Below are 71,716 nucleotides of genomic sequence, written 5' to 3' on the forward strand. Positions count from 1 at the left end.
CCCGTCGGACCACGAGGGACCCATTCTCGAGCATAGACGAGGATCGGGACCGAGGTTGGTTGGACCAATTCATTCGAGTGAAGACCTCAAACTTAATCCCGGCTGAAGACATGCCATTTCCCGAGAAATGGAACATGAAATGTAAGTATAACCATGCCTTTCAAGATTTCATTTATTGCTTTTCCTTTTATTCCCTTCTTATCGACGTTTCGTGGTGCAACTGTTGCTCGGATGCCGGATGCAGTTCCCCGACTCAAGGAGTGGGTCGAGGGCATTGTATCCCAGAAGCCCTACTCCGAGCGTGCATAGCGCGAATTTTCAAAGGGCTGGTAGGAGGCCCGTTCTCACATTAAGATTCTTTCCTAGAACAGACATCACTTGGGTTTCTTTTCGAGCTTTCATCTCTTTTTCTTTGTAGGCCTCAGGAAGGATGTCGCAATGAGGCCCCCATCCGATGATGCAAACGTCCTCCCCCAACCACCTGCTCCGAAGCAGGACAAAGAGAAGAAAAGGAAAGGGGCTCCGAGTTCCCCTAACTCGGAGAAGCAGAAACCGAAAATGAGGCAGGTGCGCAAACCCAAGAAAAAGAGTGCAACGCGTGCTTTCAGACTTAAAAACTTCGTACTGTTTCTTGTCGATCATCTGCAAGTGTCAGTCCGAAATATAAATAAAAGAAAATGAATGGGGTCGTACCTTAGCAGTAATATCGCTTTAGGTGAGTTACATTCCAATTGCTCGGTAATTGTTCACCGTTCATCGTTCCAATTGTAGGATCCTTTGCTACTGATTTCGATGATATGATACAACCCTTCCCAGTTTGGCCTCAACTTTCCCTCGTTCGGGTTTCGGGAGCTCAATGTGACCTTCCTTAATACTAAATCCCCGACAATGAAGTATCGAAGGTTGGCTCTTCTATTATAATACCTCTCCATACATTGCTTTTGGGTAGCCAACCGGACAAGGGTGGCTTCACGCCTTTCATCTAATAGCTCCAGGCTCGTATTCATGGCCTCGTCATTTGATTCCTTTGTTGCATATCGAAATCTGATACTTGGTTCCCCGACTTCGACTGGTATTAGAGCTTCGACACCATAAACCAACAAGAACGGAGTGGCCCCGGTACTGGACTACGAGGTCGTACGATATGCCAAAAGGACTTCGGGTAGAATCTCCTTCCATTTTCCTTTGGCGTCGGTCAACCTCTTTTTAAGGTTCTGGAGAATGGTTTTGTTGGTTGATTCGGCTTGTCCGTTCCCACTAGGGTAGTAAGGTGTTGATAGGATCCTCTTGATCTTGTGGTCTTCGAGAAACTTGATCACTTTGCTGCCGATAAATTGTTTCCCGTTGTCACATACGATTTCGGAAGGCATTCCAAACCGGCATATGATGTGGTCCCAAATGAAATCGATGACTTCCTTCTCCCTGACCTTCTCGTACGCCTGTGCTTCAACTCACTTAGAAAAATAGTCAGTTATAATAAGATAAAATTGAGCCTTACCTGGTGCCCATGGAAGAGGGCTAATAATGTCCATTCCCCACTTCATGAAAGGTCATGGTGACAAGACCGAATGCAGCAGTTCCCCGGATTGGTGAATCATCAGAGCATGTTTTTGGCATTTGTCACATTTTTGTACGAACTCCTTCGCATCTTTTTCCATGTCGATCCAGTAATATCCGGCTCTGATTACCTTTCAAACTAATGATTCGGTGCCTGAATGATTTCCGCAGGTGCCCTCATGGACTTCTCTCAGAACGTACTTGGTATCTCCCGGTCCCAGACATATTACTAGCGGGCCATCGAACATTCTTCTGAACAAGGTCCCGTCATCGGACAAGCTGAATCGGGCTGCCTTTGTGCGTAGGGCCCTCAATTCTTTTGGATCTGAGGTAGTTTCCCGCCCCCAAGCTTTTGGCCAGTTCGTGACCTGCAATCATGGCCTCATATTCGGCATCGTTGTTAGTCAATTTCACATTTCTAGGGGATTGTCTAACTACATTGCCTGTGGATAGCTTCAGTACGATGCCAAGTTCGGAACCCTTTGCGTTCGAGGCACCGTTCGTAAAGAGGGTGCAGATTAGACATTCATGAGTTTACTAACAACTCTCTTTAGACCTCGGGTATTAGAGCCGGCATGAAGTCGGCCACAAAATCTGCTAAAATTTGAGACTTAATGGCCGTCCAGGGCCGATACTCAATATTGTACCCACTGACTTCTACGGCCCATTTGGCCAATCGTCCCGAGAGTTCGGGTTTATGCATTATATTTTGCAATGAGTAAGTTGTCACAACACATATAGGATGGCACTGAAAATACGGTTTCAGTTTCCTAGAGGCGCTTAGCAAAGCGATCGCTAATTTTTCTAGGTAAGGATATCTAGTTTTGGCCTCACCTAAAGTCCTGCTAACATAATAAATTGGAAATTGCGTACCTTGTTCTTCCCGAACTAGGACTCCACTTACCGCTATTTCCGATACTGCCAAATATAAGTATAGTTGTTCGTCTGCCCTTAGCGTGTGAAGCAGTGGCGTGCTTGATAAATATCGCTTAAGTTCTTCCAAGGCCCATTGACATTCCCGGGTCTGTGTGAAGTTGTTTTTCTTCTTTAGTAACTAGAAAAATCGGTGACTCTTATCAGAGGACCTCGAGATGAATCCCCCCAGGGCGGCAATGCGCCCGGTTAGCCTTTGCATGACCTTCACGTTGTCTACTACCGTGATATCCTCAATAGCTTTGATCTTGTCGGGGTTGATCTCGATTCCTCGGTTGGATACCATGAACCCGAGAAATTTACCTGATCCAACTCCGAATGCACATTTTTTCGGATTCATCTTCATGTTGTATTTCTTCAATATACTGAAGGTTTCCTGCAAATGCTTTAAATGGTTCTCTGCTCGCAGGGACTTAACTAACATATCATCAATGTAAACTTCCACGGATTTCCCTATTTGTTCTACGAACATCCGGTTTACTAGGCGTTGGTAAGTGGCACCGCCATTTTTTAATCCAAATGACATTACGTTATAGCAGTAAGTTCCATACTTAGCGATGAAGGAGGTCTTTTCCTGATCATCCGGGTTCATTCGTATTTGGTTATACCCGGATTAGGCATCGAGAAAATTGAGGATCGCGTGGCCGGCCGTGGCATCGATCATGCAATCGATGTTAGGCAAAGGGAAAGAGTCCTTGGGACATGTCTTATTTAAATCTTTATAATCTACGCATATTCTCAGTTCGTTCCCTTTTTTAGGGACTACTACTACGTTTGTTAACCATTTCGGGTATTCGACTTCCCGAATGGACCCTATTTTAAGGAGTTTAGTTACCTCGTCCTTGATGAAAGCATGTTTGATCTCGGACTGGGGTCTCCTTTTCTGCTTGACCGAATGGAATTTCGGGTCTAGGCTCAGCTTGTGAGTGGTGATCTCCGGTGGGATCCCTGTCATGTCGAGATGGGACCAAGAAAAACAATCTATGTTAGCTATGAGAAATTGAATGAGTTTTTTCCTAAGCTCGAAGGTTAACCCCGTGCCCAGGTATACCTTCCGATCAAAGTAGACGCTCGATCAATGTGACTTGCTCCAGTTCTTCGACTATTGATTTTGTAGCATCTGAATCATCGGGTACCTGATCTGGGAACCCCGTAATCATTATCTTCGTTGGTCCCCTGTCTATCTGATTGGGTCGTGGTTGGTGTCGATAATTGCTATTCAGTCTCCTGCTTTGTGTTCGAACTTGGTTCCTTCGATGTCGTCAGTGTTGATACCGGAATCACTTCTTCGACTACAAACATTTCTTTTGTGGCCGGTTGCTCCCCGTAGGTGTTGGGAATTTTAATACCTGGTGAAGGGTCGAGGGCATTGCCCTTATGTTGTGGATCCATGGTCTCCCGAATAGGGTGTTGTACCTCATGTCCCCTTCGATAACATAATACTTGGTTTCCTGGATGGTTCCGGCTGCGTTTACTGGTAATGTTATTTTCGGCTGCGTTTACTATTAATATTATTTCTCCCTTAGTAGTTTCACAAGCCATGTTTAATCCATTTAGCACTCGGTCTGCAGGCACGATTTGGTCCTGTAGGCCGAGTTGTTCTACGACCCTCAATCGAATGATATTGGCCAAGCTACCTGGATCAATTAACACACGTTTAACTCGAGATTTATTCATGAGTACAGGTATTACTAGTGCATTGTTATGGGGGTGCATGATTCCTTCTGTGTCCTCATCATTGAAAGACAAAGTTCCTTCTGGTATGTAATCTTGAGTCCGTTTCTCCCTCGTGATGGATACTTTGGTGCGTTTTAACATCGGACGTTGAGGAACATCGACCCCTCCGATAATCATGTGAATGATGTGTTGAGGCTCTTCTTGCTCGGTTTGTTTATTGGAGTCCCTATTTCTGAAATGATTCTTGGCTCGGTCGCTCAAGAATTCTCGAAGATGCCCGTTGTTGAATAACCGAGCTACCTCCTCCCTCAATTGTCGGCAATCTTCTATTCGATGGCCGTGAGTGCCATAATATTTGCACATTTGTTTTGGGTCCCTTTGGGCTAGGTCAGATTGTAGAGGTCGAGGCCAGTTGGTATCTTTGATGCGTCCGATAGCCGATACGATACCAACAATATCTACGTTAATGTTGTATTCTGACAACCTCGGTGCTTCTTTGGGTCCGATAGGCCTGTCGAAACCATTCTTTCTCATGATCCCCCGGTTTTTCTGGCCTCGGTCGTTTCTTCTTTCATTTTGTATAGAGCACCGTCCGGACCCATTGCTTCTTCGATCCTCATTGTACGGCTGATACCGATCCCTGTTCGACCTTGGTTCATGATCGATATCTCTCTTAACTCTGTCGACGGGTCTAACAAGATAAACGGACCCAAAAGGAGCCCCCAGTTGATCATCTTTGACTCTGATCTTCGATTGATATCGGTTATGCATATCGGCCCAAGTGACAGCCGAATATTCTATCAGATTTTGCTTCAATTGTTGTGAAGCTACCGAACTTCAAACATTGATTCCTTGGGTAAAAGCTTGAACGACCCAATCATCAGCGACCAGCGGCAGGTCCATCCATTCCATTTGAAATCGAGATACGAACTCTCTGAGCATTTCATTGTCTTTTTGTCTCACTTTGAAGAGGTCTAATTTCCTCATTTCGACCTTGATAGCCCCAGCGTGTGCTTTCACAAAAGAGTCTGCAAGCATAGCAAATGAGTTAATAGAATTAGGGGGTGAGTTGTGATACCATATCATGGCTCCCTTTGACAAGGTTTCTCCGAATTTCTTCAGTAATACAGACTCGATCTCATCATCCTCCAAGTCGTTTCCTTTGATGGCGCATGTGTACGAAGTGACATGCTCGTTTGAATCAGTCGTTTCATTGTACTTAGGTATCTCGGGCATGCAAATTTTTTTAGGGAACGACTTCGGAGCCGCGCTCGGAGGGAAAGGCTTCTGCACAAACTTCTTGGAATCTAAGCCTTTCAATATTGGAGGCGCTCCTGAGATCTGGTCGACCCTAGAATTGTAGGTTTCCACCTTTTGTCGTTTGCTTCGATTTTCTTTTCCATTGATTCTATTCATTTTGTCAGCTCCTCGAGCATTTTTATGATTTCGGGGTTGTTACCCTATCGTTCCTATCTAACCTTTTCGCGATCGGTTCCTCTCTATGAGCGATCTCACGAGACGGGTCGGGCTCGATCCTGCTCGGTACACGGCTCTGGTTTTGTAACTGAGCTAGTGCCGCTTGTTGAGCCTGCAACATTTCGAAGATCATCCGTAGATTGACCCCATCTCCTTCATTGTTTTGAGTATTATGTGCCGTTGACCGGGCTCCACCACAGATGCTGTTCTCGGGGTCAGTAGGGAGTCTTGTCTCGATAGCCACATGCGAATTAACATCCAATGGGTCCGCAATTGGAATTCCAACGGGATCAACGAGCGGTACCTCGTGTTGAGCGCTGTGTTATTGTTTTCACCGTGGTGAACGGACTCATCGTCAGTAGGTAGAGGTGCTAATTGTGAGTTTGACATTTTTAGTTTAAACCTGAAATCAAAGACACTTCAAAGAATAATTGAAAAATAGTATGTGTTATGGAAATTCGTATCAAATAACCACTATTATTCTTATGTTAGCCCCATAGTGGGCGCCAAACCGTTTATCCTAAAAATCGGATATCAATTGAATTTATACGCGGTTTTAAGGATACGTTATATAATTTGACACAAATTAAGAAAATAGTTTAATATTAAAATTAATGATAGAAAAGTGAATGCAAACCACACAAGTTGAATAGTGTTAGCTTTGAAGGTTGGTCACCTTCGAGTCAGAAAGTGCCTCAATAGATGTCAGAACAGAATAACAAGATAGTAAAAACTAGAAATAACAGTGTATTGCCTTTTGATGCGTGTTACAAATGATCAGACCCCCTTTATATAGTAGGAGTTAGATACAATTCTACAAAAGGTAAGAAATCTCATAATTAGCTAATTAGTCGGCCTCTCGTGGATACGTGCCCAGATTTCTGCCGTGATATCCGACCGGTCACAGATGTTACGGCCTTCCGTTATTCAATCTGATAGTATTTCCTCGAGCTTGATGTTCCGGAGTTACGGGCTCGATGGTATGTTCTGACTTCGTACCGTGATTCGAAGGGACCCGGGATCGATCTCCAACCCATCTCGTTTCAGTCTCGATCTTTGGTGCAGTAGGCGAGCCCGATTTCGACCGTATACACATATAAACAGCACTGGAACTTAAGGAAGTATTTATTACTATGGAGCTTGATAAAAACTTTTGATGTCACAACCACACCAAACAAAAAAAAAGGAAAAAGAAAAAGAAGACACAAGTAGCACTATGACATGAGATGAATGACTTGGAAAATGTAATATGTATTTTTCTAGCAAAAGACCATTGCCCTTTCACGTAAAGCTAAAGTTTTCAACGTACGAATATGTACGACAAGTTGATAATTAATAATGGATTTGTTTGACTAATGCTAAACACCGTCAGCACTGAAAAATTCATCTGTTAATCCTTGATTAAGACTCTTATATATCGCATCATCACTGGTTGATAGGCTATCGGCAAATTAACTGTTATTTGATTTCCCACCACAAGATAAAACAGAAGACTAAGTTTTAAAAGGAAAAAATAAAGAATCGTGAGGAAGTAGCAGTTGAGTGCCATTATGAAATTATATACTTACGTATTATTTTAATTTGTCGGTTTAATTATTCTCAAAATATGTCGACACCTGGTTGTTCTCCAAACCCTTTGGTTCCTCCAATTATGGTGAGCTAACTATTTTTTTTAATTAAATACAAACATTACATGACGAGATCCTTACATGTTGGATTGGAATGAGACGTTTTATAGAAAAAGAAAAAAATTTGTAAACAAATGGTTCTCAAAAGTCAAAATCCAAGTTGTCCAATAATTCTTTAGGTTAACTTAACAGCTTCAATAAAAACCTAAGCCTCATTTGGTATTCGTAATTATTTTTCGAGGGTTGAATAATAAGTCAGCTTTAGGAAAAATAATTACGAATACCAAACTAAGCAAAGAATTATTGGACAAACTAAGCAAACTGCACTTTTATAATATTTGATTTCTATACACTACAAAAAAATTTTTTACGGTGTCAAGTCATCTTAAAAATAATTAACCATAACCACACATTAATCAATATTGGAGTTATAAAATTTGAAAATACTATAATACAACAATTTAAATTGCATTTATTGCATAATTGTTTTTTCACACGATCATATGATCGCATATAAGATACATCCTTTCCTATAGAGGTCGTATAAAATGTTAAGAGGAAGAACTAATATTTGATCATTCTTTTGTTACAAATATTCTTTTAGTAAAATAAAGAAAAAGAAGAGACACTAATTACCCAGTGCCTGCCGATTAGATCTATATATAGACTAGTTTCAACAATGGCACAATAAATAAATAAATAATTTTTGGTAATTAATTAAATTTTATTACCAAAATTATAAAAAAAAGAAAAGAAAGGAAACTGCACGTTGGATATCATGTAAATTTATTACCGCCACTTTGCAATTTGCATTTTTATGGCATTTGTGAAGTGGATCTCCTGAACTATATCTGCCTGGTCAAGAACTCAATACTCTTGCTGTTTGTTTTGATGTTCAAATATTTGAACATCCATTTGCATACTGATGTTTTAAGCGCCAATACCACACAAGAGGGGGTGATTTGTGTGGTACCCAATTTTCACTTAACTGCCCTGGTTTTTCTAGGTGCTCCAACTATTACTGTTTGCGGAATAATAAATACTGAAAATAAAGAACACAGAGATTTTTATGTGGAAAACACCTGGCTCAAAAGGTGGAAAAAACCACGACCTACTACTCAGTAGGATTTTCCCAAACTTCCAGTAAAATCACTGAACCAAAACAACATTTACAAAATCTCTTTGTAAACCTAAGGATTAACTCTAATCCCGTTGTGGCAACCAGCCTCTAACTGCTGCGACAACTTCAAGTTAACTCTAACTTGAATACTCAAAGTACCTATTACAATTGCTTCTAGATAAAGCTGAAAGGTACAATTTTAAATCACCTACTACAATTGAACTAGAATAAAAGATAAGACACAATGTAACTGGTTCTTCTATCTCGTTCAAGTAGCTCAGGCGTGCACACTCAAATCACACATAAATTGCTTGCAAAATTGCCTTGCTCTTTTGCTCTCAATTTAGTTTAACTTTTGCGTATGTGCAATACCTGTAAAAGAGAACAATACTGTCATTTAATAGGTTGGTAATCAGAGTTTGATTGGGACTCAATTGCTGCTCTTCTATCGTAGAAGAGTTCATGATGATCTCAAACTCTAACACTATCTTCATCCTAGATTGTGTTCTCTTCATATAAGGAGACTTTCTCTCCTTATCTAATATGCAACATTTTCGATCAGATCAGGAGATATTGCTGCTTGATCAGTAGGACTTATCTCCTTCGCGTGCCTCTCACATGTATAGATTGATCATGACTGTGCTTCACAAGATGAACCTGGTCCATGACTGAGTTCTTTTGTCAATCTTCAAAACTTCACCTGTTCTTGGGCCAACAAATTCCCCCTTTTTGATGATGACAAACTCTATGATTTTTACTGATTTGGAACCTGTAAGAACTCAGCTTAACCATCAATACTAACTTTAGAAAATTCACTTATCATCAAGGACCAGGTTAATTAGGTTATAAATATCACTTATTTCAGAATGTGTAAAGCATAATGTCTCTTCCCCCTTTTTGCATCATCGAAAAGTTGCATACAACGTGTGACTTCCAGATTTTAATAAGTACTCATGGCCACTGGGGCAACTGCAAGTGCAATCATCAGTAATCAAACAAACATATTTAAACTATCAAGGACAAATTAATCATTGAACAAGAGAAAAACAGTAGTTATCATTGATAGAGATATGTTGCCACCTACAATCCACAAAAAGAAAGAAAAACATTCAAACCATGAGCAAAAACAAAAAGATAGAAAAATCCCTAATCTGGGTCACTGAGGTACTAGGCAAATTCAGGAGACAAGAGCTAGGAGTCCTAAGGCTTGGAGGAACTGGAGGGTTGGGTTTGGGTTTGGGTTTGGAGAAGATTCAGCATGTTCTGAAGAATTCCATCATTCTTCTCCTTTTTTTGGCAAGCTCAGATCTGAGACCATCCCTCTCAGTTTTCACTTCAACCACACGAGCCTTGAGCCTAGCTATTTCAGCATCTTTGGCTGCACATTCCTGAACCAGAGCCCTAACTTTGCTGTTGATGGGTGTCTTCTGGGATGAACCAGGTTCATTTGGGATGGCATTGACTGGATATTCACAAGCAAGAAGAGTGTTGATGCCAAAGTGTTCCTTGCTCGAGGCCATTTCCCATTTCTTCAGAGGGACATTGAGCCTGTCCAGAACTGTGGTTAGAATAAAGCCATATGGAGTAGCATGAGCCTTGGAGCCATTTATGACCCTGTCTAGCAGCTTGATAATGAAGGCAGGCCAGTTGATTTGCTTTCCTCTTTCCAGGAACTCCATAAGAACCAGATCCATGTAGTTAGCAGTGTGCCTTTTCTCCTGTCTGGGCAATAAGCACTTGTTGACAAATTCAAACACAACCTTGTGCTCAGGCCTCATTTCACTTTTTTGCATAGCCCTGGCTTCATTCACATCTTCTGAATCACAAAACCTCTTGGTGATTTCAAGAGCAGTGGGGAGGGAGTCCAGACATGGCCACCTTTGCCTTGTATTGTCATCAAACCCTTCAGAGGGTATGTCCAAGATCTCTCCCAATTTCTTTGAATCAAACTGCACTTGGACTCCTTTCACCATGCTGCTAACAATGCCTTCCATTACCACAACATTTGCCATAAATTCAATTAGCTCATTTCTGGCTAGCCTACCATCCATCTGAAGGACCGTGTCCTTTCATCCCTGAGCAGCTAAAGCATCCGCCAATCTTATCATTCCTGGTTCCACCAGGACCTTCAACACTCTACCCTTTAGAATCTTTCTTCTGCCAAACATAGCAAGCTTATCCTGTTCCTTCTCAGAATCATTTTCTTATTCTTCTCCACTCCAGTCATCATCATCAGAAATTTTTGATTGTTTGTTTTTCACTGCAGATCTTGTTCTCATGGCTAGTGAAGGTTCAACAACCTCAGACACAGAGGAAGACTTCTTGGAGGAAGTCTTGGGCTTTTTAGGCTTGGGGGTAGGAAGCTCCACTGATGTACCCCTTTCTTGACGGACCAGTTCCACCTCCTCTTCCTCAACAGCCTCTGAGGATTCTGCAATCTTTCCCTTTCCTTTATCCATTTTCTTTTTCTTACTTGCATCTAAAGCCCTTTATAGCTCAGCTTCACTCTGTTTCACCCTTCTTCTTGTGGCTCTACCCTTTAGCAATGAAGAGGCAATAGGTGTTGGGGATGAAACCATTCTTTTCTTGGAAGGCTTAGGAACATTTGGGGCTTTTATTGTGGAAGGTTTTCGTTTCTTTGGGTCATAGCTTGCCCCAACCTTTTTCAGCAGGTCTGCTAGGGTTTCTTCAGCAGATGAAACAGGTTCATCTCTTTGTGTGCTCAGATGAACCAACCCTTCAGCAGCTTCCCCAGAACCACTTCCCCCCTAACTTCATGCCACTCTCTTCTACCCTTTCATGTTCAACTCCACAGATAGCAGGCACTACTCCCTTCCCAATTCCCCTCTCTTTACCACATGCACCCTCTCTCTCTTTTTTCTTTTTCAAATTTCTTCTTACCTCCACTCCTTCGTTTCTCAGGCAATTCAACATCCCTAATGGGTCCAACCAGAACAAACCTAGTCTCTAAGTTTTCAGTCACATATGAACCTACCTTAGAAAGGGATTCTTGAGTCTTGTCAGAATCAGAAGACCCATGTCTTTAATCCCTTCTAGTTATATTTCATCATTTTGTAGTTAAATCCATCATTAAAATTCGAATTTGGGATCAAAAATTGGAAAATTGGGTGAAACTTCATAGGCTAAACTATTGGGTTTTTGAGTGGGTGTTTGACCTCCGATTTGGGAGATTTTAATACGGTTAGACTCGTGAGAGTACGAGAGTTCTGATAATCTAATAATTATTCGATTCCGAGGTGTTGGCCTGAAGGGTATTTTGGTTATTTTACCTAATTTCACGCCGTAGCTTTGAATTTAATAGTAAAACCAGTTGGTTGCGATGTTATTCACAATATGTAATTGAATTGAATAGATTTGGGCCATTTGGAGTCGGATACTCGTGGCAAAGGCGTGATTTCTAGTTGATTTTGAGCCGGTTCGAGGTAAGTGGCTTGTCTAACCTTGTGTGGGGGACCTTTCCCCTTAGGTTTTTGTTATTTGATATTTGAGTGCGTGGTATGCTAGGTGACGAGCGCGTACTTGAGCCAATTGTTGAAAATCCAGTTTTTACTTGAGATATTGAGACTGAGCCTTCCTTCATATTTGCCTTATTGTACTTGTAATTATAACCTGTGTTAGATTAGAAAAACATGTTTAGTTGATTCAACTTGACTAATTGTTTAAGTTGCCTTGACAGTACTACGTGAAGCATGCTAGGCTAGTACTACCTGTTGCTTGTCTTTGTACTTCATTTCTTAGTATCTTCTGGTTGTGGTTGTGCATTTACATTGGGACTACGGATGTGGGATTCCGGTAGATCCCCCCTGTTTGTTTACTTTGGGACTATGGGTTCGATTCCCGGTAGATCCCCCTGCACTTTTACTTTGGGACTGCGAGTTAGATTCCCGATAGATCCCCTTGCACATTGATAGTTGGACTACGGGATGGTATCCCGGGAGATCCTTCGGATATACACATATGATGGACTACGGGACGGTATCCTGGGAGATCCACTGGACAGTTGAGAAATGGACTACAGGACGGTATCCTGGGAGATCCTCATTGTTACCATTGGTATTGAGCTGTACTTATTTTGTGGTTGTTCCGTTCCTTGTGTATTTGATATTGCCTTGTTTAGCTTGTCTGATTTCACTACTATACTCACTATTACTGCTTATTTTTCATACTGTTTAATGTATGTTATGTTGTTTAACCTCAGTAGGGCCCTGATCTTCCTCGTCACTACTCAACCGAGGTTAGGCTTGGCACTTACTGAGTACCGCTGTGGTGTACTCATGCCCCTCCTGCGCATGTTTGTCATGTGCAGATTATCCAGGTACCTCTACTCAGGCGCACTATCCTTGAGGCGAGGAGATACACGGAGACTTCGAGATATATCTGCCGCGTCCGCAGACCAGGAGTCTATTCTGTTCTAGCTTTAGTATTCAGTTTATTCCTTTTCTCTCAGTTGTTTAGATATTCTAGAGTTCGAGCAGCGTACTATGTTTCTGTTAGCCTGTGGTTCCCGTGAGTTTTCGGGTTTTGGGATTGAGTTGTAGACTTCCGTATTCTGTTTTGAGTTGTATAGGCTGAGCGGCCTTATATGCAGTTATTATTTTAATATGTCTAGCTTTATTTAACCATTTCGCAAGTTAGGTTGTTATTTCCGCATTGTTAGGCTTACCTAGTTGTAGGAACTAGGTGCCATCACTACATGTTCATGGAGGGTGAATTGGGATCGTGACATGTTGATATCAGAGCTCTAGGTTCATAGGAGTCACGGAACACAAGCCGGTTTATTAGAGTCTCGCTGATCGGTACGGAGACGTCTGTACTTATCTACGAGAGGCTATGTAACTGTTTAGGAAAAAAATCTTCATTCCATTTGAATTCCTTGTCGTGCGATATTTTGGCATCACTTCTAAACTTCTGACTTCTATTCTCTCACAGATGGTAAGGACACGCGCTACTCGAGATGATCAGGCACCCGCGCCACCTACTGCAGCCGTCAGAGGCCGGGGTCGGGGGAGAGGTCGAGGATGCGCACGTGGTGAAGCCAGCGCACCTGCGCGAGCTGCCGCTGAGGTACCACCAGCAGATCCAGCCGGAGCCCAGGCACCTGGCGCACCTAATACTGCCACTATTACTCTAGCACTCCAAGAGACTTTGGCTCAGTTAATGAGCATGTACACCACCTTGGCTCATGCAGGGTTGCTTCCCCTTGCTGCAGCCACATCCCAGGCCGGGGGAGGAGCACAGACTCCCGCCGTCCGCACTCCTGAGCAGCGAGTGCGGGTTGAGCAGGCTCCCGAGATTATTCCCGCACCGCCTGCAGTGCCAGTTCAGCCAGAGGATGGGTCAGCTGCTTCGGAGGACGAGCAACGGAGACTTGAGAGGTTCAAGAAGTATGATCCCCCAGTGTTCAGTGGATTAGCATTAGACGNCCACAGTGTGTGCAGATTTTGTTCTCAGGAAGAGTGAGGTACTTGCTTTTAGGATCCCACTTAGGTGCTTGAGTCCCATAGCCAAGTCCTCTTTTGTTGCTACTGTGATGTTCTTGTAGCCAGGAAAGTGCATCAGAAGCCTTGTTCCATTTGCAAGTTCTGTCTAGTTCATTTTTTACCTTCCCTAGATCTTCTTTTAAGATTTTTATCTGCTCATCCTTCCTGTACAACTCATCCTTCATTTTTCCTAAGTTTTCTTCTAGGGTGAGTTGAGTGTGATCAGCTTTCTTTTTACCTGTTCCTAGTTTCAGTTTTAAGTTCTCAGACCTAAGTTCTAGGACACTAGTGTCAAGTTCAAGAACCTGGTTCTTCAACTCAGCATTTTTACTATCACTCTCATTAGCCCTAGATTCTAGATTTTTGCACTTGGCTTTTAGGATAACACATTCCCTAGACAGATCTTCCTTCTCATTTTCAATTATCTCAGACTCATCAATGAAGTCTAGCAATACTTCAGACAACCTTTCTTTAGACAGGAATTTAATCTTGTCTTTGAGATGAAGGACACTTACCTCTTGTTCATCATCTGATTCTCCGATAGCCATAAGTGCTTGTTCATCTCCAGCTTCATCTTCTGAGTCCTCATCTGATGTTTCTCCCCAAGCAGCAACCATAGCCATTGTTGATCCTTTGTTCCTTTTGGGTTGGACCTGTTCCTTCTTCCTGTTCCTTGGTTCAGCACTTTCCTTCTTCCACTCAATTTCCATTGAGGACAGTTCTTGATCATGTGATCAGTCTTACCACATTTGTAGCAACCCTCGTTGGTCTGTTTCTCAGGAACCCTTGGTTTGTTGAAGGTTGTACCTCTTGAAGAACCCTTTCCTCTCATCAGATACTTTTTGAAATCTCTTGTGATCATGGCCATTTCATCATCCTCCAGATCTGAACCTTCAGCTATTCTGAGAGCCAGACTTCTTTCCTTCTTGGGTGTATCCATTTTCATGGTTTGCCTTCTCAGCTCATAGGCAGTGAGGTTTCCAATCAGTTCATCCTGCTTGATAGTAGCAATGTTCTTTGATTCCTGAATATCAGTGGTTTTGCTTTCCCAAGTCACAGGTAAGACTCTTGTCAAGATTTTTTCAACCTTATCTTCTTCAAGGATAATTCTCCCAAGAGATTTAAGTTCATTTGTTAGTGTTTTGAACCTTGTGTACATCTCCTGGATAGATTCTCCTTCCTTCATACTAAAATTCTCATATTGAGAATAAAGTAGTGTTCCTCTTGATCTCTTTACATGAGCAGTTCCTTCATGAGCCACTTGTAAAGTGTCCCATATTTCCTTTGCAGTAGTACAACTTTGAATCCTGACGTACTCGTCTGGACCCAGTCCACACACAAGCCATTTCTTGGCCTTGGCATTCTTCTCCCATTTCTTCAAATCTTCAGCAGTGCAGTCAGCTCTTGTCTTTGGCGCATCCATTCCTTCAGCATTCTTCTTTGTAGTTGCTAGAGGACCATCAGTGACTATGTCCCAGAGTTCATAGTCTTCTCCTATGATGTGATCTCGCATCTTATTCTTCCACCAAGAATAGTACTGACCATTAAAGAGTGGAGGCCTAGTAGTGGATTGCCCTTCCCAGTTCCCAGGTGGTGCACTCATCGTGATCTTTTCCTAAGGTGTTAACCTCTTCAAGGATAACCCGCTCTGATGCCAATTGATGTTTTAAGCGTCAATACCACACAAGAGGGGGGGTGATTTGTGTGGTACCCAATTTTCGCTTAACTACTCTATAGAAGAACCTGGTTCTTCTAGGTGTTCGAACTACTACTGTTTGAGGAATAACAGATACTGAAAATAAAGAACAGAGATTTTTACGTGGAAAACACCTGGCTCAAAAGGTTAAAAAACCACGACCTGCTACTCAGTAGGATTTTCCCGAACTTCCACTAAAATCACTAAGCCAAAACAACATTTACAAAACTCTTGTAAACCTAAGGATTAACTCTAATCCCGTTGTGGGACACAACCTTAACTGTTGCGACAACTTCAAGTTAGCTATAACTTGAACACTCTAGGTACCTAATATAATTGCTTCTATGAAAGCTGAAAGGTACAATTTTAAATACAATTGAACTAGAATAAAAGATAAACACAATGTAACTGGTTCTTCTATCTCGTTCAAGTAGCTACAAGAGTGCACACTTAAATCACACATAAATTGCTTGCAAAATCGCCTTGCTCTTTTGCTCTCAATTTAGTTTAACTTCTGCGTATGTGCAATTCCTGTAAAAGAGAACAATAGCTGTCATTTAATAGGTTAGTGATCAGAGTTTGATTAGGACTCAATTGCTGCTCTTCTATCGTAGAAGAGTTCATGATGTTTTCAAACTCTAACACTATCTTCATCCTGGATTGTGTTCTCCTCATATAAGGAAAATTTCCCCCCTTATCTAATATGCAACCTTTTCGATCAGATCAGGAGATATTGCTGCTTGATCAGTAGTCCTTATCTCCTTCACGTGCATCTCACATGTATAGATTGATCATGACTGTGCTTCACAAGATGGACCTGGTCCATGACTGAGTTCTTTTGTCAATCTTCAAAACTTCACCTATTCTTGGGCCAACAACTTTCATCCACTAGTTCTTTTCTGGATGGGACAACACCTCCTTAAGACTTTCTAGCTACCCCTCATCACTAATGAGGACATACTTTGCAGATGGCTACATGCATGACTCTACCCTTGGCCTCTTTGATCTCCTCAGAGGTTAAGGTTGTTCTTTTTCCTGAGTGGGTTACTCCACTTGCTCGACATCATCATCAAGTGCCCCCCTGCTCAATAACCTCACTAGGTTGCTCCCCTTGCTCGGAAACCTCGTCGGTCCTAGTTTCTGCACTTGTGGGATTGTTAGGAGTAGAAGGAATGGTAACAAGGTTAGGGATTATACCATTCCTGTCCTTCTCTGACTGATCATCTACAGCTCCAACTTCACTTTCTCGGAAGATTACATCTCTACTTCTAATGACTTTCTTTTTACGGGATCCCACAATCTGTACCCGAACTCTTCATTTCCATATCCGATGAATATGCAGCAAATGAATTTACCATATAGCTTTGTTCTGTGCTCCTTTGGTACATGTGCAAAAGCTCTGCAACCGAATACCTTTAGATGTGAGTAGGACACCTCTTTGTTGGTCCAAACTCTCTCTAGGATGTCAAATCCAATGGAACTAATGGACTCCTATTGATCAGGTAATATGATGTCAGAACTGCTTCACCCAATAATGACTTAGGCAGTTTAGCCATTCTGAGCATGATTCTCACCTTCTCAACAATGGTGCGGTTCATTCTCTCAGCTACACCATTGTGTTGTGGGGTTCCAGGAACTGTTTTTTCATGTCTGATCTCATGGTTCGAGCAATACTCTTCAAATACCCTTGAAGTGTACTCACCTCCACTGTCACTTCGGAGATGTTTTAGCTTTTGTCCTGTCTCCCTTTCCACCAGAGCATGAAACTTCTAGAAAACTTGAAACACCTGATCTTTGGTTTTCAAAATATAAACCCACAATTTTCGTAAAGCATCATCAATAAAGTAACAAAATATTTGTTACCAATCATCGATTCAATTTTTATTGGACCACAAACACCAGAATATACCAAATCAAGTATATTTAATTTTCTTTTAGACGATGTCTGAAATGAGACTCTATGGTACTTACCAAATAAAAAATAGTCACAAGGTTTTACCGTTGCACTTTTGGCAGAAGAAAAGAGTGATTTCCTGGCAAGAATCTGCAATCCCTTCTCGTGCATATGACTCATTCTTTTGTGCCCAAAATTTGCAGAAATCTCATCTTGTGCCACGTTCAATTCACCTTGGCATATTTCTGCATTTGTTCTGTACAACGTGCCACGAGCAACTCCCTTTGCAATCACCAATGATCCCTTGGTGAGTCTCCACTTTGGATTTGGAAAATAGTTCTCGTACCTATCTCAGTCTAAAGCAATTTTCGAGATCAAATTCATCCGCAAATCAGGTAGATGCCGCACGTCCTTTAGGACCAATGTGTATCAGACATTTGTCTTGATACAAATGTCACTGTTCCCCACAATATTTGAGTAACTCGTGTTATCTATTCTCACAGTTCCAAAATTACCTGCTACATATCTGCAAAAGATTTCTCTTACCGGTGCGGCATGGTAAGATGTTGTTGTATCAACCACCCATTCCGACTACGGACCTCCCAAGTGCATGCATATCTCTTCCTTATTTATAAAGAGGACAACATTATCATTTTTTTGCACCATGGCGGTTTTGTTGTCATCATTCTTCTGGCCACTGCTTTCACCTTTGCCCTTTCTTAGATTTGGGCAATCTCTTTTGAAGTGACCTGGTTGATCGCAATTGTAGCAATTTTTGGCTTTTGATTTGGATCGGTTCTTAGACTTCCCACGACTTCCGGATCTACCATAGTTGCTTGAACTCCCTTGGCAACTCCTGCCTCTACCTTCTGTGATGAGAGTCTGTCCTTGATTTTCAGGCTTCTTTCTCATCTTCTCATTGAGTAGAAGAGCTGATGTGACATCTTTCAACTCAATGGTTGTCTTACTCTGCAGGATGGTTGTTGCCAAATTATCGTACGAAGATGGCAATGAGTTCAATATCAAAATGGCTTTATCTTCTTCGTCGATTTTCACTCCGAGGTTGGCGAGTTGTGTGATTAGTCCGTTAAACACATTTAAATGTGACAAAAAATTCGTACCTTCACCCATGTGTAGGGCGTATAGCTGCTTTTTCAGGTATAATTTATTTGTCAGCATTTTGGACATGTATAGGCTTTCCAACCTTGTCCAAATGCCACATGCGTTGTCTTCATCAATGATGTTAGTTACAACATCATCTCATAAGTGCAACACGATTGCACTAGCAACCCTTTCATCTAGTCAGCCCAATCCTCAGCTTTCATGGTATCAGGCTTTTTGGCATTAGTATATAGTCCCTTGTGTAATCCTTGTTGGATGAGCAGATCCCTCATCCTTCTTGCCATGTTGAGAAACCGCTATCTCCCTTAAATTTTTCTACCTCGTACTTTACTCCGGTTTTTTTTACCGAGTATAGTACTACCGACAGTGAATAGTATTTATGTGAACGAGCAAAACATGTGCTCTAATACCAGTTGTTGGGAATAAACTCCCCACAGAAATAATATTCATGGTAATAACAACAGAATAATAACGTAGTGTCGAGATACGGTAATCAACAAGAATAAAAAGAACCACAAGGACACAAAGATTTTAACGTGAAAAATCCTTCTGAATAGGGGAAAAATTACGGGCTCGAGAGGAGCAAAGTAATTCACTATAATGAAGAATGGCCCGCTACTACAAAGAGTATTACACCCTTGATCGTGAAATATCGATTGCTTGTTGAACCCTGTGAATTGCGTGAAAGTAGGATACTCCAAATTCGGGGGTCAAAGAGTTTTAGAAAACGTTCTTGGTGGAAAATTTTACACTCCGTAGTCCCGAGTAAATACTCCAGAAACCACTATACACTCAAAAATAATAACCTTCTTTTTAGATTCCCACCTCACTACAATATCACTCACACTCTCTAATTTTTCTCACAAATTACACCGCATGTAAATACTCACACTGCTCTCTATTCTCTCAGATATATTTCTCTCTGAGATTGGTGTGTAGAAATGAGAGTTGAAGCTCTCATTTTATAGTGTTGAGCACCCAATCTTCCACCAATCAAAACGATTGGTTATTGCAATTTGCAATTGCAAATTGCTCTATCACTATTTTTGACAATTTGCAGATCAAATCCAAAGTAAGTTATAATGGAATCTACCACTTTTCCTTCCTTTTCTTTTTTTCATTTATGGGTATGGACCCAACAAGAACATATGAGGTATAACCACAATAAAGCCCTTATTGTAATCACAAACGACAGATGTTCAATAATCTTCAATTGTATATAATTAAAGACACATTAAACTATTTCGGCCATAAAAGAAGATAACTACTAGTATTAAGATCGGCAAATCCGTGCGGATACTATGGTGTTTATGATGTTGTCGCACGAGGTGTTTGTCGTGCAGCTATAATGATATACTAGTATTTTTGTACGAGTATATTGTATTATGCAGCGTGTGAATTTGAATTCATCTTGATGGCGTGGATTGGTGGTAAATTGATTGACGTTGGGTGATTCTGATATAGAATCCGACGATGGTTAGTGTTGAGCATAAAATTGGAAGTTTTGACCATGCAAGTGAATTCTTTATGCCTTATTATCCATTTTATATGCTTTATTTAAATTCTTATGCTTTTGTGTTAAATTCTAACATGCTATTCTGTGCCTTTATTAATAGTAGATAGCTCTTGATTTGATAAGATGAAGATAGCATCTTGTTATACACAATAGGTGAAATTAATTTTAACTAAATGGGACAAGTCAAAAACATTACTTGTCAATCAATATAAATTTTATTACTATAATGAAATTAATTTTCTCTAATGATAGCAGGATATTCACACCTCAACCTTAGATTTTCTTCTTATTATTTTTTAACTATACTAATATTTTCAACAGCAAAATGCAAAATCATGACTACTTAGGGGTTGTTCTTGATTGTCCTATATGATGATAAAATTACAAAGATGTGCGGTCAACTAAAATACCTGCCATCCAAATAACTGTCCCACGTGTAACAAACCCAATCTCCCAATCCCCACAAACCTACAAAGCCGGCCATGAAAAAGCTCAAAGCTGGGATCGCCACTCCCCCTCTCTATACATTCATCTATGTTAACTCCCTTCCTTTTTCTTTACTACACATTTTACAATGCTTTGATTTTTTCTTATTGTTCGTTTAATCACTCTTAATCTTCTTTGTTAAATTCTTATTATCTTATCTTTAATTTAGATCTTATATCATAATCTTTTTCAGTTCTTGTTTCTAAGGCCAATCTGAAATTTTGTAAAGTTTGAATCTTGGCATGTGGGTGACTTTGCTTGTTTCTGAAATCAGAAGAAAGATCTGTCATACTCAATTTCTGCCTAAAAATGTGGGTTCTTGTGGTGTTTCTGAGCTGTGATCAAGGAACAGTTACACAGCTGTCCATGTGAAGCCTCAAAACCAAGAAGATATAATACAAAAATAATCAAAGGAAATCATGAAAGCAAGGAAAGTGAATGTACATTTTTGAGCTTGCTATTTCTGGTTTAAGGGTTACAAAATAAGGGATCTGCTGTATGTTTGATGGAGTGAATGGAAGAAATGATGGCACCAGGCACCAGTATGTTACCCTGTAATGGGGAAATAGAGAATGGATTCTGTAAAGGGAATATGTCAGCAATTGAAGAAAATAAAGAAATATCTGATGATCTGAATCAGCCAAATGCAGGGAAGCCACCAAGAAACAATCCAGGGATGAGGCATTGTATTAGCCAAGCTAGCTTGGCAGGTACTTCTGCATTGGTAAGTGGATCCAATTTTGCCAAAACATGATAGTTTGATCTTTGCTTGGTTTATTTAAAACTGAGATTCTTATGTTGTAGGTTGTCAAGTAATTCAGTTATGTATAAGTGACCAAGTCCTTTGTTTTCCATAGTCTCTGTGATGTATGTTATGTACTAAAGTTATATCCTTTAGCAGGACTTTGTATCAATTGCTTGAGGTGATCAGTGAAAACTTGTATGGTATTCCTGTTGTGGAAATGAACTATTTCAAAAACAAAAAAGGAAAATTGGACCGGATAATTACTTGATAAAATTGTGTCAATTGCGCGGTGGTTCCTGGTCATTGTTCACTAGTGGCAATCCTAATTAATTGCTAACAACTATCAGCAATCTCTGGTTTTAAATCTTTCTTCCAAGGAGAAGTATCTTGGTGCTAATAGCAGTGAAAAGGAGATCCCAGTACAGACATTCTTCTTCATTATTGAGTAGCTTGATTTGCTCTAAGTGAACTGTTTAAAGATTTTCTTACTGTTTACAACTTTTAGGATTTTAATACCATGATTATGCCAACAATGACTTTGTAGGTCGCGTCATGAATTATAAGCTGTTGGTGAACTGTCATTTATTTGCATTACAACAGTTAGCCTTGCCTATATGAATTTGTGCACGATGATTGTTTTGCAAGCATATCACCTTGTAGGTTGTTTAGTTGGAGAGGCTTTTCATCTGTCAGTGTGTGTTTATGCTGCTTGCTGATTGAAAGTTGTCTTTGTGTTATCAAATCTCTAGGAACCAAATACAGTAATGATCGGTCTGAGGTCACCATCAAGTGACAATTGTGCTTATGTCCCCATCTTTCGCTCTGGAAGCTGTTCTGATATGGGACCCAAAACGTACATGGAAGATGAACATATCCGTGTTGATAATCTTCGGGAACATGTTGATGACTCCAAAGGTCTTCTTTCACAAGGAGCATTTTATGGTGTATGTTCTTTCTTATTTGATCCAAATTGTCGTTTTTGAGGAAGAGCTGAAGTGCCATATAATTTGTTGAAAGTTACATTCTGTATGTAATGTCAAAACATGATTCTTGGCTGATACAGCCTGATGTCACTAGGTTCTTTGACTGTCTTGTATTGAATTCTAGTACTAGTCATAAATTTAAAAATTCAGGATTAAAATTAGAAAGCTGAATATAATGAGCACTGGTGTTTTTAATAAAAACATATATTATAGAGTTCAAAGATTTCTATCTAGTTTTCGGTAGTTGTATGATATCAAGTTATCAACAAGAAATGCGCTAACTTGAAAAGGCAACTCCTTGGATATTACTTGTCTGATTGTTGTTTTTGTACTTCCAGGTGTTTGATGGCCATGGTGGCGTTGATGCTGCATCATTCACTCAGAAGAATCTCCTTAAATTTATTGTAGATGATTCCCATTTTCCATCGATGGTAAAAAAAGCTGTCAGGAATGCTTTTGCAAAAGCTGATAATGCGCTAGCTGATACGAAGTCTCTTGATAATACCTCTGGAACAACTGCTCTGGTCGCACTTATTTTAGGAAGGTAAGACATTGATCTGCTTCTGTGTAGTTCAGTCCTATGTTCCAATTCTTCATGTTGGAAGGGAGCAACAAGTAGTGAATCCATCACTGTCCCTAAACATTGTTTATGCAAAATTATGAATATTTTGGACTATCGTCTGTGTTCTGATCTAATGGTAGAATACCTTTCTACTGAAAGGAAAGGCATCACCGAAACCTAAACAAAGTTTATCAGGTTGGGGAATGTCGATAATGAAATAGAGGCAAATTGAAAAATTGGAAGATAAAATGATGATAAAATCATTGTAGCCGAAAATCATATCGCAATACTTGTTTTTCCTTAGCTTCGTAAGGAATGGCCACATGTTAGTCCACTTTTCTTTTGGCATATCGGTTTTGCAACTTTTTCTAGGGATTCTCAAAATTTCTTTTTAGATTACAGTTGACGAGGCTTTTATTTGATTTGAGATGAGAGTAGTTTGAACACGTGCGATAGGCCCTTATATATTTGAAGTTCATAGCCGAGTAGATGGCATTAGCGCTTTGAAATGTGTAGGTCCATCGTGCTAAAGTGATCTTCCTAAGGCCTTCAAATTACATACCATGGTGGAGCAAACCTTTCACGTTTTAGTTATGATTTTCATTTACAAGGACACATTTGGACTTACATCTATGTATTTATTATATTCATCTTTCCTTCGTATCCCACTTAGTTGTCTCAGATTGTAACTTGCACTCATTTATTTGTTAATATTTTCTATTGTAATACACAGGACCATGCTAATAGCTAATGCTGGGGACTCTCGAGCTGTACTAGGGAAGCGCGGAAGAGCAATTGAATTGTCAAAAGATCACAAGCCAAATGCTACTTCTGAGAAATTGAGAATTGAAAAACTAGGGGGAACGATTTTTGATGGCTACCTCAACGGACAGCTGTCAGTTGCCCGAGCACTGGGTGACTGGCACATAAAGGGCGCCAAAGGTTCAAAGGGCCCCTTAAGCTCAGAGCCAGAGTTCGAAGAGGTGGTCCTGTCAGAAGAGGATGAGTTCTTAATAATTGGCTGCGATGGCTTATGGGATGTCATGAGTAGCCAATATGCAGTTACAATCGTAAGAAAGGAGCTCATGCTGCATAATGATCCTGAGAAATGCTCAAAATTTCTTGTCAAGGAGGCACTAAAACGTAACAGTTGTGATAATCTAACCGCTCTTGTAATCTGCTTCTCTCATGATCCGCCACCTCGAATTGAAATACCAAGAACTACAAGGAGGAGAAGTATATCAGCTGAAGGACTGGATCTTTTAAAGGGGGTGTTGAGTGACATATGAAAAGGAGAGTTTGGCATCTGTTTATAGAGATAAATTAGCATACACCATAGGTCAGCAATTTTTCTGAGTTTCTGCTGTCCATGGTTCATATTGATCTGTTGCTGAGAAACACGAAGCTCCTGTAACCTTGGAGCCTCGAGGAACTCGGTGTTTGTCCTTTTTCTGTTACTATTCTTTGAATGTTATGTGCTGATTATAATTATTAGATGCAAGATCCATTCATAGCCAAAGGGGTTCAGTTTGGTCTTTGTGAAGGGACTGACCATAATCTATGAAATGACTTTGGTTGTGTTTTCCTCCCCTCCCAAAAGAAGAAAAAGTTAAAAGTTTCCTTTCTCTACAAAATGATTGTAAAGCTGAGCATTACTAGTGCAAACAAGATGGATGTTCTTGGTATGTCACTTTTGTTACATAACTTCTGTGTTTTGGATAACTTACCAAAAAGGGAACAGACCCTTTGGTTTTCAAGAATTTAGCCTTAGCATGAACTGTAGGCTACTCAATTTGTGTGCTTTTCATCCTCCCACAAAAGCTCAATAGCACATCATGTGCTGCACCATGCATAACAAATCCCTCAAATCTACTCACTTGTACAAGTGGATCTTCTGTAAATGCACACACTTAAGTAGTGAAGCCTCAAATAGCCAGTAGTTTTAAAAATGAACAGTGTCTGTATAAAGCAGCATTCATAAATCATTTCTATGTTGGACAATTCTCAGATTATGTTGAATTTTATCAATTTCATTTTCAATCTTAAAATGAACAGTTTCTTTAGAATGCACCACTCTTATTAAGATAAAACAAGCTTTCATAACTTTTTAACCTGAATTAAGATATAACAGTACTCAATATTACAGAATAAATCAACGTTAAAATCTCTAACATGAAACTTAATCATCTTTTATAAGAGACTAAATTCTAGGATTGAAGTTTGTTTTATATTTGTTGAACTTCAGCATTATAGGAGCTGAAGTTTTTGTTTACAAACTTCAGCATTCTTAGAGCTGAAGTTCTAAACAACAATAAATTTAATAGATCATGATTAGCAGCAATTAATGCTTTTCATTTCAAAGATTAAAGAATGAAAAATATTTTCGACATGAAAACAAGTTACTACAGATAAATTAGGACCCAAAACCAAGGTTCCTGTAAAGCTAAAATATCTAAGAGGTTAAATTATTGTGAATAAGACCAAACTGAACATAATGGGACAAACAGATATATATATGAATCAGTAGGCAACGCATAATAATATCCCAAGCTTCAGCATTCAGAAAACGAAAGAGGAGAAGGAGGAGGAGAAAGAGTCATGAAGTTGTTTAAAAGTGAGTACAAGTTAAAACTTTTTAAAAAGATGGGTATAAGTTAAATGAGAGCGACCAAATAGGGCGCCAGTGCAATTTTTACTTTTTTTCTTCTTATTGACCAAAATGAGGCAGCCCATAACATTATGGGCCATAAGCCCATAAGTTAAAAAAGCACTGAACAAAAAGCTTCGTCACCGGTGCAGCTAAAGCAGTAGCAAACACCCCCCCCCCCCCCACCCACAAATCACCGCTGCCTCATCACCGGCGCAGCTAAAGCAGTAGCAAAACCCCTCTTTTACGCCGCCTCATTTTGCAGAATGGCGACACTAAAAGAGATCTTAACGCGCCGCCCTATCTCAGCCACGATCCGTCTCACCGTCGATGCGGGTGCAGCTAAGCCCGGCCCACCAGTAGGACCGGCCCTGGGTCAATACAAGCTCAACTCCATGGCTTTCTGCAAGGACTTCAATGCTCGGACCCAGAAGTTCAAGCCCGGTACACCTATGGCCGTCACCATATCGGCGTTCAAGGACGGGACTTTCGAGTTCACCGTTAAGTCTCCGTCAGTTACATGGTACCTAAAGCAGGCTGCTGGAATTGAGCTGGGAAGTGGCCGCCCTGGTCATGTAACGGCGTCAACTCTAACCCTAAAGCACGTTTATGAGATTGCTAAAATCAAACAGAGTGATCCGTTTTGCCAGTACATGCCCTTGGCGTCGATTTGTAAGTCTATTATTGGGACGGCGAATTCTATGGGGATTAAAGTTCAGAAGGAGCTGGATTAAATGAAACTATTGAACTGTATTTTTGCTATTTCTGTAGTTTTTGTACTAAGATTTGGAAATGAAGAGTAGTAAAGTTGGTTGAAGTAATGATTTTGCTGTTTAAGGAAGCATGATATGAATTATGAATGTTTTCTTAGCAATAAAATTAGTTTTTTTTAAGTCCATTAGAGTTGTTTGAGCAAGATTAATGCTTTTTGATACCGTTACTGTGAATCGAGAAGAATGAGCTAACCTATGTGGATTCTACTGTCTCTCTTTTTCTATTGTGTGTGTAAGCATTAGTTATCGTAGGTAGAGCCGAGGATGGAAAATTAGACCGATCATTTTTTGCTATTGATCAAGATCTGTTACGATGATAGTAATCCTTATATGGTGCAATCTTGGTTTAGGGAAATGTTCCTTGTTAGGTTAGAGAATGGATGGCTGCGGTAAGAAGGATGTAGCCAACGAATAGTGGTTATGGTGTTATGTCATACTGATTGTCGCAGCTTATTCTGGATTTTTGAAAGTAACTGTCTGTTTTTGCCTGTTGCTCTGGTTACTTCTGACAGAATTGGATTATACAGGGAATATTAGCACGACTCCTGCTGAATGATGACACCCACGAAAAGGGAAAAGGTTCAAAAGTTAGCCTATATTTGTCACAGAATAAGACAGGTTCTGTAGTGTTTTCTCACGGATTTTTTTCTTTGAAATTTAGCTCGTTTATTTGATAAGTTTGCTGAGTTCTCTGCTGTTAATTTTGGCATTCATCTAGAAAGCACTCCGTGCAATTTTTAGTCAAGTCTTCCATTTCTACATTTGCCGTTTCACAATTTTTTTAACTCTTCGATTGGAGGTAGTCTCTAATCTTAGTCTTATAAAATAGACAATATCTTTAATGCCCTAATGTAAGTATAGATCCCATAGGCACCACTTGCATCGAGTTGGGCGCTTGGTGTCTGTCTTATCTTTAATTATCAGTCCCTCTTAGCATCCTTAAGCTGTTGAAACCATAGCTGCCTGTGTATTTTCTTTGCCATATCCTATTCTTTTCCTCATTTTATGCATCTAAGTTTCCTGGCAGGAGATTGTAAGCCAGTTGTCAGGTTTGATCATTGATTGCCATTTTCCATAAATGCTGTTCTTTAACTATTTACTAGAGTACTTGAAAAGCCCTTACTGGGAACTTCTGCTTAAGTGTAGTAGGCATCTACCTAGTAGGTTCTTGCTTTTCTTTTATCCTTGTTACCTTAAGTCTTAACAGCTCTGTAATTCGAGTGATCATAGTTGCATATCTAGAGCTAAATGAGATAGATCTGGCATTGCTGGTTGTACGTATAGATCAGCATTGCAAATTGTAACCTCTATATCAAATGTTATATATATATATATATATGACTGCTAGTGGTTAGTGTTGAGTTCTCACTACTCTTTCGTTCATCTTAGTGATCTACTGGTTATTATTGTGCTTTCCATCTATTTCCTAGTTCTTATGATGCTGTTATTTTTTCTTTTTCTATGGTTTTTATTGATGGTACTGATATATTGCCTCTTTTCGTCTTTTGAGCCGAGGGTCTTTCGGAAACGGCCTCTCTATCCTTCGGGGTAGGGGTAAGGTCTGCGTATACACTACCCTCCCCAGACCCCACTAGTGGGATTTCACTGGTTCGTTGTTGTTATTGCTGTTCTTTAACTATTTAGACTTGCATCATAGTAACAGGCAATTTCCCGGAGTCATTCAGAAAAACAAACTTGCTGAAGCCAGAACTTTGCTAGTTTTTTTATAGTATCTGATACAAAGACAAGCACCTTAGCTGGAAGTATGGCTTCTGTTAGTTTAACAATGTGAAGAGGATAGGCAGACCCACTGAGAGAACATTGGTGATTTTGACCTTGTCAGCATAGTTATTTAATTGGATACAAAGAAATCTGATCTAGACTTTTAATGCTTCTGTGTCTTGCATTTTTCCTTCTAGTATAGGGCATGAAGGAACAATTCTTCATGCTATGACAGCACTACCTTGTGGGTTGAGATCGAGTGTTATGGCTTTATTTGAAGTTACTATTTTACTAGAGAGTCCTGAAAAGATTTGCATTTTGCAAATTTTACTTTGGGTAGGGGGAGCCGGGAGAAAGTATTGTGGTCTCATGACCACTCTGGTGTTAGATGGTAAAATTCAGTTATCCTTGTGGTGTGAAGAAGGGAAAAAGGACCCTAAACACTACCTTTGTGCTTGCAAAGGAAGCATGTTTCCGATAATAGTTATTGGCAGTGGTGGTTGTTGCTAGTCCATATTCATGTTTGTGCGTGAATTAAGTTTCTGTCTTTTTAAGAATGATATACCCTGCTTGAGGTTAATAACCCAGGTGTATTAATTCCACTGAAATATTGAAAGCTGTTTCTCAGAATTGTAATCTAGATAGCTGTTCCCTAAAGAAGTGCATCTCAGTTTCTCTGAAATCTTGAAATCTGGTTGTTTAGACTTGTAATTTTGTCCGATGTTTCCTATTTTTCTTTTTTATGTTATATGGGAAAATTTAGGAAAAGAAATTGTTGACTGAGTTGTATTTTTTGGTCCAAATGATATACAACAATGTGCTACTTGTAGTTCATTGTATAAATGGTACTTTCCTGATTACCGTTCAATGTATAAAAAGAAGTGGCTAGAAAGCAATAAGCCAAATCCAGTCCTCTCTAGAGTCTTAGAGACATGACTTTGACTAGGTATAGATTGAATGGCACACACTGTTATCTTTGCAAAACTTGAGGGATCATCTTGGTTCAATATGATACCAGGGTCAAATATTCCAGACTCTAATAGCTACCTTTGTGGTTGCAAAACTAACAAAGTTGGGTTCAATAGTGTTAAATAAATATTCAAGGCTTTAATTTGTGGTTGCAAAATTACTTTTTGCATGAGAAAGGGGTTGTGTCCACATCATTGCAAAGGAACAGTGGCATTCTCCCCAAGGTCTCAAGTTGCTTTCTCAATCTTTTTCTTGTATCTTATTGGGAAAGGACAAATATTTAGGCGTCCCAAAAAAGAGTTAAAAAGAGCAAAAGTATGAAAGGACAGGATCCCTTATCCAAAAGGGATTTTTTTTAGGTGCTGATTTGACGATAAGACATTGATAAAACGAACGATGACCTAGAAAACAACAATCTTACTTGATTATTTAAATACTACTCCACTAAAGAAGAGCAAAATAAATCAATTCTCAATATGCTTTTGGATATTCAATGAGTAATGCTTTTTTCTTTTGAAAAAATATCAATGAAGCTTCTTTTTCGCTTTCACCATCAAAATTTCAGATATTTTTCCTGATAAGTCCTGTAAAGTACAACACTATGGTTCTTATGTTACCTGCCAATGCAGCTGTGAATTGGAGAGTCCAAATTGGTTGACATATCTGTACAAGATATCCTGCAAAATTTGAGCACACAAATGAGAATACTAAAACAAAAATACATAATTAGTGTTTGCCTTATTAAAAAGGCATAAATAGATTGCTAGATTCATTTATATGGGTATTAGGCAGAAGAACTTCATGGAAGATTATAATAAAACTGAATTTCAAGGGATACATAAACAATTGACATCCTTTCGCCGAAAAAATTATACTGTATTGTATAGATAGATTAAAAAAAAGTTATTTTATCTATATATACTAGATGTTGAATGTCTTTATCTTATTCGTATTTTACTTCCTCATATCTAGACTCCCCTTGCTAAAAATCTTGTTATATTAGGTCTTTATAATAAAACCATTTTTTCTCCTATGGTTCGACGTATCCACAGTGATGCTGGTGTTGCTTTCTTGTTCTACCACAAATTTTTTAGCATTTTACTTATTTTAATTAATTAATGGTAGACAAGTCACTGTTAGCGAAGCCTTTATACACCATTTTAACAGTTTTCATGAATCATGATAGAGTGAAAGCAACGTTCTTATCATCTTTTTATTTCAACCACAAACCTAAGAAAAAAAAGAACGAAAAAGAAAAGAAAAATTGAAAGGAAACCTCCTGCAATTTTTGGTTATGTAACACTTACCTTTCTGATGTTTCCTATCTCTCTTATTTATTTAAATTATTATACAACTAATGTTTAGGAATGAAAATCTTGAAGCGACAGATAAATTGTCTTCCTATGACCTATAGGTCAGGATTTGAGCCGTGTAATTAGCTATTGATATAAGGATTATATCAGTCCATAAGGTCTTTTGTTTCCTCCTCTGGAAAATAAGTTCCTAGCCGTATGAATAGAAATAGAAAATAAATCCAAAACGAAAAGAAAAGCAAGTCATAACGTGTACAACAACAACAAGAATACACAACCACGAAAATAGCATAATGAAGTAGTAATCAACTACTCACTCGGTCTCATAATATGTGTCGTGATTCTCTTATGCACGCCCTTTAAAAAAGAATAATTTTTGACTACTTTATCCTTATTAAATATTTTCTCACTTTATGTGACATCTCTATCAATGACATTATTTATATTTGTACTAAATGTGAATGCAATTGATTATTAAGGGTAAAAAAGAAAAAATATAATTAATTTTGTCTTGAACTTTTAAAATAATATGATTTAAGAAATTTAAGTAACCACGACACATATTATGAGACGGAGGGAGTAGAATAATACCCAAAAAATATGATCAGAGTTTATGATTCTTGAGAAACATTTTTAGAAGAAAAATGAGAGAGAATACGCAGACATTTGGTCTGATATAAACAAATATTCTTGAGTGCTACATTTTCAACAAATAAAAGTTCCTATCTTTTAGGTATTTTAATGGTTTCGTCGGACCAAAATTAAAATAAGTGAAATTTATGCAATATAATTATAGTATTTGATTGTTCCTGTTCATTTTTGTCCGTGTTGAATAATTTGTAAATCTTACAGCTCGGCAACTCCCCACCACATTTCAATTTTCAACACGCTCCCACAGCCATCGGCGGCCTAAAGACTAGTACTATAATACAGCGCAGGAAAAACAATACCACACTCCAATTTTCTATCTCTCTGTTCTCCTCCTTTTTATTTCCTAGAAGATTCACAAAGAGCAAGAAAAGGTGAAAAAGTTTCAATCTTGACCTTTGTTCTTGTATATCAAATCTAAAGTTTTGATCTTTTTTCTTAGTTAGTGTAAAATTTGCATTAGATTGGGTTGAATTCTTGATTTGAGGATAAGACTATGGGGTTTGCTAAAGATGAAGCAAGTTCATCATCCTATGTATTGAGCATCCCAAGAGAAGATACACCACTTTTAGGCAAGATTCAACACCTTTCTTCTCCTTCAAAAACTTTTGCTAATATTTTCATAGCAATAGTTGGAGCTGGAGTTCTTGGTCTTCCTTACACTTTCAAGAGAACTGGATGGGTTTTAGGTTCAATCATGCTTTTCTCAGTTGCTTTTCTTACCTACCATTGTATGATGCTTTTGGTTTATTCAAGGCGTAGGATTGAATCCCAACTCAAAGCTGCAAAAGTTTCATCTTTTGGTGACTTGGGATTTGCTGTGTGTGGACCTGTGGGTAGATTTGCTGTTGATGCTATGATTGTTCTATCCCAAGCTGGATTTTGTATCAGCTACTTGATTTTTGTAGCTAATACTTTAGCATACTTGTTTAATTATTCCATCACAAAACCAGATCCCAAAATCTTGGGATTTTCACCCAAATCAGTGTATATTTGGAGCTGTTTCCCATTCCAGTTGGGGTTGAATTCAATTCCAACACTGACCCTTTTAGCCCCTTTGAGCATATTTGCTGATATTGTTGATTTAGGAGCTATGGGTGTAGTGATGGTTGAGGATGTAATGATTTACCTTACAAACAGACCAGTTCTTGAAATGTTTGGTGGGTTTAATGTGTTTTTCTATGGTCTTGGTGTTGCTGTGTATGCTTTTGAAGGGATTGGAATGGTTTTGCCTCTGGAATCAGAGACAAGAGACAAGGACAAATTTGGGAAAATCTTGGGTTTGGCAATGGCTTTCATATCTTTGATGTTTGGTGCTTTTGGAATATTAGGTTACTTTGCTTTTGGAGAAGATACTAAGGATATAATCACTACAAATCTTGGGCAAGGTTTGCTCAGCAGTTTGGTTCAAATTGGCCTTTGCATAAACTTGTTTTTAACTTTCCCACTGATGATGAATCCAGTTTATGAAGTGATGGAAAGGAGATTTTGTGAAGGCAGTTACTGCTTGTGGATTAGATGGCTTGTGGTTTTGGCAGTGACTTTTGTGGCATTAGTGGTGCCTAATTTTGCTGATTTCTTGTCACTTGTTGGGAGCAGTGTGTGTATTATTTTGGGGTTTGTTTTGCCTGCTTTGTTTCACCTGATTGTGTTTAAGGATGAGCTGAGCTGGAATGGTTTGGCCTTTGATTCTGCTCTTATTGTTATGGGCACAGTTTTTGCAGTCTATGGCACCTCTTCTTCCCTGATGGAGATCTTAGCAAAAAAGGCATAACTTTTTCCATAGCATTTCAGAAGATACATGAAGGGGAGCCTTGGCGTAACCGGTAAAGTTGTTGCCATGTGATCATGAATGGTCACGGATTCCAGCCGTGGAGACAACCTCTTTAGAAATATAGGGTAAGGCTGCGTACAATAGACCTTGTGGTCCGGCCCTTCCCCGGACCCGAGCTTAGTGCACCGGGCTGCGTACAATATTATGAACTCTTGCTTTAGATTGAGTTCAGACTACTTTTTTAAGAGATTATTTTCATTCCTAAGCAAAGAGTAAGCTCACTCTTTGTTCTTGTTAGTAATAAGTATGTTAGGCTATCCTTTCTCAAATGATATAAAGGATTATTGTGAGTAAGTGTGAGGGTCATATTCTTGTGTATTAATTATTGCAATGCAAAGTGTTATTAGTTTGCTCAATTGGCCAATTTGGTTTTCTCTTCTTAATGCTAAGCACTACTTGTTATGTTATGCATATATAATATGCTATGGGAATTGACCACATTTGATAATCTCTATTTTCTATAAATGAAGTTTGGATTAATTCTTGGTTCCATATTGAAGTTTTGGTTTGAAGCTTCTTTCTGTTTCATCCCCATCTTTGCTTAGGAATGATTATGATCGAAATACAAGATCATTTCAAGCTCTTATGAGTTTGAAAATATAGCAGCAGAGAAATAAGCAAAGCAGAACTCATTAGCTTGTTAAAATTTATCATGTGGATTTGAAAAATGCTCATGAATACAGGAGTTTGATGGTTCCGCTGATGTCCAAAATTGCAACAACTACAGAGGTATCAAGCTGCGGAGTAACACTATGAAAGTTTGAGAGAGGGTCGTAGAGAGGACGGTGAGGAGAAGTGTGTCTATTTTTGAGAACAAGATTCGGATTACTACAAAAGCCATGCATCTTGTGAGAAGATAGCCTTTTTACTGATCCTTGAGCCGAGGGTTTATCGGAAATAGCCTCGAAGGTAGAGAGTAAGGTCTGCGTACACGTTACCCTCCCCAGATCCCACTGGTAGGATTATACTGTGTTTGTTGTTGCTGTTGTTATTGTTGCATGAAATAAAACTTTAAAATCAAACATAGTCCTAGCCCCAATTTCACTTACATGTTTACAACAATAGACTAACACAGTTTAAGGCTGCATTAGACACTGCCATCAGATTTTGTTCCAATTACAATTAGGGGCGGATTTAGGGGGGCGGAAGGGTGTTCACCCGAACTCTCTTCGCCGAAAAATTACACTGTATATATAAGCAAAATCTGTTTTTTACCTCTATATATTATGTTTTGAATCTCTTTTACACATTCCAAAAACATAGATTAGCGGTCAAGGGGGTTCAAAACCTTTATAAGGTCATTGGTTCTATTCCTACTAGCTCCGACCTTTCTAACTTTTTTCATTTTTGAACCTCCTTGACGTTAATCCTGCCTCCGCCACTGACTACAATATCACTCTACTGAACTTCCTAAGTATATCAAAGGTTTAATTTGTGACGCAAATGTTACTTTTCTTGTTCCTACCATAAGCTTTTTTAGCCTTTTAGTTATTTTAATTCATTGAATGATAAACTTGCCAATTAAAAACGCTTTTAAAAAGAGTGGAAATCTTCCTTATAAAAATGCTTTCATATATCAGACTTACCTCTCTTACATGTCCATTATTATAGAAAATTTTCCTAATTTTCAACTTTTTATTTAATTAATGATTAACACGAGAGGCATGCTGATGCGAATCAAAGGGATATTGGCAACTAATGGAGTATGAAAAGGATACCGAAATATTGTTCGGTATGCAATAAGATACGTAAGAACCAGTAGAAAATACCAACAAAACAAAAAATCTAGTACTTTTTATTTTTATTTTATTTGTATAATGTTCGCATGAGATCGAATTAAATAGAGAAATATGATAAGAATTTATATAATCGACCGTGGCTTGTACGAGATTGAAGCATAATTATAGTTATATGGAATGATATACTAAGGGTGCATTATTTTTTGCATCAAATCTAAATTTGGTGTAAAATTTGGTATTTTTTTGCTCCAATGAAACACAAAATCTTGCACCATTATAGTGCGTGAATAGTGTCGCACCAAATTTGGTGTGACACCATTCATCAACACCAAATTTGATTTATTATTATTTTATTCATCTTTTTATTTTTTTGGACTTTTAATTTATCATATATTGTGTATATAATTAATTTTTATATTAAGATCTTTATAATTTTAATTTATTATCCTATTTGGTTGATATATTAATTTTTGTATATGTTATATTTATATAAAATTATAAGTTAATTTTATTATTATTATATTGTGTAAAAAGAAATATAACCATTGTAATAAATGGTTATATAAGTAGTGAATGTGAATTATATATGATGAATATGGAAAAAAGAAAAAAGATAGAATTTGTTTGAAGGAAATAAAAAATAAAATTTAAATAGAAGATAATAATATAATATAGAAGAGAGAGAAGAAATATTCTTTTTTTGGTGTAAAAAATAATGTAATGGTTGGAGTAAATTTGATGTTATACCATTTTAGTGTGAAATTTAGTGTTAGAGTTGGAGATGGTTTAATAAGTTCATGAACCAAAAGATCACACATTAATCCATACTATACATGCAGAAATAGAAGAATTTGAAAACTTGAGGTAAAATATCAATACAGGTATTAATTTCATCCAATATAATACTTCATCCAAATATTTGTAAAAACTAGACGTGGTGTTTGTTAAGCATTATCTTACATGATAAATATGTTCAATAGATATTTGCGTCCTTTTAGGTATTTTTAATGATAGTATTATACAAAATCTTGCCAATTGGAAAGCTTATAATCCAACACGCAAATTGGTAAGGTAAGTTAGTACTACTTAGATAAAGGCGAAGGGATATATATATATATATATTATCTAGGTAAGTTAGTACTTAGATAAAGGTGAAGGGATATACTATAACCAGTCAAATGTTTACTTTTTCTAGTCGGTATACATAAGTTATGTTATATTAATTTTATATATATATATATATATATATATATATATATATATATATATATATATATATATATATATATATATATATNTATATATTCGACTACTATTTTTAGTTTGAGATTAAGTAAACGGTTATTTGGATTAATTTTTTCAAAATTTTAACTTCTTTATCGTTCCAATTATTGGGGATACCCCAAATGAGACAAGCATAGGTACAAGTAAAATTAAGATATAGGTCGAATGTCACTTTCAATTTTTATTTTATTTTTAAGAATATTTATTTGATTTGCTCCAGTCAAATCAGTTGTAGCTTACATATACACAGTCCTAAAATCCTACCCACGTTTAAACACTAAAATTTAGCATAGGAAAAGCCATCAACATACGAAATTCCCACAAACAGCAAAAAAGGGATAAAAGATTTCATTTTTATCAATCTTGATCTTATTACTGTTATTGCTTCTCCCACAATCTCAGTCAAATCAAGAATTTTTTTTAAAATCTTTTTCTGGGGTTGTGAAAAACTCGCATTTTATTGGATTGAATTCTTGATTTGAGGATTAAACAATGGGGTTTAAGACAAACGAAGCAAGTTCATCATCTCATATTCTGAAAATTCCAAGAGAGGATACACCACTTATTATGGGCAAGACTCAAAAACTGTCTTCTCCTTCAAAGACTTTTGCTAATATTTTCATGTCTTTAGTTGGAGCTGGAGTTCTTGGACTTCCGTACACTTTCAAAAGAACAGGATGGGTAATGGGTTTTCTCTTGATTATTTCAGTAGCTATTCTTACCTATTACTGTATGATGCTTCTTGTTTATTCAAGGCGTAAGCTTGAATCCCAATTTGAAGCTCCCAAAATCTCATCTTTTGGTGACTTGGGTTTTGCTGTGTGTGGACCAATAGGTCGTTTTGCTGTTGATTCTATGATTGTTCTATCCCAAGCATGTTTTTCAGTGGGCTACATGATTTTTATAGCTAATACTTTAGCTTACTTGTTCAATTATTCTGTTCCAAATGCCAAAATCATGGGATTTTCTCCAAAAGCAGTGTATATCTGGAGCTGTTTTCCATTCCAGTTGGGGTTGAATTCAATTCCAACACTGACCCTTTTAGCCCCTTTGAGCATATTTGCTGAAATTGTTGATTTAGGAGCTTTGGGTGTAGTTATGGTTGAGGATGTGATGATTTACCTCCAAAACATGCCTAATTTGGAGATGTTTGGTGGGTTCAGTGTGTTTTTATATGGTGTTGGTGTGGCTGTGTATGCTTTTGAAGGAATGGCAATGATTTTGCCTTTGGAATCAGAGATAAGAGACAAGGAAAAATTTGGGAAAATCTTGGGTTTGTCAGTGGCCTTTGTAGCATTGGTATATGGTACTTTTGGAGCATTGGGTTACTTTGCATTTGGGGAAGAGACCAAAGATATAATCACTACTAATCTTGGGCAGGGATTGCTAAGCAGTTTGGTGCAACTTGGCCTTTGCATAGACCTGTTCTTTGCCTTCCCACTGATGATGAATCCAGTTTATGAAGTGATGGAAAGGAGATTTTGTGAAGGTAGGTATTGCTTGTGGCTGAGATGGCTTGTGGTTTTAGCAGTGTCTTTTGTGGCAATGATGGTACCCAATTTTGCTGATTTCATGTCACTTGTTGGGAGCAGTGTGTGTGTTGTTCTGGGGTTTGTGTTGCCTTCTTTGTTTCATCTGATTGCATTCAAGAATGAATTGGGCTGGTGTAGTTTGACTTTGGATGCTGCATTTATTGTCATGGGCACAGTTTTTGCAGTCTATGGAACCTCTTCTACACTGATAAAGATCTTTGTGAAAGTAGCTTAGCTTTTTCTTTTCTGAATAGAATTTCATAAGATGCATATTATGCACTCTGGTTAATATATTGAGTGAAATTACTCTTAAAAATATTGTTCTCAATTCCTCATGGCAACGTCGATTTTAACTTTGCATTACGACAAAAGCTGCTGAAAAAGATGAATGAAGAACAAGGGGAGAATGGCTTACTGGAAAATGCCCTCTATATCAACCATAAGGTTGAGGATTCAACTGTCAATGAAGGGAAGTGGAAACAAACCCACTGCCTCTCCTCAATGAGGTAATCTGAGGGTGTTTACTTGTATAGAAAATGAAGAAACAAATAAAAGAGGCAAGAAACCGCAAGACAGCGAAAAGCAAATTAGATATCCTAACTTATATATGTATAAACTTTATATTCCCCAAAAGTTAGAAAGTAAACTTATATATGTAAAAACTTTCTCAATCACAATCAAGAAGTCACATTTAATATGCAATGTAACATATTAAATTGGCCCGATGTATAATGCATATATTCTACGCTGGAAAGCCATAGACTACGACCCCCCACCCCCACCCCCAAAGTAAACAATAAGGGACAAAATAAAATAGATTCACTTCATTGTTTTACTACCAGTCTACACAACCATAATTCCATTTAGTTCAGCAATGCAGCACAAAGTGCACGGCTAGAAAGCCAAAGAATGAATACGAACTTGGAAATACTCAAAAATAAAAAATAAAATTACTCAGCTCCTGGGAAACAAATCCACTCTCTGAACCAAACGAACTCTCCAAAACCAACTAACAAAATGTTCATTATACACGTTTATACATTCAATATGGGTGAACCAGCAAAAGTTCTGCACCATCAAGTCTGATAAAATAATGTGGTAGACTAGGTCAAAATTCACAAGGGAAAAAATAAAAAATCAAGCTAATAGCATAATACAAGGAAATACAGCTTATCGCGATGCTAACTCATGCCGCACACAAATTTTATCTAGCCACAATACCTACAAACAACAAACTGGCCAAAGATAAAATGAAATAGAATATAAAATGACTTCTACTAGTACTCCATTACCCCCATTAAAACGCTTTCCAACTATCAGAATCTCTCCTTGGTGCCTGACTCTCCACTGATGTCTTAAATGGATCATTTGACCCAAATGGATCTGCATCATCAAGAGATGGGAAACCATGACCATGATCTGTGTCCCTGGTGCTACTGATGGAATCAAACCTAGTTAGTGACGCACGAGGAGGAAATTGCCCAAAATTATAGTCGGAGTCTGCGGTGCTGCGAAATGAATCGAACCTAGCAAACGAGTCCCGCTGCTGGAATGAACCATGATCATAGTCAGAGTCTCTGGTGCTGCGCATTGAATCAAATCTTGAAAGAGAGTCACGAGTGCCAAAGGGGCCACTATCCTGCATGTTGAAGGAATCAAATCTGGAGAAGCTGTTCGAGTGTTCTTCAAACCCTTCACTAGATCTTCGAGGTGAGTTTGTGGAACTGTACATAGGTGTGCTCGGAACTGAGTCCCCGAAGGCAAATGGACTCTTTTTCTGGAACATATTATCTGCATTTGGGGAGCCGCCTGAATTATAAGCTGGTGTGCCAGGAACAGAATCAAAGAAGGGACTTTGCCTCGAGAACATATCAGTCTGAGAGAACCCGGAGTTGTAATTTGGGGTGCTTGGAACAGAATCAAAGAAAGGGCTTTGCTTCGGGAACGTGTTGTCTGAATAACTGAACCCAGCATTGTAACTTGGGGTGCTAGGAACAGAATCAAAGAACGGGCTTTGCTTCGGGAAAGTGTTGTCTAACCCAGCATTGTAACTTGGGGTGCTAGGAACAGAATCAAAGAATGGACTTTGCTTCGGGAGCGTGTCGATAGACTGTTTAGACCCCGTTTTAATAGGGCTTAGGCCCCAGTCATCAGCTCCAAAAAGAGAAGCTTCCTTATGATTGTCACGATCCGCATCCTGCATAAACAAAAAAGTTAAGCAATATGATGTGGAGTATCAGCTTTAAAATAATGTCAAAGGTATTCCTCGAAATGGTAATTCTGCAAAAGAGTAGAAGGTTGCCTAGACAGTAAATGCAAAAGTTAAAAAGAAAATGCAAAATGCATCCATTTACCTTTGCAACAGAATTGAGGTCCCATGCGGCATCAGTGTCAAAGTTGGTGTCAAACGTACCCCAGCCAGATTCATCAAAACCTTTGTCCGAGAACACAGATTCAGTACCCCAGCGTTCACTGCACTCACAAATTTAAACAAAGAAATTCAGATTTCTAGGAAATGATAGCTTGTAGAAGGTGAACCCCTCACAACTGAGTATTCTAGACAGTTGTCGTAATTGGAAAACAGAAGAACATGGTTTACTGAATCACCCAAAAGAAGAAGAAAACCACCACATTACCTTTGGGCAGCATGGGGTGAACCATCAAAACCAATGTCCTTCCTGTACAGAAAATTCTTAGAATTCTCTACTTGGAGAACATGAGAGCATAATAGACCAAATAGCCAAAAGAAGAGAACCACATTACCTAGGGGCAGCATGAGGTGAACCATCAAAATTGACATCCTTCCCATACATAGACTCTTGGAATTCTTTGGACGGGCTCTCAACTGCATTACTTCTTGATGGACTATCAGTTGGACTTCTTGCTGTTTGTTGATGTCCATGCGCAGATTCTGTGTCACTAACTTCTCTAGCTTGTCCATGGTTTGGCACTTTATCTACCTTCGCTTCAGTGTCAGCATCAGCAGATGGTTGTCCAGCATCCTCATCTAAAGGAGATGCTTTCTCACGAACCAATGAAGACTTTGGTTTAGGAGGGGCAATGACATTTTTCACATCAAGCGTGAGCTCTTTCACAAAGGTGAATCCTGGAAAGGACAAAGATCCAAAAATAAAGTGAGCAGAATTCAATAAATTTATACAGCCCTCACGTCCAAATGCGACCCAAAGAAGAAATAAATATGAATTCCGAAAACATACCTTCATCTTCAAACTTATCCCACTCTTCATCCCAATCTGCAGCACCCTCTTGGATGCCCGGTTGCCAACCTTCAGAAATTAGAATTAATATGAGAAAGCATTTGAAAGAAACCACACCAATGAAAATTATAAACTAGAAACACGTCGAGCTTAGGTAACACAAATTCGACACTTATGACAATGGCCAGTTATACATCACGCACCACCTACTTGGCACTAAAAATCACTGACCAACTGAGAACACACATGGATCCTCAAAGAAAAAATCAGCATCATATCATGAACTAAATGGACATGACATAAGTATAAAGAGGGAAGACCTTGTATCTTAAACTGGAGGTTTCTTTAGAGAATTACTGGCCAAAAGAGCCGCATCATAAAGGTCAGCAACAAGATATTTCTAATGTCCCAAAAGCTAGCACACTCAAATTGGCTGAAAAAATGAAAGGCTTCAGCTTGAGATTGACTAGTGACTTTTAAATTTCTGTTAAAGGAGAATTACCAGCTAAAGTGCCTCATGGCAAATACTTTTCGCCCACAAGTCCAGCTCATTATTTATTAGCCAAGAAAAGTGAAACTCAAATGGCACTTTTAAGAACAAAAAGATCTCCGCTAGATCCACAATTTCTTCCAGGAAACAGTTCTTTATTATCAAAATTCTTCTCATGAACAATAACTTAGTCAATCACAACTCAGCACAAAAAGATAACAAGGGATTGGAGTTATATTTTTAAACAATCTTCTTTATGAGATTTTTTATAGTAAAAATACAACAGATGACAACCCAATAAAAACTTATATCATCAAACAAAGTACACAAAGACTTGTACAATTACCAAATGGAAGCTCAAGCAGTGTAGTTGGTTTAGCTCGTAAACCATAAGTTTTGCATCGTTCATTCAGTGCTTTTACTAGCTCCTCAAGGTTCATCTGGATATGGCTAGCACGATCCTATAAAAGAAAAACTTCTGATTCAGAAAAGTTCTAATATCTCTATCAAATCCATTAGTGAAACAATATACCAACCTGGATACCATCAGTCTTGCCATCTTGATCCATTTTAACAATTTCCTTGTATAGCTCCATTTTTTTCTCCTATAAAAGGTTCAGCAACATAACAACGCTTATTTGCAAGCTCAGCCAATTTCACACGATTTACAAAAAAAAAAAAAAAAAAAAAAAAAAAAAAAAGAGAAGACGAAAGTTAACTTTAAAGCAATACATTTGACGAAAAAATCCACAAATACCTGAATATCCCGAAAAGTTGCCTCTTCAATTGTCAATTTAGAAGCAACATCTCCTGTCTGCTTGTATTTCTCTTCATACTTTTTAGCCAATAACTCAACCTATCAAATTCTCCATTTTAAGTTAAACAGCATATATTTGGAGATCTGTGGTTTCCTATATTCAGATAAGTTTTTACCTCTCTTTTGTCAGCAGAAGTTCTTTGAGTGATCTCATTTAGTCTATTGTCACATCGACTTTTGTATAGAATCTGGTACAAGAAACAAAAGCGGAAGGCAGACCATTTCAGTATCGTAATTTAAAATCATACACCGCTCTTACAAGACACGCCACCACTCAAATACTCAACATTCACTGCTTCAAAGAGAACAGACCAAAAGGAGAGTGAAGGACTTTGTAAGGATTTAACCCTCAGCTTAAAGCATTATGAAAGACACATAGATATATAGATCTCTAAATATAATTGATAGAACTTTAGGTGCATAAAGAATCGACACTCACTAGCTCTTGCATCTTTGCATGGTAAAACTGAATCTTTTCTTTAGCGTCCAAAATTTCCTTCTCCAATTCCATGACCTGCAACATTATAGCAAAGAGGTAAAGAAAAATTGTATTAATAATTTTTAGCAGTTACAAGCACTTGGAAGTAAGCAAGCATCAACTGACAAAAGAAGAGGCTTCACTAGAATTAAGTTAAATGCAAACATGCAGATCGGCACTTGATCCTCCATAGCATCAAATTAACAACCAAGGATAATTCAGAAACTACCAAATATGCTTTGGACATGGTTCTCTAAACACTGAGAAATAATCATGAGTTAGTCCTATAACTTTGATGACCATCAACCACGGAAATTATGACAAGCCAGACACAACACTATCCAGACCGTGAATTCACATTCTGAAGCAAAAATGGTAGAATTGTTGTTTAACACATCATACAAACCATTTGTCAATTGGTTCATAAAGAAAAGTATTCATTTGTCTTCCAGAATATCAGATCTGGTGTAGAAATAAAAGAACACAGAATAGACCAGGAAATCATATTAGGTTTCCTGCGGTGAGAACTGCATTCTGTTGCAAGTCTTGCAACTTTGGTTGTAGTCACACACTTCACTAGTAGACACATACTGTTCAAGACCATTGTCAAGTTACCATTCCTTTTCTCAGTGGTTTAGTTGAATACCCAATTCATGAAACTTAAATTTGGATAATCATGGAAAATGACAAAAGTAATGGAAGAACTGATAAAGAGTAAAGAGGACAAAAATAGCAGGTTGAAAGAACAATTTAATTTCACCTTCTTTTCTGCATCAGTTGCTTCCTGGAACTTAGAGTTCAATGCATCCTGTTCCTCTTGGCTAAGTTGGTCAACAAGATGCTTCTCCAGTGCAGGAACTTTAGGCTTCTGTTGACTAGGCTGCACAACTTCATTGGGCTGGAAAATGGGAACTGGGCGTGGAGGCTTCCCAGGAGCACCAGAAGCCACCTGTCCTGCACCCCTTGGCCCCTGTGTTTGCTGGGAAGCTGGAAAAAAAGGAATCATGAGACTAACTGAAAAGGTAAGAAACAGGAGGGAAAGCCAAAACTTTCTGCTTCGGTTCAAACTATATTTTCTCTTTCTATTTGCTGCATTCTCTTCAAAAAGAAGTGATAAAGCCAAAACTTTCTGTTTCAGTTCAAACTATACTTTCAGCATAGCTAGCTTTATGGTTTGTTTGTCTATGTGCTACGGTACAGCAACAGCAACTGTAACTACATAAATGCATATGTACACACACAGAGACATTTGTACATCAATCAGTAGAAAAGACAATGAAATATAACAGAAATTAGAAGTTCTATAATATTTGTACTTGTTCGATGGAATATACAACCTTAGTCCCAATTAATTGTGCAAAAGGGAGAAGAAAAGAGGGACAACACTCTTCTTATTACAAAAATATAAAAAGTTGAGATCTTGGTATTATGAAACAATCATTTAAGAATATACTAGTAAATGATATTCTTAATGATTCTGTTAACTTTTCAAGAATAACATATACTCCCTCAGCCAATGTGAGACATTTTCTTTTCTAGTCTGTCCCAAATATAGTGTCACCTTTATTTAGAAACAAGTTAATTTTAAATTTCTCATTTTACCCTTAGTGAGATGATTTATAGCCACATAAACGTGTATGGCTTATTTTAGACAAGTTTCAAAAATCTTTCTTTCTTTCTTTCTTAATATCATGCCAAGTCAATGCCACATAAATTGGGACGAAGGGAATACTAATTATTAAGAATATTTTGTGATATATTATAGTCATTCAGAATATTCTACACATAATATTCTTGATGATGCTCCTGACTCTAAACCATTTTATCCTACAGAGAGCTAAAACGTAAAATCTTTGAATGAGGTGTAATTGAATCTACAAAAACAATCTGGAATGTAAAACAACAGCGTAGTTAGCTGAAGAGATGCCACATGAGGTTCCAAACAATAGAAGTAATAGCACTTACTTTTCAAGAAAGACCAAAAAGGAACAAGGACTAACTTAATTTGATAGAGGAAGTTTACAAGGGAGTATTGCCCAGACAAATTTAAACCAAAATTATGATATAACCAACAGTAGTATGGATGTTTTTATATGTTCTAATCCATAATTATTATAAAAAACATAACTACATCATTTTGGATGATGTGGTCCATTTAAGACTCCAGAAAGAAGCTTATTGATAAGGGACCCGAGAAAGAGAGGCTGGAGCTAAAATGGTTAACTAGCTAAGAGATACTCAATATGAATATAGAATAAAATATTGCTTCAACTAGCCGACCTCATCATGTAGTTCTATACGAATGTTATAGCAACCCAGATTCTGATCATGAGGACGAGAACTTCCACATATATGGAGATATTTTTTGACATGCTCTCGAGTAAATGTTAGCCTCAAAAATAGTTTCTCCAAAACCAAATAATACTATTACTGACCAAAATACAGCTACTCGTATTTTGTAATTAGAGTTTTCATAAATCGTGAATTGGGCACATTCCGTATACAAAGTTATCACTAGATGAACTGCTTATAATGCTTTATGCGGAGAAGCATCCAACTCAAAACCTTAAAGATATGGCTGATTGGCGCAAGACCTCTATAAACCACTTCGGATGCCCGTATATAAGATGTGGGATATTATACACAGCTCAGCACCCTCGGCACTTGTAACTTGATTTTTGGGCTTCACGCTATGACTTGAATGCAGACTTTTTTATAAGGACTTTAATGCGGACTAACGAGTATGAGAATGGGTCTACCAAAGGTTTAACTATGATATCATGTGAAAGAGACTAAATATCCGGTCCGAAACCTAAGGCTATGGATGGAGTTACTCAAGACCTTTATAAACCCCTTTAGATGCATGTATATACTGCATGTGGGATATTATATACTTAAATATAATACAAAACAAAGCATCAGCTGCTCTATTTGCTAATAAATATGTTACCCACACATATATGTGCACAACCGGTCATGAGTCATGCATAATCTATCTATCTATATCTATACTATGTTAAAAGTGGGAAGCCCAAAACAAAAAAGTTGAATTACTAAAATACCCTTAATAATATATATATTTATATTTAATAATAACAGTTAAAGAAATACCAGGAAAATATTAATGTATATAGTGTCTTTTCTAAATAGTTGTGTTCTTTCATTAGTAACTAATTTTAAACAAATTATTTGGCCGTTACGAAAGAACTACTATAAAAAAAATTAATGCCTTGATTTGAATGGTTGTGTTCCTTCAGATTACCAAAATAACTTTTAAAAACTAAATGTCTTATCTATTTAAAGGCTCCCATTTGAAGTAAATAAAATATACTATGAGAAAAGAATCCGAATGATTTCATTATTAGGCAAACTTAATCCAACGTAAACTAATTTCAACAGTAGGTCATAGTACTTCTTCTTAGTGATTTGAATATACGTCATGTGTAACGTCTTACTGATTTCAACAATAGGCAATAGTATTTCTTCTTATACACATTCTGTGAAATTTTCCTTCTACTAATTTTGAAAAATATTTTCATTCTTCTTTCTGAAATCCTATATTCCAATTCTAAAATTCATTTTTTTTTTTTGGGGTTGAGTTTTTGTGATAGATTAAATAGTGCAACTTTAATTTCTTTAGCAGGCATGTAGCCTGGCTATCGAATTTTCATTAAACCATTTGCATAGAGTGGAAAATTACTATCCTCAAGATAGTTTTCTTGAAACGCATCACCTACATTCTTTTCATATTTTTCATTAAAATTCTCTTGCACAATTTTACTATTTTAGATCATTTTTTTAAATTTTCTACGACATGTTTAGCGACAATATTTATGCAAGTGGCGGTGGGAACGTAGACGTCGTTTCATAGCAACATATTGATTATATTCTGCCACTGAGTCACTACTATTTTGGTCAGAAAGAGGCAGTAGAGCTCAAGGAAGAACCATTCGATCTATATTTATCTTCTTGAGGTAAGATACATTTATCGACTTGATAAATAACTTTAAAGGTCTATTGAAGAGTTAGGAAAGTATTTGTTCCAATTTGAGGGGAGAATGCGGTAGTTTTGATTTTGAATTGCAATACTTTAGTCGTTCAGGGAAAAAAATTTAGTCTTTCTTTGAACTGCAATTCATTTCTTGACAATTTTTATGCATAATTTTATGAGTTCTATTTATATTTTTTTTTGGTTATTGTATGACACTGAAAACTTCATACTATAAACTAAAGTTCTTTCTTATTTTTTTCCAAGGCTGGAGGAATGACAGGGAGTAATATTTTGCTCATAGCTGTCAAAATTCAAAAAGCAAAAAAAAGAAAGGAAGCTTGAGAAAAAAGAAAAAAGAAACAAATGCAAAGTGAAGGAAAATTTGCACTTATACCGATTGTGTCATCATTGAGTCAGTTCCCTGTTTTTCGCATTTAGCCTTTTCTTTCATAAACAATAATACTCCTAATAGTTTGACGATACATATATTAAAGTTTTGAAGTATCTTTTAATATTTGGAAGAAAAAATAATGTAAACCAACAAAAAAGAAATTCATTTTACGATTGTTAACTGTAGATATTGATTACTTATTCATTTTAAATGATTCTGTTTGGACAATATTTGGTTGAAGTTTGAAAAGTTAGTATTTTTAGTTAAATTTGAAGTTGAAATTGTGTTTGACATGAATTTCACTTAGAGAAGAAGTTAGAACTTTTGTGAGTGAAACATTACATCCTTTGAGATACTCAAACAGAACTTTTTGGTTCAAATTTTTTTATTTAAAATTAAAATTAAATAATCGATAAAATTGTAAAATAAACATTGAATTGCAAATAATGTGTGTCCAAATGCCCTTATCACTCACAGAATCTTTTTTTAAGAATGCATATGATAAAAATTCAGTATTTTACAAATACAAATTTTACAACAATGATATGAGATAAACGTGCAACAGAGAGACTAGTAAATATTATAAATGGGAGGAAATAAATTTACCTGGTGTATGTCTCCAAGCAACAGCACCATGTGATGGAGTAGGCTGACCAGAAGCAGGCAATAATGGCTCGTCAAAAATAAGATTGGTCGGAAGGACTGAAGGAAGAGGGCGACCTTCCCTGTGTCTCTCCATCAGGTATAGAGCAATGCAGAATTCCCTTAAAGACAGCATGCTGTCATTGTCTTGATCAGATAAATCCCACACCTGTTTCAGCACCTCTGACAAACAAAAGCATACCATATTATTGCCTCAAAGGACCAAAAGACCAACAGCTTGGCGACAGAAAGAAAATTATACATGAGATCTCAGGGACAAGAAAGATGCAATGCCACAGACCCACAGGTCATAATACACAGCACAACAATGTCTTGAAGGACGAATAACAAAGCTCGCATGACTTCATGGCAAATAAAATGCCTGTAAGAAAATTGTTGCCTGATGAATGTATGAAGTGCATAACCCCGACGAAACATAACACAATGCGCTCTACCAGAACTATTAAGAGGTAAAGAGTCCCCACCATATCCCAAATTTTAAGCAAAGCTACTAGATGTTTGAATAAAAACTAAAGTCTCCAGAAGCCTAAGAATCTAAGAGGCAAAGCCCTTATAAGTAAGAAAAGATTAGGGCCGGCAAGAAGTGTGCTTGGTGATGAAATCCATCTTCTTAGTCAACTAGTCTGCTGCAATATTACCTTACCAAGAATTTCATAACTTATGTTTATAAGAGTGTTACGGTAATAGAGGTAGCTGTAGTAAATTTCAGACTACTAAACAATCTGAATATTAGACACGATATAAAGGTTTTTAACGTTCCTTAAATGTCAAGTCAAACACCCTCAAGCCCCCATATCATCCTATGATAAAGAAAATCCCAACTTCTTTTGCTGTTGCGGGTTCAGCATTGTGTGTTACATCAAGTTGTCTGTAATATAAACCACTGATAATCATCAACAACTCGAAATTTTCAATGCTCCGACACAGCCCACTTCGTTCACAAAGCACAACAATGTTTTTGTCTATCTCTAGAAAAAAATTGTATACAAGTCAACAATTCAAAAATATCAGCAACTTAAATTATTCATCAGTTCAACTTTAGAAAACGCTGATGGAGTATATACATGACCAATCATCAACTTAAATTTTTAACACTCCAACACAATCTACTTCGTTGACAAAGCACAACATTGTTTTCTTCTATCCCAAGAAAAGAAATATATAAGACAATAACAGACAAGTATCGGCAGCTCAAATATTTGAATGGTTCAATCTTACACAACTAAAATTGGACGGTAGGAGCAGTATACAACTAACTATTGATGTTGAACTTCATCAACAGAGCAAAAGAAAACTCCTAAAACTAACTAATATTGGCAGAATATTTTTTTGCAACCCTTTAAATGCAAGAACTTGCCAAGTGAAGTAACAATCATATCATAATTACAAAAGTGAACTACTTTTGTCTTATAGCCACAAAAACTTATTGGCTTCTAAATTGGGTGATTACTGTCTAGATTTAGTGATACCTAATTGCTCTATTTTGATTAATATGGAGTATCAATTAGAAGTACTTCAAATACCCAATTTCAGAGGGAGAAATCATGATTAACTAGATAATGTATATGGTTTAAGATCTTCAAAATAAGGAATTAGAGTTCATAAGAAGTAACCAATTTTACAAAAACCTGTAAATGTACACCAAAGTAGATGATATCAATCTTTTACCTGCTTCATTTGACATTTGCACAGTTTTTAATTGGAATCTAACAAACCCACTGAGCTCTCAAGTGTCTAGCTAATTAAAATTTAAGTAAAAATAAGTGTATCAAGCAACACTTACATAGTCAATGTCTATTTCTAGTTAATAAACTAAGAGCTCCAAGGCTACCCAACTATCTCCTACTTCAACCTCAACTTTTAGAGTTGTACGAAGAGACTAAACATGAAGCTATGGAATGGTGGAATAACACAGCTGCCAGAGTGGAAGGGAAAATAGCATGTTCTAGAAGATTAAGGGGCTTTAAGGGCTTGCGCTTCCCAAAAAGAAGAAACAAACAGAACAGAACTCATAGAGCAACTTTCTAAAATTTACAAGCTACCAGAGATCATTCCATGTCCCAGAGCCCCAATCATCAAAATCTAAGGCTTCTAACTGCAAGAACAGCAACAATTATTTGATGTCCCAAGTCATTTAATGACAAAAGGATATATAACACATTCAGTTGATGGTTAGGAAACGAGCAATAGATATTTGACATACCAAATATAATATCTATGATCTATCTTAGAATGAAAACAACCAGAAGGAACATGGTATTTCATAACTAGATCAAGGCAGTATTGCAGTAAACCAGTCACACCTCGAGGCAACTTCCAACTCAGAAACAGGTTCCTTGCCTCCTGGCCAGTAATTTTTCCATCCCTGTCCGTGTCCACAGCCATAAATACTTTGCTGTACTTCTGATAATCAGACCGAGTCATTCTTGGCCAAGGAAGCTGAGACTGACCAGACAGAGAATTTCCAGCTGCATTAGGATTTGCAGCAGAGCTTGGCACTAAGACCTGTTGGTTTGGTCTCCCGGTCAACTGAGCTTGCTGATGCTGGTTTACTGGTTGCTGTGGAAGTGCAACTCGTGGATTGACTGAGTGGGCCTTTACTGGATGTTGGAGCCCCGCAGATGCATTGATGATGGATGGTGAGACTGGTAAGCTGCTAGCAGAAGATATACTTGGTGCAGAGTTTTGTTTTGGTTGAACTGATGCAACTGAAAAGGCATCTCCAAAAGGCGAGTCAGATGCAAATCCATTTCCTGAGACTGGAACAGCTTTAGAGTCCTTTGCATCTGGCTGGTTACCACGCAGAGTTGCATCATTTAATTTAGATGAACCTGGTAGTGCCGAATAAGTGGTCTTTTTTTGGTTCTGCTGTGGAGAAGCATGATGAAATCCATCTTGACTTCTAGAACTGATACCTACATTAGGAGCTTGGGAAGTAACAGCTGCTTGGGAGCCACCATTACCAGCAAGCCAACCAGAGGAATTGGCAGGACTAAAACCTGCCATGGTACCTGCACCTGCCATTCCTTGACCAGAAACACCTGGTTGAGACTGAAAAGTGGAGCTCGGAATGGGTGGTCGAGGAGGCCTCACGTACTGGCTTTGCTGAGCTGGAAAGCCCTGTTGACCCCTAACGCCAATACTTGGTGCTGTTATTGGAGCAGCGCCACTGACTGGAGGCACTGCAGCACCGCTGACTGAAGGGACTGCAGAACCAACATTATTCGCTGGACGAGGACCTGGTATGGCTGCAAGGTTTATTTGGGGCGGAGGAATTTTAGCTGAAGCTGGGGTATATAGTGCAGCTTTCACTATTTCAGGGGTCAACTCTCGTTTTTGCGCCACTGTAACAAGCTTAAGATAGTTGAAAAATTCTTGGCGGCTAAGAAAACCAGTATGACTTTGATCAACATATGTCCATATCTGCATAAAAGCGAAAGAGAACATGAAATATAATGAGAAACACTAGGAAGTTGATAGATCCAGACATTTTACAAGAGCTAGTGAGAAGACACGAGTTAATTGATAGATCCAGACATCCAACAGGAGTTGCACACAGACTATTTACGAACTAAAAGCTTCTTCCATATCTCGATTATCTTGAAATCTGTTTTTAGAGCTGTCTTCTGGCAAGCATCATAACTGTTGTTGCACTACTTAATCAAATATCAACAACAGTAATGTCTGAGCCTTACCACTCTCACAGCCTGAACCACAAAGCTATCTGCAAGTTCTTTACATATTTTGATAAAGCTGCAACTTCTTTTACATTCTCCAGTGGCTCTAACACATTTTAGTGGTAATTATAGTTTTATATTTCAACTCTACAACAGACTATCTTCTTTTCTAAGTTACCAGACAGCTATTCACCTTGTTGTATTACAACACATAAAGTGGAGGTTTCCAAAATTATAATCCGCATAGCCATTACTCGTTAAATAAACTTTTCAGGTATCTCATATCTGCTACTCATTTTAAGATTGTTTTTGTTGAGTTCCTAAATATTCATCTAACGCAACAATTGCAAGTTTCTCCTCTCTTTTTTTTTTGCTGAACCTAACCATGTCTTTCCACCCCTTTTCTGCTGCATTGCAACGAGTTTGCAAGCTCAACTGACTGAAATGCTTCGAGCCCAGTCCACAGCAGCTAGCACATCGAACAGGTAATCATAGACAATAAATGAAGTGACAGAAGAAGAGGTAGAAAGGCATGTCATTGCAATGACAAGTGATGCATAACAACATCCATATGTAGGCAGATTAGGCATGTGAAGAACATGTCTTATCACGTGAGTGAAATGTTGTGCTTTGATAAAGAACATTGCCATGAATGAAGGTAGAAACTAAGTATGCAATTTCTGGAACTACTGCGTCGGAGGAAGAAATGGTGCGCAAAAAGATAAGCGTAAATCGAAGCTAATAGAGGTTGAATCTTTCACTTGTAAATTGAAAAAACAGCCTCCAGCTGATATCGGCTGTGACAAACACTCTGAATCTTCCTTCTTAGCCATATAGTTAAATTCCTAACCCAATCAATACTTAACAAGGAATTCTAAAAACTAAAGCAGATTTGGATTAACAATCTTTTTTCTTTAATTTAATAATTGTGCCCAAACCAGCTAGCTTGCATCTCGATCAATAATGCTCCCACTGAATGTTGTAGCCGGATTCGAACCAAACATGGTTTAACAAGTAATAGTAGCAACTGGACTTAGAACAATTCAAATCACAGATAAACGACTCGTACGATAGAACCAGCTAACAGAATTGTGATAAATTAGTAATCCATCAAAAACTAGGATCAATTTCCTTTCTTGTCCTCAGAAGTAGTGGATATACAAAAGAAGAGGGGAGTAGAGAAATGGAGGGAACCTGAGCAAGAAGCGGTTTGGGCAAATTGGAGGCTTGAAAAAAGGCAACAGCCTCAGCGCCGCTGATCCGACCATCCTGATCCAAATCTGCTCTCCGAAAATAAGCCTCGAATTGATCCATATTCGGACTTTGATCCAAATTGATTCAATTGGTTTTAACAAATTTGAATTAGATCTGTGAGTAAGCGACTCGTTACGGATTCATTAGGAATTGTGATAGTGAATTAGGGCAGAGAATTTGAGAGGTTTAAGAAGATCCAACGTGATTCGCCGCCGGGAAGAGCGGGGGCCGGGGGGTAGTGGGCAGTGGTGGGATCGATAGGCGGAGGATTGAGGATGATTTGGATTGGTAGTGACAATTCGAGAAAGGTGATGTCACAAGTTTTAATGGGTTTTGTGCTTCGTACAGCACACAGCACATAGTAGAATTTTTTTTTCCCCGACACAAAGTAGCCTTTACCGTGGTAATCTCTCTTCGTTAATGTGACTCATAAGTCTCAACTGAAATGCGATTTATATGTAGCGTTATAAACTTAAGGATGTATAAGTCGCGTCGGCGAATGTGTTTTATAAGTTGCAATTAGCAACAAATTGAAGTTAAAATCTCTGTTTTAAAAGGTATAATTAGGACGATAAATTGCAATTAGCAACAAATTGATGTCAAAATCTCTATTTTAAAAGGTAGAATTGGGACTCGCTCAGGGCGGAGCACTCGTAAAACGCTAATGGGCTTATGTGTGGTGTTTAGTTCCGTGAGACTTACGCCTCAGGCAGCGGGGCTTACGCCCCGAACAGGCCCAACGCCCAGCGTACTGGGCTCACCTAATAAAACTTTATGCAATTGTATGTAACTAACCTTATAAATATTCAAATTTTCTTAATAAATTGTTGACTATTCAAAATTACTTGTTTCTTACTCATAAATCATTAAGTTGAGAGTATTTCATGTCATAATTAAAATAATAATTATTGCACGTTATCCACTAACACTGCTATGATAGTTAATTTTAAATAAATCTTTCATTTAAAAAGTATTTATTTATTAACTTTTGTTATGTCTTTACTATATAATAGTCTATAATATTTTTATAATTATTTTTCTAAATATTATTTTTCACGTTTACGATATACAATACTTATTAATTTAGTAGCTCAGTATTAGCTAGTAACTATTTATAAATAACTAGTTATCATATTTAAATTGTGAATTGTGTATTTATATAATTTCTCTTTCAAATAGAAAACATATTAAATAAAAGGAGTATTTTAAGAAAAATATCAAATTATAATATCGAATTTCTTTCAACATTCATTACTCCTTAAGAGATACATATAAGATTTCGTATCAAATACATTACTTTTGATGTTTGAGTTGTAACGACGTTGCAGCTAATTTGCATATTATGATATATGTTATACTTCGTATTATTCATAGTTGAATTTTAAATTATAAATGTTTTAAATAGATTATTTGTTATAATTTTGTGATTTTAATATAATTTTTATAATTATTTTTTATTTTATACTATCTTAAAATTAATAAAATTTAAAGATCCGTGGGACTTAGGCCCCACGTTTCAAGGCTTACGCCTCGCCTCGTCAGAGATAAAATGCCTCGCCTTACGCACCTGCCTTTTAAAACATTGCTTGGTAAAAACTTTAAACCATGATATTAACTTGATAATTTATATCACCAGGACATATAGAAAAACTTACTTCACACACAAAAAAAAAAAGTCTCAAAAATTAGATATAGTTGTAACAGGATAAGGAGAATTAAAATTATGGTCATTGGGAAAAGAAGTACATATAGTTTGGAATGGCAGAAACCTAAGTAAATTATATATGTAATTAAAATCGGCAAAAAATTCGCAAAGATCATAGATTAAATAAAAATACACAAGAAAAGAGAGGGAAAACTAACCAAAAAAATGCACGGCAGAAGGATGGAGACAAAGTACGTAGTTGGGTGAAATATAATATAAATAATAGGGTAAAGGGTAAAATTGAAATATAGAATAATAAATGTTGGCGTAATTGAAAAGAAAAATACGGAACAATCCCACCACACCGATTTGGTTGTTTCATAAATTGGGGCTTTACATTATTCCAGAACAATGGATTTAACAATACGATACAATCGGTTTTATATTAACAATCAAAACAAATATTGTATCTGAAGTAACAATACAATACAATACAAAACGATTGGAAACAACCATCCAAACAAGGTGTAAGTTGTTCGGCTGTTCCAATAATGTATATCCAAATAACGCCTTAAGACGAACAAAACAACGTGCAAAGTAGGTACGTCGTTTTCTATATAAACCGTCCAAATTCAGCAACTTTAGTCAATTGATTTTTCCGATGGATTATTTTCGTTTATTACCTGAAGGTTGCATATCGGAGATTCTCTCCTTCACTTCTCCCAAAGATGCTGCTACTTCCTCAGCTATCTCACGAGGATTCAAGTCTGCCGCTGAATCCGACGTCGTTTGGGAGAAATTTTTGCCCTCTGAGTATCAACATATTATTTCTAGATCAAACTCATTTTTGGTTTCTCCTACCAAAAAAGAGCTTTATTTTAGTTTGTGTGACTCCCCAATTCTCACTGATGGCGGCAAACTGGTGACTATCTAACCTTTTTTTTGTGTGTGTGTTTTGCTTTGTTTGGTGTTTTAAGAAAAGATTGTGTTTTTAATCCCTCAGTTACTGAGTAATTACTTTGTTCGTTTCAATTTACATGAACCTATTTAACTGACCATAAAAGAAATGAAAGATTTCTCTTGCTATAAGAGTATTGTTAAATTTAGAAAGGAGTTATAATTTAAATAGATGGAGTAATAAGGATTTAAGTTATATATTAAAGATGTAATGGAATTTCATTCTAGTATAATTTAACCTGTTATAGAATATTATTTATCATTTATTTTAGGTTACTAATTAATGCTATTAAATAAAATTACTTGTAATTACCTTTCAAGTGGCCTGATTGTGTAAATAATTTTCATACCATCAGTGCATAGAAGTTAAGCTCTTAAATAATTTTTGGTTTATGAAATCTGATCAATATTCAATAAAATATGTAATAGATTAAAAATGTACTGCTATTATTTTGGTCTCATGTTTTGCCGGATTGTTAAGCGATGAGCTTTGTGATTATCGTGTAATATACTACTTATGTGTTTGTATTAGTACTTCTAATGATGTTTTTCCGAGATTGATACAGTTTTACATTGATACAGTTTTACAAGGTTCACAACATGAAAAATATTTTCTAGAGTAATTCTCGCTTGACATATGACATGGTATTCACAATCAAAGTTAGATTTCTTGGAAATGGACTTGAAGTGTGAATTTATTTAACTAAAGGATTAGTGGTGTTTAATTAGATAACACAAGAACCACAATCTTTATTCAATAATAACTAAGGGATCAAAGGTATATCAATTTGTTTCCTTTTTAAGTTCTTCTTTTAGGTGTAAATGTGGTTATTATCACGGATACAAGAAAACTTCAGCTAATTGTCAATGAAAAGGGGCCCTAAATTATATGGATGTGTACAGTGTATGGGTGGAAAGGGCAGGCGCTTGTAGCTAGTCATGTCAAGTTGGGCAGGGTCGGCCCGTGACTGTCCCAGCCCGACCTGGGAAGAATAGGCCAGAGACCGACCTGACCCGTCCATAAGGGGTGTTTGGTGGTCTGGGTCCTGGACTCCCTTTCATGCAGTTAGATTTAGTCTAGGACCTTTTTTCCTTTTTCTTTATTCCTGACATGTTGTGTATCTATTGTTTGATCTGTTAAATAGAGTTTTTCATTGGATAAGAAGACTGGGAAGAAATGTTTTATGCTTGCAGCAAGGGAGCTTGTTATATCATGGGGTGATACACCACATTATTGGGAATGGTCATCTCACGTAGACTCCAGGTTTTATATTTTGTCTGTTCTTTCCTGTGTAATTAAGAAAGAAAGTGCTTAAATTAAATACCTACATTTTTTGCAGATTCTCAGAAGTGGCTAATCTTCGGTTTGTTTGTTGGCTTGATATGCGAGGCAAGATTGAAACTCGAATACTGTCAAAAAGAACCAAATATGCTGTTTATCTAGTGTTCAAATTGGCAGACGGATTTTATGGCCTTGAAACTGCTAATGCATTTGTTAGATTTGTTGGTTGTGAGAGTAACAATGAAGCTGAGGAACGAGCTAGTGTTGTTAGTCTTTCGAGACAAGAAGGACCTAGTGAGAAGCGATCCAAGAGAAGGGTTGATGGATGGATGGAAACAGAAATGGGAAAATTTTTCAATGATGCTGGAGAAGATGGAGATGTTGAAGCGAGATTGATGGAGATTAGGCGTCTCTTTGCGAAAGGTGGCCTCATTGTTCAAGGAATGGAGTTTCGACCAGAATGAAGAAGAGAAGAATCCTCTTACCATGCCTTGCTAAGAGTCGCTCTTTTCTGGATTGATTCAAAATTCTTCTAAATATGGCCCTTCTCACAAAATGGTCAAACTCGAGTTATCCATATAGTTGATTCACTATGTTAATGTACAATACCGAGTTGGCAGATGTGTGTTAAAACTTCAATATCTTAGTATGATTGTAAATGAAATATGCCACCTGTTTATAGCATCAACTTCTGCACTCTGTTATGTTCAACTCTTTTTACTCCCCGCAATTTTGGGAATGGCTTAACCTTCTCTATGCTAGAATGAAAGTTAAATCAGGTTATTGTAGGAAACCATGAAGTTATGCATTGACTTGCACTCTTCCCTTTTATGCCTCGACTTACACTCCTTGTGCCAGCTCCTGCTGCCAATATATTTGTTCTATAAATTTGTTTATCTAGCATTTTCAAGAAAGAGAGGAGATCAAGTTCCATGTAATTTGATGATCTTAAATGACTGTTGGTTCAATTCCTAAAGTTCATTTGGCTAGGGACATATTAACTCATATTTTCCTCTGTAGATTCTCCATATTGACTCGAATGAACACGTTTCTCTAACATGTCCCTCTGTGTGGTTTCTAATATCCACCCGGGGCTGCTTCTGATTATGCAAGGCTGCATAAATTAAGTCGAAATGCAGCACTTGAGCTTTGAGGACTAAGTGCTGGAGGTCAATTTAGGGCAAAATTATGGAGGGACTTACTAGTTTATCTTTTGATTCACAACTTTGAGTGGACTCCTAATGGCCTAAGGTCGCGCCAATAATGAAGGAGGAAGGAGGAATCTGTTGCATTTTATAAGTTTATTGAGGTATTGGGACACTTTCTCTCAGGTTCTTATACTTTGTCCGAAAGGAAATTGAGTTCTTTTTTGTCCTTTACTAGGTTCTTGTGATCTTCGGCGTAACTGGTAAAGTTACTGCCATGTGACCAGGAGGTCACGGGTTCGAGCCGTGGAAACAGCCTCTTGCAGAAATGCAAGGTAAGGCTACGTACAATAGACCCTTGTGGTCCAGACCCCGCGCATAGCGGGAGCTTAGTGCACCGGATTGCCCTTTTTACTAGGTTCTTGTAATCATACTTTTGTGGTCTAATGGGCATGCTTGTAACAGTACTCTGTATCAGAATCATTCTAAGTTGCAGAAGGTTTGCTATGAGAACACAAGCATACTGTCAAGGATTCTAATCAGGTACAGCCCTTTACTAACTCTTCTAGTTCTAGATATGTGGAGTTTACCAGTTGAGATTATCAGGTTGAATATTTGAGATAATAAATTAGAAACTATTATGTCAAACAGAAAACAAGATTCAACCATAAATCATTAGAAGTAACTATATTCTTTAATATTTCTTTGAAATTGCAAAAACCTTATTGACATTTTAGAGGACCATCTTCTAACATCATAGCTATGGAGTTATACTTTTTGTTTTGCAGCCATCAAAGTCGCATATATCATAAGCTAAACAAATATTTACAGTATCATATTATGAAAGCATCAATTGGACAAACAGGGAAAAAGAATTAGAGACGACACTCAAAAAAAAAAGAAAGGCAATAAACTAAACCTGATTACCTATTCATCTACATCAAAATACAGGCCAATCCAGCTTCTCATGAGCTAAGTGCCAATTGAAAGGAATAGAGTCGGATTGAGGACGGGTTCTATGAGTTCAACTGAACCTATTGCTTTCAGCTCAAACTATGTATGCAAATACAAATACAAGTACAAAAAAATGTATATATATATATATAATAAGATAACGTTCTTTTTGAATTCATTTCAGATCTTGAATTCGCCTCCGGAAAGAAGAACTCTTGACTGATTGGTAGGTTTAACATCAAAAATGGATCAAGCAAGCATGAATAAGGGTATATATCGAAGATAAGAACCTCGGGGTGGAGGTAGTCTGATGCAAGTCAAGTGCATTTGAATCCCGGGCAGACAGATAAAATGATAATGAGCATGATGATTATGATGATAGCCAAAACAATCAGTTTTATCTTCATATTTTCATACCACATCTTCCTTCTTATCTTGGTCCCCTGTTGTCTGAAGTCCTGAGCCTGAAAATCGCAAATAACAGATTACAACCATTGCACAAACCAGGAAACAATTTTTGTTTATAAAAATTAAAGGAATGAAATAGGAAAGTGGACACATCAATCATGCAGTTAAAGTTGCTCAAAACATATTCCTGATGCATTAAGCTGACCTGTGATCGAAGATTCTCTGTTTTATCGACTAGAAGCTCAATCTTCTCACCACGGTCAAGAACCTGATATCAGACAAAAATCTTGAGCAAATTCGTACTACATTCAATGTTGAATTCAGTAATAAAGAACTACAAAACATGAAGATTCTCCTATGTCAATGGCCTATGCAGAATTTTACACAAGTGTTGTCAGAACGTTAGTAGGTAGTCGAGCGTTTCCCTTTGCCTTCCTTAGTTTCAATAGTATTAGTGTTAGTATGGTATCATTTTATCCTTAGATTGCTATTACTACATATCTTGTATTGTTATTACTTGCTATCAATACTTCTTTCATCGTTTCTTTTGCTATCTTGGTTTTAGTTTTCTAAATATTCGTGCTTCTTTCATCATTTCTTTAACTGGGGGTCTGTCGGAAACAGCCTCTCTGCCCTTCCAGGTTAGGGTATTCCAGGTTAGGGTAGACAGTGTACATCCTACCCTCCTCAAAACGAATACATTGGGTTGTTGTTGTTGTTGTTGCTGTCAGCCTATTATCACAAGTTAACTTGTATGTTTTTTCAGTTATGGGGAAGTAGAGGTTCTAACGCTTTACTTCTTTCCCGAATTAATGTTTACATTTTTTTTTCTTCTCTATTATATAGATGCATTTTTTTCAATATAACTTGTTGAATGTTGGCAAAGCTGTGCCGGATATGTGACTCCTTTTAGTTCAAAGTTTTGGATAAAGTATAACCTAATTAAAAAAAAATTACCTTCTCAATGTTTTCCATCATAACTCCCTTGACTTCAGAAACTTGAGCCTTGACCTTAGAAAGCTTACTGATTTCTTCAGGATGATCAACACAGTATTTCATGTGTTCCTTTAATTTTGACCTACAATGGCGTGTGAAAACAATTGTTTAGTAATTCCTGTACAAAGATAATATATGTACATGTTAATTATTATTGACAAAGAAAGTTACCCAAATTCCCTATTCAGGCTTTTAGCACTAGCAGTTGCAGCTTTTCCTCCAGCATATCTTTTGCTAAAATCATCCTTTACACGATCCAAGAAGGCAATGGGAATTTCCCTACCTGCAGATTCAGTAGCCACCACGCAATATGCTGCAGTATCAAAATAAATGAGGTTCAATGATATATTAAGATAGTATTTAACAGGTCAAGTTTGTAACAAATATTTTAACAAACACTGAAAAAACTAGAATACGCCATCTAAGAACTAATGTTGGCCATTTTATGAGAATGAAATGAATAGTCTACGATGAGCCTTGGAGCAACGGTAAAGTTGTCTCTATGTGACCTGTAGCTTGCGGGTTTAAGCCGTGTAAGTAATCACTAAAGCTTGCATTACATTAGGCTGTCTACATCATACCACTTGAGGTACGACCCTTCTCCGGACACTGCGTGAACATAGGATGCCTTGTGCACTGGACTGCCAGTCTATGATGATCCTTGGAACTCGCGGTAGCAACAAGAATCCTAACTAGGAGATTCAAAAAGGCGCACGAAAGCCATACCTGACATACGAATTAACCTATAATAAAGAAGAAATTTTGGAACCACATTTGTCACTCACTAAAAGTTTTTCTTGCTTCAAGGATATTCAAACGTTTATATATACCAAAAAAATATGTTTTTATCCTATTTGCACAATATATAATTTTCCAACGAAATGGATTCAAATTGAACCCCTTCGGGCTATGTCGCTCTACCCTTGTTTGTAACCGAAAATGCGACTTTACTATGAGGATGAAGTGATACTATATATGACCTGGTACGTAGATCTATAGTCACACATAACTAATGCCAGACAATCAAAATGACCAAATAAATAGATCCAGAATTGATCAAAACAGGTAAAGAAAAAAGGAAATAAAAAAAAAATGTTATTATCATGAATAGGAATGAAATGAAACTAACTGAATCCATTGTCGGAGAGGAAATTGAAGGTGTGACCATCACAATTATATGAGAATTTGTTATTAGATGCAGGCAGTTTTTGCAGGCATTGAGAGGCTATGCTATTAAAATTTCCTGTGAACTCGCTGTACTCTGCCAAAATTATCGTTCCCCGGGCAACGAAGCTATAAATCAACGTCTGTTGTCCCATCCTTTTAATTTCTATGAATTCTTTGTAATGGAAAATTCCAAGAACCTCAAAAGAGAAGAGATGGAGAAAAGAATTCAATCAAAGGGAAAATAACATTATAGAGGGAAATTATTCTAGAGAGAAATTGGACGTTATTTTGCATGCATGGAAATGAAACGAGAGCATATTGTTGAATGGTTGAAGACGAAGGTTAAAGTGAAGGTGATTGAATTAGTAAAAATTGGTAGGAGAATAATAAAATAGTAATTGGTAAATCTAATGAGAGAAAAAATAAAGATTAAAAAAGCAACCGAATTTCCTTGAACTATATTCGGATTTGTATAATTATTGTAGTGTAAGGTTTGGTTCACACATAGTATTTATTCATGTATGTCCAAGACATTTTTTGAAAATTTCTTTTCAAATAATTATAACTTATTTAATTCTTTACATAAATTTTCTGAAGTTCCGACACATTCGTGATGATTCTTTGAAAATATGAAGACAATATACAAGGAATTAGTAGGCGTTTGGCCATAAGTTTTGGAAGGCTTTTTTTAAATAAAAAAAAAAGAAATTCAAATAAGTGTTTGTTTAAAGAATTAATCTAGTTTTGGGGAGATTTTGAAAACCAAAACTTCAAATTCTAAATATAGCTTAAGACCTCTGTTTGGGCCAAATCATGACCATCTAGAACTTTTTAGCAGAAAAAAAAGAAAAAAATGACTTTTTAACATGCTAAAACTTGCCCCAAAATTCATGTCCAAACACATTTTCAATTTCAAATCAAACTTCGCACAAATCAGTTTTTTCTAAAAATATTTGGAAATCTATATCCAAACGGATCCTTAGTGTCTAGCGTCTAGTCAACTGATTTACTTTAATTGAATTAAATGGTTGGTCTGAAATGCAAAGGCTGGTTCGTTCAACAACAGGAAATCCAATCTTTATTGAGTTGGTCCTAAGAATTAAAAACATTATGCAATATTATAAATGAGCAAAACGAAAGAATGAAACTGTTATGGATCCAATATCCACAACCAAATACAAAAATAACAAATAACAGATTGATATATTGATACTGATAATAAAGGAATTACACTGTAAAGTAACAATAACTAAGGATAGTAACAGAAAGAAAGGGGATGAGAAGACAGAGCCACAGAGAGAAATAGTTGAGGGAGATAGAGACCAAAGAGGGGAACTTTCTACAAAATTCAGCCTGCCTATACTATTGTTACCCTACCCTATTTAACCAATTCGCTTAATTGATTTTGGCGCTTGGGCCCATTAACCCGGATCCCACACAAAGTTTGCTAGTTTCTTAAACACGTTCTTCATCATGGCCCATTGACTATTTTTATTCATAACAGAAACTTAACTAGAGTGCTATCGATCACCAATCCGAAGTAACTAAATGGAGGAGATCTGCATTTTATGTTGAATATAATGCACTTCTATAGCTCATGCGACACAGTTTTTTTATTAATTCGTTAAAAAAAGAATAATACATATCTATAAATAAAAGTAATTTAACTTTATAGTCACATTTTAAGCTTAATAAAATCTTTTTATGGGCATATTAGCACGCAAATATTATGACATATAAATAAAAATACATAACCATACAAAACTATGCTATAATTAAGACTATAAATTTCAAAATTTCCATCAATTAAATCCGTCAGACGGAGGGAGTAGTAGTAGACTAGTAGTAAAATGAGAAACTCATCCATGGCCGTTGGATCAGATTAATCAGCGGTGCTCTTTTCCTATATTTAACAATTGTAGTTCTGAACCCAAAAATTCAAACCCGCCATTCCCACATTTTTATTTTTACTGAATCTTCACTTTAAATGTAGGCCTTTTGCCTCTTATCTATTTTTGAGTGATATTCAAACTGGCTAATTTTGAAATTACTGCTCAAAACCCTAATATTTTGAATTCTTCCAATGAATTGGTGCAAAAAAGAGGATTTTAAACTATGAATTTTGAATGTTTTAATCTTTCCATTTTTTCCGGGGGTTTTATATTGCTTTATCTAATCGTGATATTTACTAATATGACATTTTTTATTTTGGTCATTTGATTGTATTGAAATTTGCACATTGTGAATTGTTTCAGATTAAAGGTCAGTTGAAATTGTTTGTCTATTACTATTGCCACCTTCTAAGTGCATAAAGACACGGCTTCATTGTTTTTCTCATGCTAAATGTCATGACTCGAATTTCCCATCCTTGGGAGTCGTGATGACGCCTACTCGTAGAAGCTAGGCAAGCCACGATCTTAGAAATCATTAACTTTTTTGTTTTAATCCTTTTTAACCATTAATTACCGAAATAAGCAAAAATTACAGCGGAATATGAAATTTAGCGGAAGTCTTAAATAAAATGTAAAACCAAAACATCCTGAAGACCAACACGTGCCTCTAACCAGAACCTGGTGTCACAACATCCACGGACTGTCTAAACATCCTGAAGACCAACACGTGCCTCTAACCAGAACCTGGTGTCACAACATCCACGGACTGTCTAGGATTACTACAAATAAGTGTTTGAAGAAAAGAACATAGTCTGTCTCGAGTACAAATGACAACAGAACATAAAAACTGAAAGAAGAGACGCCGGGCCTGCAAACGCCAGCAGGGCTACCTCGGAGTCTCGGACTGAAGGACAACTCCCAACCTACTGCAGATGACCAAATGCTACTCCGGGACCTGGATCTGTGCAAAAGAGCACAGAGTGTAGTATCAGCACAACCGACCCCATGTGCTGGTAAGTGCCTAGCCTAACCTCGGCGAAGTAGTGACGAGGCTAGGACCAGACTACCAAATAAACCTGTACATATATACAATATATTGCAGAAAATAAACAAGAAATAAGCAGTTAAAAGGGAGGGGGTACATGCCTCGGGGAAACAGTTCAACTTAGCCGAAACTAAACAAATGTGAAGGAACAGTAGAATATCTAAAACAATATATTAAACACTTACTGTTTGCGGCGCGCACAACCCGATCCATAGGTATATATATATATATATATATATATATATATATATATAACTGTTGCGGCGTGCAACCCGATCCAATAAATATAATATATCTGTTGCGGCGTGCAACCCGATCCAATAATATATATATGTTGCGGCGTGCAACCCGATCCAATATAATATATGTTGCGCCGTGCAATCCGATCCAATATAATATATGTTGCGGCGTGCAACCCGATCCAATATAATATATGTTGCGGCGTGCAACCCGATCCATATATGTATACATAAATAAAAAATGTTGCGGCGCGCAACCCATTCCAAATATACAGCTCACAGTAATCATGACAAAAATTCCGGCAAGGGATTAACCATAAAATACTCTATCCCGGCAAGGGAACTCAACAGTACAAGTATATTCGTCCCGGCAAGGGAGAACCAGCTATAACCAATCTCAATTAAACTCCTAATCATTTCCATTATCACCATTTCCAACTCATAAATAACTTCTACGAAAATAAGCCAATCCTTTACTCAATACCACGGATCGACTCACTATTGCAACCATAGTATTATTCAAGAATACAACAAATATTAATTTAAGACTCACGGTCATGCTCGACACCGATGTATAGATACTCGTCACCATGCCTATACGTCGTACTCCACAAGAAACACATAGCAAATATGACTCAACTCCTAATCCCTCAAGCTAAGGTTAGACCAAATACTTACCTCGATGCCTTGCACACAACTCAAGCCTCAATTATAGCTTTACCCCTTGATTCCATCGCCAATTCGCTCGTATCTAATCACAAATTACTTAGCTACATTAATAAACACTAAAGAATCAACCACAATGCATGAAAATGAGTTTTCCAATGTTTTTCCCAAAAAGTCAAAAAACGCCCCGGGCCCACGCGGTCAAAACCCGAGGTTCGAACCAAAACCCGATTACCCATTCCCCCACGAACTCAAATATATAATTTGTTTTGAAATCGAACCTCAAATCGAGGTCCAAATCCCCAATTTTTGAAAAACCTAGGTTCTACCCAAAACACCCAATTTCCCCCATGAAAATCTTTTATTTTAGGTTGAAATCATGTTAAAAGATGTTAATGATTGAAAGAAATGAGAAAAAACTAACTTACAATTGATTTGGAAGAAGACTTGTTCTTGGAAAATCGCCTAAGTGTGTTAAGGTTTGAGAAAATATGAAAAATGAAGCTCAAAATCGTTTAAGTGTAAAAATTGCAGGTCTTAATTATGGGAAATGCGAACAGGGGTTCGCAATTGCGAACCCCGACCTCTGCATATGTGGGAAATGCGAAAAAGGGTTCGCATTTGCGAGCCCTTCATAATTTCCCAACTTTCGCATTTGCGAAGCAGTAGTCGCAATTGCGACATCGCATTTGCGATAAGGTAGCTCGTATTTGCGAGGAAGAGTGGCCTGGGCTAGCTTCGTATTTGCGATCCAGCCTTCGCATTTGCGAGCTCGCAATTGCGAACCCTTCATAATTTCCCAACTTTCGCATTTGCGAAGCTGTAGTCGCAATTGCGACATCGTATTTGCGATAAGGTAGCTCGTATTTGCGAGGAAGAGTGGCCTGGGCTGGCTTCGTATTTGCGATCCAGCCTTCGTATTTGCGAAGCCTGCAGGCCTGAACACACCGGCAGATTTTTAAGTTCAAAATGCACCCCGTGGCCTATCTAAAACTCACCCGAGCCCTCGGGGCTCCAAACCAAATATACACACAACCTCAAAAACATCCTACGGACTTATTCGTGCGATCAAATCGCCAAAATAACATCATAAACATCGAATTAAACCTCAAAATCCATGAATTCTTTCAAACTTCATAAAACATCAAATTTTCCAATATAAGTCCGAATCACGTCAAACGACGTCCGTTTTCAACCAAATTTCACAGGAAGGACTTAAAACATATATAAGACCTGCATCGGACGCCGGAACCAAAATACGGGCCCGATACCATCGCTTTCTAATCAGATTTCATTTCCAATTTCCTTAAACAATTTCAGAAAATAATTTTACTAAAAAATTCATTTCTCGATCTTGGGACCTCGGAATTCGATTTCGGGCATACGCCCAAGTCCCATATTTTCCTACGGACCCTCCGGGACCGTCAAATCACGGGTCCGGGTCCGTTTATCCGAAACATTGACCAAGGTCAAATTTATTCATTTTAACATCAAAACTCAGCATTTTTCACAGAATTTCATATGTAAGCTTGCCGGCTACGCGCCCGGACTGTGCACGCAAATCGAGGAGACTCTAAATGAGGTTTTCAAGGCCTCGGAGTCATTGAATTCAATTAAAAACAGGTGATGACCCCTTTGGGTCGTCACATTCTCCACCTCTAAAACAACTGTTCGTCCTCGAACGGACAGAAGAAGGAAGTACGTGAGTTGGGGAAAAGATAAGGATAACGGCTCCACATATCGGACTCGGACTCCCAGGTTCATGCCTTAGGAGGCTGACCTCTCCACTGAACACGAACAGAAGGGAAACTCTTCGACCTCAACTGACGAACCTGCCGGTCTAGAATAGCCACCGGCTCCTCCTCATAAGACAAGTCCTTGTCCAACTGGACAGTGCTGAAATCTAACACATGGGCTGGATCGCCGTGATACCTCCGAAGCATGGACACATGAAACACTTTATGCACGGCTGATAAGATCGGCGGAAAAGCAAGTCTATAAGCCACCTCTCCCACTCGATCAAGAATCTCAAACGGACCAATGAACCTAGGGCTAAGCTTGCCCTTCTTCCCAAATCTCATTACGCCCTTCATAGGCGACACTCGGAGCAATACCCGCTCACCAACCATAAAAGCCACATCCCGAACCTTGCGGTCTGCATAGCTCTTTTGCCTGGAATGAGCTGAACGAAGCCTATCCTGAATGATCCTGACCTTGTCCAAGGCCTCCTGAACCAGATCCGTACCCAACAACCGAGCATCTCCCGGCTCAAACCATCCAACCGGAGACCGACACCGCCTACCATATAAAGCCTCATAAGGAGCCATCTGGATGCTCGACTGGTAGCTGTTGTTGTAGGCAAACTGTGCTAAAGGCAAAAACTGATCCCACGAGCCTCCAAAGTCAATAACACAAGCTCGAAGCATATCCTCCAAAATCTGAATAGTCCGCTCCGACTGACCGTCCGTCTGGGGATGAAATGTTGTGCTCAACTCAACTCGTGTGCCCAACTCTCGCTGAACTGCTCTCCAGAAATGCGAGGTAAACTGCGTACCCCGGTCCGAGATGATAGATACGGGCACACCATGAAGGCGAACAATCTTCCGAATGTAGATCTCAGCTAACCTCTCAGAAGAATAGGAGACTGCCACAGGAAAGAAATGCGCTGACTTGGTCAGCCTATCAGCAATGACCCATACTGCGTCGAACTTCTTCCGAGTCAGCGGAAGTCCAGTAACAAAATCCATAGTGATCCGCTCCCACTTCCACTCGGAAAGCTCAATCCTCTGAAATAAACCACCAGGCCTCTGATGCTCGTACTTAACCTGCTGACAATTCAAACAACGAGCCACATATGCTACGATGTCCTTCTTCATTCTACGCCACCAATAATGCTGCCGCAAATCCTGATACATCTTCGCGGCGCCCGGATGAATAGAGTACTGATAACTAGGGGTTTTGTAGTGTTTTATGCTCCTTCTTGCTTACGCTTTGGCTATAAATTGTTACAAAATAGCCCCAAAAGGCTCATAAGTTGTGCTTGATTGCTGGTTTGATCGACAAAGTGACGAAATATCAAGGAGCAGCTCAAAAGGAGTGAAACCTGCTCAAGTATCAAAGACCAAGTAAACTGAGGGCAAACAAGCCTAGTGCGGACCGCACAAAGTCGAATGCGGCGGCACTAGATGGTTCAGAGAGTTAGCAAAACCAGGCTTCAGGAGACGCGGTCGCGGTACACATAGCGCGGTCCGCGGTGAAGGCTCCGCGGCCGCACTACCTTTTTGTGAGGTCCGCGGACAAGAGATTCAGAGAGATGGAATTATGCCAAGTCCAAGCCATGCGGTCCGCGGTCGTGATTGTGCGGACCGCGCCAGCTGCCTCCGCGGCCGTGGTCCATTCTACACGGCCCATGGAGGCCAAGTTCAGAGAGCTCAGAATTGAATTCAAAGAGCCTAGCGCGGCCGCGGTCCATTTCATGCGGCCCGCGCTGACCCCACNTTAATATAATTTTTATAATTATTTTCTATTTTATACTATCTTAAAATTCTTGAAATTAATAAAATTTAAAGATCCGTGGGACTTACGCCCTATGTCTCAGGGCTTACGACTCGCCTCGTCGGAGGTAAAACGCCTAGCCTCACTCCCCGCCTTTTAAAACATCAAAATTACTGAATGTGATTTATATTGCTCGCGAATTCCTTTGTGGTTTTCTTTTCATTGGTTTCATCAAATTTGCTTTGGTGCTCTCGACGGATTTCTCCGAATATAAAGAGGGTTCTTGTAATATTTGTCTGAATATCATGAGATGCTAGACATTAAAAACTCAATATATGTTTCGATATTGGTTAATTCAATACGTCACAAACGTAACCCACTTCATCAAATATTCATGTAGGATTAAATGTCCGTCTCAACAAAAGAATCAATAGTATAACGACAATAATATATACGGACTCAAAGTATAAGGAGGGATATATTTAAATCTTTTTTGATAGTATAGAAATATATTTGGCAGCAGATCATTTCCCCAATCCCCATAGGCGAATCTTCTCATATAGGAATATCAAAATTTTAACGGTGAATGGTCCACAATGCACCAAAGAGAAATTTCCATTTAGTTGCCTAGAGATTTGAACACAGCGATATATCATATTTAATATACCTCTACGCTGATAAACATCAAGTGTTAGACCTTATTTGTTTGCACTTAATGGAGGTCTGAATCTTAATCATTCGGATCTTAGATATTAAGTGCATTTATTTTTAAAGTCTGAATCTTAATTATTCAAATCTTAATCATTAAGTGTGTTTGTTTTTTTTACTTAACAACCACTTAATGGGTCTGAATAGGTCTGTATGATTAAGATATGTAACAGAGACTTAATTTCATTAAGATGCTATCACGTATTCATTATTAATTGCCGTCACCGCCTACCATTATCAACTACCACCATGCCGCCGCCGCCGCCACCACCACGCTACCATCATCCTCAATCATAGCCGCCACCATTATCGACCATCACCATCCACCATCCCACTACTCCGACCACCATCATTGTCACTCACAGTCAACACTTATCCACCTCAACTACCACAACCAACCACCCCATCACCGTTAACAACCAGAGTCAGCACCGCCTATCATTATAACATATCGCCACCTTCCTCAATCACAAAACCACAGCCCGCCATTATTAACTATCACCACCACCACCACCATCATCAATCATAATTGCCACCACTACCAATCACTACTAGCTGCTAGCATTAACCACCATCATCAACCAAAACTACCACCAACCACCGCCTTTAGTCGGCATTCACCCGTTAGCCATCACCACCAACAACTATCATATTTTTAAAAACTACATATTTTATTGATAGAAATATTAGACTTTTTTCAAATAAAGATAAATTTTATGCATTCAGATGTTAAAAATCAAACAGCCTTTTTGGTATTCAGATCTTAATACACATCTTAATATATTCAGATGTGTATTGAGATTCAAATGTCTTAATCTCAATACACATCTTAATGTTCAGATGTGTATTTAGATTCAGACGTCTTAATCTTAAGAAAGACAAATGAGGCCTTAATGTGAAGCTAGAGCATATTGCATGCCTAAAATAAATATATAATTAATGTTAGTAGACTGTATTTGTAAAATAATTCTGGAAATATAAATGAATATAAACAGAAATGAACATAAACAGAAATGACATAAAACCAATTCGAGCTCACTGAATTCAATGTTTCCTTAAGGAATTTAATCCCCTCCTAGTACCCAAGGTTATGGATTATTTCCTCCCAGGATAGAACGAATTACACACTGGTGTAGTGGTACTTCAAACCCCAGCGTTTCAGCGAACACAAAGTTCGGTAGCAAATCACACTTACTTATTGATTTGTTTGATGCTAAAGTATGCAGAAGAAGGAGAAGAAACTCAGAAAATCGTAGTGAAATTCTGAGCAGAATAGTGTTGTATTTATAGCCAAAGTTGGGCTGAAATCTGAAGAGGTGCAACTCTTTAGAATGGCTGTTTATGCAAAACGCCCACAGCATACATGTCATTACATAAATGGCCATTTACTCGGGAAAATAAAGAGGGAAAATTGAAGAGGGTAGTTATCGATCATTTGACCGAAGCCGAAGCCGAAGCCGAGCCGAGCGAGCGAGCGACGGCGGCGCGAGGCTTGCCTTCTTCTCAACTCTTTAAGAGCTAGAAGAAGAGCAATTGCTTATATACCCATAAAAAACCTCTTCCTCTTCCAATATGAGACAATGCCCATTGCCAAGGGGGGAACTTAAAATTTCACTCAAAAATTTCATTTCCCTCCATTTCCCATTCACCATCTTTTAAGTATTTAATATATTAATTAAATACATCCAAAATCCAACAATTAATACTATACATTAAATATATGAGTACGATTTTAAACATTTAAGTAAAAAATATGATATTAGGTAAGCTCACGATATATGTATTAGTGTCATATTAAATAGAGAAACTTTCATAAACCACTATGTTTTAGTGGTTATTAGCTAGTTGTAGCTACCATTTACTATATTACTTCCTATAGCTATATTTTCAAATTTTTTAGAGTGTATTCGAGTATTTAAGCTATTGTATTCATGAATATAGTAGCATTTCTAGGCGTGAAACAGGGGATTACAGCTAGACAAATTTTTATATTCGAGTGTATTCGACTGTATTCATGGTGTGAAACATGGGATTACAGCTGGACATATTACTGTATTCGATTGTATTCACGGCGTGAAACAGGGGATTACACTGTTTTTAAACGGAAAGTGAATCAATTAACATAATAGACACCTAATATAACTCAACAAACTCAATTATAACACACAAATTTTGTATTTCCAGTTATAAAAAAGATTCTCAACCGAAAAATACCCCAAAAACATAGCAATCTTCAGATAAATTATTTTATACATCTGAACACATAAACTATATTAATTAAAAAAATATATGAATACATTCTTGGAATAGAACGAGACAGTGAATATACTGAAATACATGAAATACAGCGAGATACATTGAAATACAATGGGGAAAAAATAATGAATACAATGAAATACATAGAAATACGGCGAGATACATTGAAATATATTAAAAGAAAATTCAAGTTGCTCAGCCCCAAACTCCGTCGTCTTTGTTCAAAAGAACAACCCAAATGTCGTCTCATCGGATGGAAATAACAATTCCCTCGGAATAGGAACCTCAATTTTCACTTTCTTCTTATCTACCAGATCGTCCTCGCCGCCAACGATTTTCCTCGAAATAGGAACCTGAATTTTCAGTTTGTTTCCATCCGTAATTAACGGTGCTGCCATCCAGAAATCCATTAGAATCCACCATTATCAAACAAATTATTAAAAAATATTTTTATCTACTTAAGCCCGAAGAGAAGTCCTGGATTAATTCTTTCTCCAAAAATTAGGTCGAATAAGATATGGTTCT

At 37.7% G+C, this 71,716-nt stretch overlaps 7 protein-coding genes across 7 annotated transcripts; 5 read left to right on the top strand and 2 right to left on the bottom strand.

Annotated features, from left to right (window-relative positions):
• LOC109210256 (probable protein phosphatase 2C 47) lies at positions 20,527-24,600 on the top strand. The gene is made up of 4 exons (XM_019373653.1): positions 20,527-21,330; positions 22,101-22,295; positions 22,673-22,878; positions 23,630-24,600. Exons 1-4 carry the CDS (start codon positions 21,121-21,123, stop codon positions 24,183-24,185), a joined length of 1,167 nt encoding a protein of 388 aa, XP_019229198.1. The 5' UTR covers positions 20,527-21,120; the 3' UTR covers positions 24,186-24,600.
• LOC109222987 (54S ribosomal protein L19, mitochondrial-like) lies at positions 25,725-26,441 on the top strand. The gene has a single exon (XM_019387264.1). The coding sequence runs from the start codon at positions 25,810-25,812 to the stop codon at positions 26,275-26,277; it is 468 nt and encodes a 155-aa protein (XP_019242809.1). The 5' UTR covers positions 25,725-25,809; the 3' UTR covers positions 26,278-26,441.
• Positions 31,157-33,166, top strand: LOC109210266 (amino acid transporter ANTL1-like). The gene has a single exon (XM_019373663.1). The coding sequence runs from the start codon at positions 31,465-31,467 to the stop codon at positions 32,740-32,742; it is 1,278 nt and encodes a 425-aa protein (XP_019229208.1). The 5' UTR covers positions 31,157-31,464; the 3' UTR covers positions 32,743-33,166.
• LOC109210274 (amino acid transporter ANTL2-like) lies at positions 36,077-37,692 on the top strand. The gene has a single exon (XM_019373674.1). The coding sequence runs from the start codon at positions 36,318-36,320 to the stop codon at positions 37,590-37,592; it is 1,275 nt and encodes a 424-aa protein (XP_019229219.1). The 5' UTR covers positions 36,077-36,317; the 3' UTR covers positions 37,593-37,692.
• LOC109210283 (actin cytoskeleton-regulatory complex protein pan1-like) lies at positions 38,336-52,775 on the bottom strand. Its single transcript, XM_019373685.1, has 14 exons — positions 52,277-52,775; positions 49,709-50,828; positions 47,349-47,567; positions 43,121-43,347; positions 42,322-42,396; positions 41,999-42,070; positions 41,823-41,921; positions 41,602-41,670; positions 41,412-41,526; positions 40,576-40,644; positions 40,121-40,463; positions 39,994-40,035; positions 39,712-39,829; positions 38,336-39,554 (listed from the first exon to the last, which is right to left on the bottom strand). The coding sequence occupies exons 1-14, from the start codon at positions 52,394-52,396 to the stop codon at positions 38,655-38,657; spliced, it is 3,588 nt and encodes a 1,195-aa protein (XP_019229230.1). The 5' UTR covers positions 52,397-52,775; the 3' UTR covers positions 38,336-38,654.
• LOC109210290 (F-box protein At2g02240-like) lies at positions 54,561-57,013 on the top strand. The gene is made up of 3 exons (XM_019373695.1): positions 54,561-54,903; positions 56,084-56,202; positions 56,279-57,013. Exons 1-3 carry the CDS (start codon positions 54,643-54,645, stop codon positions 56,682-56,684), a joined length of 786 nt encoding a protein of 261 aa, XP_019229240.1. The 5' UTR covers positions 54,561-54,642; the 3' UTR covers positions 56,685-57,013.
• LOC109210300 (putative vesicle-associated membrane protein 726) lies at positions 58,078-61,042 on the bottom strand. The gene is made up of 5 exons (XM_019373703.1): positions 60,853-61,042; positions 59,895-60,036; positions 59,685-59,805; positions 58,933-58,995; positions 58,078-58,783 (listed from the first exon to the last, which is right to left on the bottom strand). The coding sequence occupies exons 1-5, from the start codon at positions 61,040-61,042 to the stop codon at positions 58,637-58,639; spliced, it is 663 nt and encodes a 220-aa protein (XP_019229248.1). The 3' UTR covers positions 58,078-58,636.

This window comes from Nicotiana attenuata, chromosome 2 (genome assembly GCF_001879085.1).
Source record: "Nicotiana attenuata strain UT chromosome 2, NIATTr2, whole genome shotgun sequence".
Lineage (NCBI taxonomy): Eukaryota > Viridiplantae > Streptophyta > Magnoliopsida > Solanales > Solanaceae > Nicotiana > Nicotiana attenuata.

What these genes read in the sequence shown, in the direction of transcription:
- LOC109210256 (XM_019373653.1), top strand. Translation starts at nt 21,121, where the DNA reads ATGGAAGAAATGATGGCACCAGGCACCAGTATGTTACCCTGTAATGGG. An exon ending in TGGCAGGTACTTCTGCATTG is followed by an intron (nt 21,331 to 22,100) that starts GTAAGTGGATCC and finishes TCAAATCTCTAG; the next exon opens with GAACCAAATACAGTAATGAT. An exon ending in CACAAGGAGCATTTTATGGT is followed by an intron (nt 22,296 to 22,672) that starts GTATGTTCTTTC and finishes TTGTACTTCCAG; the next exon opens with GTGTTTGATGGCCATGGTGG.
- LOC109222987 (XM_019387264.1), top strand. Translation starts at nt 25,810, where the DNA reads ATGGCGACACTAAAAGAGATCTTAACGCGCCGCCCTATCTCAGCCACG.
- LOC109210266 (XM_019373663.1), top strand. Translation starts at nt 31,465, where the DNA reads ATGGGGTTTGCTAAAGATGAAGCAAGTTCATCATCCTATGTATTGAGC.
- LOC109210274 (XM_019373674.1), top strand. Translation starts at nt 36,318, where the DNA reads ATGGGGTTTAAGACAAACGAAGCAAGTTCATCATCTCATATTCTGAAA.
- LOC109210283 (XM_019373685.1), bottom strand. Translation starts at nt 52,396, where the DNA reads ATGGATCAATTCGAGGCTTATTTTCGGAGAGCAGATTTGGATCAGGAT. An exon ending in GAGTTGGAAGTTGCCTCGAG is followed by an intron (nt 47,568 to 49,708) that starts GTGTGACTGGTT and finishes TTTGTTTGTCAG; the next exon opens with AGGTGCTGAAACAGGTGTGG. An exon ending in ATGCAAAGATGCAAGAGCTA is followed by an intron (nt 42,071 to 42,321) that starts GTGAGTGTCGAT and finishes TTCTTGTACCAG; the next exon opens with ATTCTATACAAAAGTCGATG.
- LOC109210290 (XM_019373695.1), top strand. Translation starts at nt 54,643, where the DNA reads ATGGATTATTTTCGTTTATTACCTGAAGGTTGCATATCGGAGATTCTC. An exon ending in TCACTGATGGCGGCAAACTG is followed by an intron (nt 54,904 to 56,083) that starts GTGACTATCTAA and finishes TCTGTTAAATAG; the next exon opens with AGTTTTTCATTGGATAAGAA. An exon ending in TCATCTCACGTAGACTCCAG is followed by an intron (nt 56,203 to 56,278) that starts GTTTTATATTTT and finishes CATTTTTTGCAG; the next exon opens with ATTCTCAGAAGTGGCTAATC.
- LOC109210300 (XM_019373703.1), bottom strand. Translation starts at nt 61,042, where the DNA reads ATGGGACAACAGACGTTGATTTATAGCTTCGTTGCCCGGGGAACGATA. An exon ending in CCTCTCCGACAATGGATTCA is followed by an intron (nt 60,037 to 60,852) that starts GTTAGTTTCATT and finishes TTGATACTGCAG; the next exon opens with CATATTGCGTGGTGGCTACT. An exon ending in AGCCTGAATAGGGAATTTGG is followed by an intron (nt 59,806 to 59,894) that starts GTAACTTTCTTT and finishes ACGCCATTGTAG; the next exon opens with GTCAAAATTAAAGGAACACA.